This window comes from Petaurus breviceps, unplaced genomic scaffold (genome assembly GCF_028583685.1).
Source record: "Petaurus breviceps papuanus isolate PSGF00001 unplaced genomic scaffold, PetGlider_PUasm1.0 227, whole genome shotgun sequence".
NCBI classification, from domain to species: domain Eukaryota; kingdom Metazoa; phylum Chordata; class Mammalia; order Diprotodontia; family Petauridae; genus Petaurus; species Petaurus breviceps.
In genome coordinates this window covers 12,330,508-12,402,596 of record NW_027185896.1, presented here as the reverse complement: position 1 = coordinate 12,402,596, position 72,089 = coordinate 12,330,508, and positions in this window count along the sequence as shown.

Sequence of the window (72,089 nt, the reverse complement as noted above, 5' to 3'; positions counted from 1 at the left end):
AGATCCCTTGTCTTCTGAATCCTCTGCAGTTTTCACCCAACTAATCTTCTCTGGGTAATGCTGACTTCTTCCATGCCCTCTCTTGGAATCATGCTGATTTGGTCCACTACAAAATAACGCCATCTCTCCCCATCTGGTCCCTTCCTACTGTACAACAACCCTCTTCATCTTTTACTGGCTGTCACAATCCCCACAAGAACAGTTCTAGACTTTTTTAAGCCCTCAGCCCTCCTCCTTCTCCTCTATCACTGTGGTCTCCTGCCACATCCTAGTCATCTTCCTAAGTCACTGCTATGATTTTATACCTTCCCTACTCAAAAACCTTCAGTGGCTCCCTATTGTTTATACAATAGAGCAAAAACTTTTATATGTGGTATTTAAGGCCACAATCTGACTCCAACCTATCTCTCCAGCCTTACCTCATGCCAGTCTCCTTTATAAACTCTATATTCCATTCAAATTGAACTCATCCTGTCCTTGTCCTGCTTTCTCCAGTCTTGGTGCCTTTACTTCCATTGTGTACCATGCTTAGAATGGATTCCCTCCCACTCAATCTCCATTGGTTGAAGTCCCACCCTTCCTTCAAGACCCAGGTCAGATGTCACCTGCTATAGGAAGTCTTCTCTAACCCTTCCAGGTAAACGTAGTCCTTCCTTCCATTAATTTCTCATGGCATTTCTCTGGAACTCTTCTCTTCCCTTTTCTCACTCTCCTTTGAATCCTGTTTGTCCAGTTTGAATTCACATACCTAGTCATATTGGTTTTTCCAGTGAAATTGACCTTGATTCTTGACAAAATCATATCAAGTTCTATGTTACTAAAGGAGTTATTATTAAAGGAGTGGTCAATGGAAAGGAAATTAGTCACAAATAACCCACAAAGCTTCATCAAGAACAAAAAAAAACCTCTTTCAAGAAGGAATCACTTCATGTATTGTCTTTGTATCTTCAATGAGTAGCACAGTGGGCATAGGCACTTAATAAATGTATGTTGATTGATTGAATGAGATATGCCAGATTAATCTCATTTTCTATTTTGACAGGGTTAGTAGGCAAATAGATCAAGGGAATGTTATAGAGAGTGTTTACCTAGAAAAACATTTGACAAAATCTCCAGTTATTCTTGTGAACAAGACGGAGGTGGTATGGGCCAGCTGATAGTATAATCAGGAGGATTCAAGAATGATTGAAAGGCTAGCCCCAAAGAACACACATGAATGGTTTGATGGTGACTTAGAAGAAGGTCTTCAGTGGAATGCCCCAGGATCTGTGCTTAACCCAGCTCTGTTTAATAATCTTATCAGTGAGCTGGAAAAAGGCATAGATGGCATGCTTATCACATTTACAAAGGACTTGGAAGTTGGAAGGAGCAGCTAAGATGTTGGACAGTAGAGTCAAGATCCAATAAAATCTTAATGGGGGGAAGGGAATAAGCACCTATGTAGCACCTACTATGAGCCAGACACCATGCAAGGTGCTTTTCTAATATTATCTCCTTTGAGCCTCACAACTATATTTTTAGGTAGGTGCTTTTATAGCCATTTTTCAGTTGAGGAAACTGAGGTAGTTAGAGGTGAATTGACTTACCCAGGATCACACAGCTAGTAACTGTTTGAAGCTGGTTTTGAACTCTGATTATCCTGACTCCAGGCTCAGCACTCTATCTTCTGTAGTACCTGGCTGCCAACAGGTTAGAGTGTTAGACAAAATCTAATATAATGAAATTTAATAGGACTAACTGTAAAGTTCTACACTGGTTAAACAAACAAACAAACAAACCCATCCACACACCAAAGATCAAGGAAGTGTGGCGAGACAGCAATTCTTCTGAAAGAGAGTCAGGCATTTAGTGGCCTGCACACTCCACTTGTCATTAGAATGATTTGCTGTTTGGTCATTTCAGTCACGCCTGACTCTTCATGATGCCATTTTGGATTTTTCTTGGCAAAGATAATGGAGTGGGTTGCCATTTCCTTCTCCATCTCACTTTACAAATGAGGAAACTGAGGCAAAGAGGGCTAAGTGACTTGCCCAGGGTCACACAGTTAGTGTCTAAGGCCAGATTTGAACTCAGGAAGATGAATGTCATAGGACAACCAAAAAAGTTTCATGCAATCTTAAACTGTTTTAAGATCACCAAATATTTGGGATATAGATTTAGAGTGGGAAGGATACTTAAAGTTCCTCTAGCCCATCTCTTCATTTTAAAGATGAGGAAACAAAGGCCTTGAGAGATTAAGTGACTTGTTCAAGGTGGTAAGTAGCATAGTCAGGATTTGAACCCAGGATCATAGATTTAGAGGTATAAGGGATGTCAGATGTCATTTAGTCTAAATTCTTCATTTTACACGAGACCCAAGGAGACTGTGACTTGGATGAGATGGAGGAGAGGCAACAGCTTGATCAAAGCACCATTTTACCTGGCCATGGAACACACATAGCCATCTTTTCCAGGGATCCTTTCCTGTACCCAGTTATTGGTAATAACCTTCTACCTCAACCCCCACATAGCTTGCTCCTGCTGTTTGTCCTTTGTTCTTGAAGCAACCTCTGTGAGCAGAAAAGGAGCTGCCCACTGGGGACAAAACTGGAACTGGCCAGTTGTGCCACACAGCTTTCTCCTTTCTTTTTTTCTTCCTTTCTTTCTTTTTTTCTTCCTTCCTTCGTTCCTTCCTTCATTCCTTCCTTTGTTCCTTCCTTCCTTTCTTTTTCTTTCTCTCTTTCCTTTTCTTTCTTTCTTCCTTCCTTTCTTTCTTCCTTCCTTCTGGTTTGAGGGTCACATATTTTTCTCTTTCCTACTTATTTGTTTTATCTTTTTTTTAAATTGGGACAATTAACTATTTTGTCACATGTAGTTTCATTTATGATTTCTTGAAATACAGCTCTGGAAAACCAGACTTTGATAAAGCCCATTTGGATTCAAATAGAGCTACTTGACAATATCTTAAACCCAAATCACTTTGGCTCTCACTGATAGGCCAATAATAAGTCCCAGCTCAAGTCTCACTTGGTTATTGCTTGGGTTTTGACGGCTCAGAGTAAGCGTAAAAAGCAATTGTTTCTGTTCTGGCCAGAAGCTTTGAGGGTCCTCCCCTCCCAGATTGATTTTTTTTTAAGTAAGTAAAAGAGGTCGATTTTTTTTCCCAATTTCTTACCTTGCCTTAATTGCCGAATGGGTGATGCCTCAGACAAAGTGAGACTTGGGAAAGACCTTAGCTTAAAAAGGCCACCATCTCCCCCCTGCATCTGGGGCCATCTCCAGTTGTCCAAACCTATGTGTTGCCACTGGATTCTGATGATTCTGGAGGAGAGAGCAAGGCTGGTGACTTTGCACAGCTGGGTCTGCCTCACTTAAATCCAATTCACTTGTCAGTCAAGACATCATCTCCCTGATATCTTTGTTCCTCTTCAAGAATGAAGGACAGACAACAACTTCCCATGTAATGTCGCATATTTTAACCTGTATTTGTGTTCTATCTCCCCGCCAGATTCTGAGCTCCATGAGAGCAGAGACACTAAAATTTACATAGAATCACAGACCATAGATTTGGAGGGGACCTTAGAGGGCATCTAGTCAACCCATTCATTTTTTAAAATAAAGAACTGAGGTTCAGCAGTGACTTGTCCAAAGTTACACAGTTGGTTTCTCCTTAAGCATCTAGAAAAGAGACCTTCAAATAATAAATACTTCATAAATATTGGTTGAATTTCAATTCAATGAGTAGCTTCTTCCTTAGCCATCTCCAATATAATGATTATGACAACAGCAACAATAACTACTATTTCTATAGTGCTTGGAACAGTTAGGTGACACAGTGGATAGGGTGCCAGGCCTAGAGTCAGAAAGACTCAACTTCCTGAGTTCAAATCCCACCTCAGATACTTACTAGCTGTGTTACCCTGGGCAAGTCACTGAACCACATTTGCCTGTTTCTTCATCTGTAAAATGAGTTGGAGAAGGAAATGACAAACCCCTCCAGTATCTGCCAAGAAAAACCCAAATGGTATCACAAAGAGTCAAACATGGCTGAACAGCAACAAAAATGTAATGCTTATTGTGTGCCAGGCATGGTGGAAGTATTAACATTGATAAGCACTTTACAAATATTATCTCTTTTCTTTCTTTCTTTCTTTCTTTCTTTCTTTCTTTCTTTCTTTCTTTCTTTCTTTCTTTCTTTCTTTCTTTCTTTCTTTCTTTCTTTCTTTCTTTCTTTCTTTCTTTCTCTCTTATGGTGGGGGGAATCCAGGGCAACTGGGGTTAAGTGACTTGCCCAAAGTCACACAGCTAGTAAGTGTTAAGTATCTGAGGCCAAATTTGAACTCAGGTCCTCCTGACTCCAGTGCTCTATTCACTGTGCCACCTAGCCGCCCCTACAAATATTATCTCATTTGATCCTCACAGCAATCCTGGGAAGTAAGTACTATTATTATGCCTGTTTTATAGCTGAGGAGACCAGAGGTTAAATGACCTCCCCAGTATCATACACCTAGAAAGTGTCTGAGCCTGATTTGAACTCAGATCTTCCTGACTCCAGGCCTAGCTCTCTATTCACTTTGCCACCTAGCTGGCTCAAATCTTTCTTTCTTAATTTCTTCCATTCATAGTCCTGAGCTACCTATCCCACCCAGGAAGGTCCTGAGAAACCAGGCAGGCCAAACACTGAGAGTCCAAGAATAGTGCAGGAATGAATAGTCATGGTCCCTTGTCCTCCTAAAGAGTCTACCCATTCCACAAGGGGTTTTTAGGGTAGCTTTTTGTAGCAGCTTGGGGTTCTGCCTACTACTCTACAAACAGAGAGTCCTGCCTCACCCACGGAGAAGTAGAAAGGGGATGAGGATGACTCAGGAGGTCCAAGGTTCCTTCCAGCTCTGCCATTCTGCATCATGAGGGAACTTCCACCTGTGACTTTCTGATTTATGTTTTAAAGGCCTCCATGTAATTTTCCAGTTACTTTCAAACCATGCCACCTGGACTCTGGTCATTCTACTTGTCCCCCTCCCACCGGACTCTGGCCCCGGATCCTGAGCTCTTCTAGGTGAGATTTCATTTTTTCTTGTCTGGAACCATTTCCAAACCATTACACCTAATCTCCTCTTCCCACCTCTACCCCACTCCTAGTTCTTGTTTATACAATATCTTCCCTATCAGATGTAAGCTCCTGGAGGGCAGGGATTATTTTGCTTGCTTGTATTTGTACCCCCAGCTGAACTTGGTGCCTGATACATAGCATGTATTTAATAAATACTGTTTTATTCATTTATTTGTTCTAGAATTCTGTGTCCTGTGTCCTTGTCTGCTAAAGCTCTGCTGGTCTGTATTCTCAGGGTTGTTTCATGCTGGGGATTTCAAGTCACTTGCACCATTAACATTCTCTGTTTTATACTAAAAAGTGACTACTTTCAGGTTTAAGGACTCAGGGATTCTTTAATTCTTGTCCTTCAGTCTATGTACTCCTATAGAATCATGAAATCTCAGAGCTGAAACCATACTTGAGGAGGACCCCTCTACAGTGTCCCTGATAAGTGCTCATCCATCCTTCATTTGAATACCTTTAGTCATGGGAAACTGGGGGCAGCTAGGTGGTACAGTAGATAGAGCACTGGGCTTCAAGTCTGGAAGATTCATCATCCTGAGTTCAACTCTGGCCTCAGATACTTACTAGCTGTATGACCCTGGGCAAGTCATTTCACCCTGTTTGCCTCGGTTTCTCCATCTGTAGAATGAGCTGGAGAAGGAAATGGCAAACCATTCCAGTATCTTTGCTAAGAAAACTCCAAATGGGATCACAAAGAGTCAGACATGACTGAAAAAATGACTGAAACATGGGAGACTCACTAATTATTCTAACCTTGGACAGTTCTCATTTTAAGGAAGTTTTTCCATAAACCAAGTAGAAATCTACCTCTGTAATTCCCCTCCTCCTTCTCAATTTTTCCTAGTTTTTCACTCTATGTTTTCTGTTCCTTGTTTCCCACCCCAGGGGAGACAAGGCTGAGCATACAGGAAGGGATGGGCAATTGAATGGGTTGAAAAAGGCCTATTGAGTTGAATGATCTGGTCTACCCTCCTATGGTACAAGTCTCCCTAGCCTCCCTCCTTCCAGGGGAGAGGAAGCAAAGAAAGGGGGGCCCCCTCAGAAGCACAGCTCCCCAGGGCTAACTGACTCATGTCTGCTTAACAAATCACCTCCACATGGATTTGAAATCGTGTACTTATTTGCCATTGAGTTTTTGTTCAGACTGTGTTTGCAGGAGCACAGCCCAAATGCCATTTGTCTGCCTGGTTAGCATTAAACACACATGGAAAAGCTAGAACTAGATCATTTATAATTTAGGTTTCCACTCATTCCATCTGGTGTTCCCAGTCTCTCTCCCTTCTTTCCTCCCCACCTCCCTAAAGGCCTCTAAGATTTGGGGGAGAAGAGTTTAAAATCTAGCTATAGACCTGCCCAGGGAACTTAGTATTGTCCTCCCTGCCAGAAAAGTATTGCCCCCTTTCAGCCCTCAGAGAACCCAGGGTCAGAAAGGGAAGACACAGCCCCTGCCCACAAGGAGTCTTAAGTCTGAGGTTGTAGTGAGGGGAGTATCTATCCTCCCTGCCTTGTCCTCACAGAATCTCAGAGTTAGAAGGTACTTCAATCAGTCAATCAGTAAACATTTATTAAGCTCCTACTATGTAAAAAATGCCCTGGGCTAAGCACCGGGATACAAAGCAAGCTAAAAGACAGTTCCACTGAAGTTAAATGAGTGCGTTGTCACTCAGGTAGCCTATAGGGTCTTGTGCTAGAAGGAAGAAATGTTTATTTCATTCCCCAAGTGGATTATGTGGGTATATCTTCTCACTCCCCACCTTCCAGGGCTGTGCAGGGGTTCAGGGCTGAGGCACAATCAAGGGTCAGTGGCCATTGGAGGTTTTCAGGAAAAAGTCTTTAGTGTTTACATGTCCCTACCCTCCTTCCTCATTCCTTATGGATGTCTTTCTTGAGACCTGGAATGAAGTCCATTTGGGACTGTCTCTGTGTATGTATATCTGTGTGTGAATCTTTCTTTGTATGTTCTTGTGTGTGTTTGTGTTGGTGTGTGTGTGTGTGTTGTGTATCCATGTATCTTTGTGTTTCTGTGTCTGGATGTCTTTCTATGTTTTTATTGTATTTATTTGTATGTTAGAGATTGGGAGAGGGGCTGTTTTCCCAAACATTTCTCACCTGGAAATCTATTCACCACCTACTTCTTCTCTGATTCTCTCCCATTTATACTTTTGGAAGACCTTTTTTCTTTCTGTGGTTCCATTTATCTGCCCTGAACATGGAACCAGGGCTAGTAGAATTGGGAGTCAACCTGCAAAGAGAGAACACCAGAACCATGGACAGCACAGAGGGTTTAAGCCCTGCTTGTCCCATCAGACTCACTTTATTTCCATTGTGTACAGGTGAGTGGTTGAGCAGCTGAAGCAGAGTGGGTCAAGGAGGATTTGGGTAAGGAGTATATGTCTGATTGTTCTGGAGTTTTGTCATTGTTATTCCCCTTTATATTGCCATCCCAAGTAAACTCCATCTTTTAAAGGAAGCCTTCCTCAACTCTTAATTCTAATGTCTTACCTCTCAATTAATTCCTGTTTATCAGGTACGTAACTTGTTTGTAAATATTTGTTTACATGTTGTCTCCCCCATTAGATTGTAAGCTCCTTGAGAGCAGGGACTATATTTTGCCTTTTGTGTGTGTGTGTGTGTGTGTGTATTTCCAATGCTTAGCACAGTGCCTAACACATAGTGGATGCTTAATAAAGGTTTATTGATTGATTGATTGTAGTCATTGTCCCTATCATTTTCCTAGTTCTGCTTAATTCACTTTGCATCAATTCATCTAAGTCTTTCCATGCTTCTCTGAATTCATTATATTTATCATATATTATCATAGCAATATTCAATTCCATTTAGCTCTTCCCAATCAATAGGCATCTATTTTGCTTCCAGTTTTTTGCTACCACAAAAAGTGATGCTATATTTTCTGCTGACAGTCTCTTTATACTGTTTCCTGATTCTTACATTCACTTCTCTTGTACCCTGAAGTGACTCTCCAGAGTTGAGGAGTTTTTTCAGTGGGGAAATGAGGTGGTTCAGAGCATTTGATTTCATTGCTACTTCAGCCAATGCAAATATGCATCTGCTCTTCAACTTATACATCCTTAAAAGCTGCCAGAGCCCTTTGAATAAAGTGACTGGCCCAGAGGGATCACACACCCATCATGTGTCAGACAGCTCTTGAACTGCCTGCCTGACCCCAAGCCTGTCTCTCTATTCACACTATACATGCTACCTTTCACTAGATATTATCCCTCTTAAACCTCATATTTTTCAATCTACTTCACTAGACTTCACATACTATCTGTAAGAGCACTAAAGGAAGTGAACAAAACACAGTCTTTGGCTCATATCCAGCTAAAAAGATAACATACAGGTAAATAACCTAGAACAAAAATGCTAAGTACTCAATCAAAATACAAAGGCAGTTCTAGGGTTTCTTGAAGAAGAAAAGACCATCTTATTAGCTTCAATTCATTAGCCCAGGTGCTAAGAACTCTTTGAATCCTGACTGTGTATCATCCATGAATCTGGCATCTATGCCTTTTACCCTTTAAGTTGTAAGCTCCTGGAGGACAGGAACTATCTTTTGATTCTTTTTATATCCCCAGTGCTTAGCACAGTGTCTGGTATATAGTAGGCATTTAATAAATATTTATTAATTGATTGAAGTGATAGAAATGCTGAGTGGAACAGAGCCTTGGTATATGCCATTAGAGACCTCAATTTACTTCAAAGAATTTGATTTCACAAATATTTGTTAAGTGCTTACTATGTGCAAGTCCCTGTGCGTGGTACTGGGAATGCAAGATAGATATATTCACAAATCTTGCCCTCAATAAGCCCTGAAAGGGGTTAAAAACAAGCACATGAGAGAGTGATACAAGGGGGAATGGAAAATAAAAAACTGAGGGTCCAGACAAAATGCTAGGGGAAGAGAACTTTCCTCGCTAGGAGTGGTCAGGGTGAGGGAAACTTTCGTGAGCATTTGGGTTAGACTCTGAAAGAAGGGAGGTGGATGGAGGAGGAGCAGAAAAGCTGAGTCCAGGTATGGGGAAATGTGCAATGGCTTGGAATGGGAGAGAGTAAGAGATAATGGGGATAGAAAGTCAACAAGCATTTATAAACATCTCCTCTGAACAACGCTAAAGAGAACAATGAAAAAAGGAGGAAAAAAAAGAAACTCCTTAAAGAGTTTTCTGTTTTGTGTTTTCCAGTTTTTCTGGAATGTAGAGTACCTGAGGGAAAGATAGATTATGGGGGATGTTGACTATCAAGTTGAGTTCATATCTTATTTGGTAGGCAGTGGAGGGCCATGGAAGGTTTTTTTGAGTAGAGTAGTAGGTCCATTAGGAAGGTTACTCAGGTATTAAGTGATGGGTAGATTGTCCAGAGAGATAGTGGAAGCAGGGAAGCCATTTAAAAGGCTAAGCAGATAGTCTTAGTAAAACTAGACAAAGGTGAGGGAAACTCAGTGGCTGTGGTGAGATGAGAGAAATGATTGCTTCTCTCTTCTATTAATAACTAATCATTGTATTAGGACCAAGGTTTTTCTCCTTTTCTACTTCCTCATCCAGAAATCAACCAGTGTGGGAAATCTTTCTAAAAGACTTACCCAGCCAAGATAGCTAAGTGCTAATATTTAGGTGATCCAAATCATGTACCCCAAGACCCTCATTGTAATATAGCCCACCCTTTCACTGTAATATTCATTTTTTCATTAACTGTTAACCAATCAGAGTTGATTGCCACCCTCAGGAATACCTGCTCTTCTAAGGGCATATAAACTGTGAGCCTACCACCATTAGGGGTCTTTGGTCTAAGAGAGATGGCCAAATGACCATCCTTTTATAAAAAACATGCTGCCATTATTAAGAAAATGATTAAATTATCCAGGAACTATATCTCTAATGCCACAGAGAGATTATCAAACTCTTCTTGGGTTTGATCAAGTCAAATAAAATCACTGATCATTTGACCACTTCTGTACTGATCCAGTGTACTATATTGTCATTTAACATATTACCCCCGCTCTTTATTTTCCACCCTTACCTCTGGATGCCCCATTCCACTCTTCTTATAAAAATAAAGGAAAATCCCACTGCTTGGGTGCAGATAGGAGTGCCAGATTTAGAGTCAGAAGATCTGGGTTTATGTTTTAGTTCTGACACTTACTAGCTGACACAGCCTCAGTTTCTTCATCTATAAAAGGGGGATATTCCTGTTTTACCTCTCTATTTCCCAAGGATTATGAGAAAAGTGCCTTGCACTTTTTTATGTTCTAGAGAAATGAACTGTTTTTTAAAATTATTATTGCCATGGTATAAAGCAGAAGGAATATAGACAGAAAAAAAGAAGGTCCAAAACAGAACTTTGAGGAATACTTATGTTGGGGGGTGGGAGTGGTGTTGGTGATAATGATTCATTGAAGGAGATTGAGGAGTATTCAGACAGGTACCATGTTTCCCCGATAATAAGACACTGTCTTATTAATTTTTTTGGAAAGAAAAACACCAGAGGGCTTATTTTCAGGGGAGGGCTTATATTGTCCTGCCTCAGCTCTCCTCCGAGGCACTGCTCTCAATGGCGCCAGTAAGCAAATCACTGGGGAAGAACAGGATGACACACTCACTGCTGCAGCTCTGATTGGATGCAGCTCGGAGCGCGGCTTGCGTTTCACCCGGGTGGGGGGGGACGGTGCATACAGAGGGTACCATAATGTAGCGTGTAGCACAGGGGATCACCTTCACTACAGTAGCAATCTCAATAGGGCTTATTTTCGGGGGAGGGCTTATTTTAGAGGAATCTTACACAGTAAGGGGAGGGCTTATTTTCGGGATAGGTCTTATTATCGGGGAATGTAGCGGCAAGCACCCCAAGCGTCCTCAGGGTTTGCAGCTACCACAGGTTCTTGGATCTGCTTTGTTAAAGGAAAGCAACTCAAAATGGGTTAACAAGCTTACTTTAATCAGTCAGACATATATCGTTTACCTTGTTCAGGGGAAAAAGGTCAGCACCCCAAACTTCAAAATATACAGACAGAATTATCAAGACATTAACAGATCAAGTAGACAGCTTTCCAAACTGTCCAACCATTACATCCATACCCGGTCAACATCTGGGTTTTTCAAAGCCGGGGGACTCTCAACAACGGCTTCCCAGAATTCAGATCAAATCACAGAACACTTCTCAAAGTGAGTCCCAAAACAAAGCTACACATCAGGGCTTATATAGCCTTCTCCTGGCTCAGAGAATGTAACAACCTTATTGACTCACTGGCCAATCAAGAAGTATCTACTGAAAAACAAGCCTCCCACCCCAGGCTTCAGGGGCACATTAGCCTAGGGGCAGGGAAGATCTTTAAAATTTACATTCTTATTACAGGGAAACACGGTAGGAGAAAAACCAGAAGAAAACGGTTTCATGAAAACCCAAGGAACATGATATACCCCAAAGCAGAGAATGGTTAACAGTGTCAATGCTACAAAAGAGTTTAAAAGGATGAGGAGGGAGAAAAGGCAATCAGATTGAACAATTAAGAAATCATGGTAACCTTGGAGAGAGCAGTTTCACTTGAGTGGTGAGGTCAGAAGTCACTGGGTTCTTAGAATAGGCTGATAAATGAATGGGAGGAGAGGAAGTGAAGGCAATTAGAGATACCTCTTTTTTTTTTTAATTAAAAAAATCTATTTTCTCTTCCTCCCACCTCTCTACCCATCAATGAAAGAAAAGAAAAAAGCCCCTTGAAGCAAACAAGCATAGTACAGCAAAATGAATTCTCATATCTGCCATGTCCAAAAACTGTTTCATTCTGCCCCTTCTGTTCTTCATCTCTTTGGCAAAAGGTAATAGAATGCTACAACATCAGACCTCTGGAATTGTAGTTAGTATAGACACCTTCTTCTAGAAGTTTGGCTGTGAAAGGGAGAGAATATATAAGATGATAGCTTAAGGGGTCAGCAAGGTTGAGTGACTTGGGCATACTTACAGGCAGCATAGGAGCCAGGAAAAGACTGAAGATGAGAGAAAGGAGGGATGAATGACTCAAGGGGAAAGCTGTTGAAGGAGACAGGGGTGATGAGATCAAGGATGAAAATAAAAGAACTAGCCTTATTAGAGATGAGTGAAAAGGGAGAGAATTAGGGGTGTTATGAGGGATTTTGAAGCATCAAAGAGAGGAAATCTCATAATAAATGGCCTCTAGTATCTCAGTAAAAGAGAAGAGTCATCTTCCAGAGGGACAGGTTGTAAGAGTGTTGAGATCAGAAATAGGAAGTTATGATCAAAAAGGGCCTCAGTTCTAGATCATAAAGGTAGTACAATAATAGCTGATGGTGAGATCGAGGAATAATTATTCCTGAAATAGAGTGAGTGTGTAGTTCATGGCAGTTAAGAAGATTAATGAACAAGGAAGGTGGTAAGTTTGAGAGGACATCAATGTGTAGACTAAAGTGGCCCAGTATAAAGCAAAGGATTGGAATGGAGAGGAAAACTTTGAATAAAGTACTGCACTCCTTTAGAAAGGAGAGAGTGTGACCTGGAATCTGATAGATAGCTGCCATCAGGGACTGGGTAGGGTGAGGTATCTTGATGGCATAACTCTCAAAAGGGAAGAGTTTGCTGAGTAATGGTTGGTAGAGGGAAGCTCTGAAAGTGTCAGAGAGAAGAAAAACAGTATGTTTAATCTTTCCCCTGACTCAGTGTATCAGGAGAAACTCAATCGAGGATACATCCAGTACTGGAGAGGGTAGCCAGGGTTGTACTGTCTTTTGGGAATGCCAAGTAACTGCCAGCTTAAGGGGGAAAGGACTAAAATCAAAGGAAGTCTGTTGATAATAAAATGGGATTTCCAGAAGGCACAATCGAAGGGGAGGCACAACTCAGGATAGGGAATTGGGAAAGGAGGGCTGAGGAGAATGGGGAGGAGAGAGAAGGAAGGGTTTTTACCTCCTCTGTCAGAGTTTAGGAGTGGAAATTTGCTAGTCATAGGACAGTGAGATAATGTTTTCACTGGGACTGTACCTTCTACCCTTTTAAGGTTCCATGATGATAGAGAATGATATCAGTTCTTTGGTTTTTATTTTTACTTTTGGGGGGCTAGATTCATTATTTTGTTGGTTTAGGGACCTTCCAATAAGAAATTCTTGCCTCATTCTCTAACCTTCGCTAAGATAGTAAGCATATAGATATAGGTTATGCATGTGCAATCATGCATAACATATTTCTATATTAGTCATGTTGTGAAAAAAGGTACAGAGGAAAAAAATCACAAATATGCACACACAAAAAAATGAAAAATGCTTTGATTTACATTCAGACTCCATCAATTCTTTCTCTGGAGAAGGATAACATTTTTCATCATAAATCCTTTGGCATTATCTTGGATCATTGTATTGCTAATGGCCAAGTCATTCACAGTTGTTCATCATATAATATTACTGTTACTGTGGACAACGTTCTGTTGACTCTGCTCACTTCACTTTGTATCAGTTCATGTAAATCTTTCCAGGTTTTTCTGAAATCATCCTGCTCCTCATTTCTTATAGTTTTTCATTATATTCATATACCACAACTTGTTCAGCCATTCCCCAATTGATGGACATCCCCTCAATTTCCAATTCATTCCCACCACAAAAATAGCTACTATAAATGTTTTTGTACATTTTTTTTGATGTCTTTGGGATACAGACTTAGTAGTGGTGTTGCTGAATCAAAGGGTATTGTAGCAGCAAGTACCCTAGCATACCCAGGGTGGCTGCTAGCATAAGTTCTCAGATCTGCTTTTTTTTTTTTAAAGGAAAGCAACTCAAAATAGGTTAACAATCTTACTTCAATCAAGCAAACATCAGAGAATACAAACAGAAGTTACAAGCAGACAGAGAGACAGTTCAGCAGACAGGGCTTCCCACTGTCTGACCATTACATCTATACCTAGTTAGTTACTAGAGAGGAAAGCACCAACATCTGGGTTTTCAAAGCCGGGGGGCTCAACGGCTGCCCAGAGTCTCATTTGGCCAAATCACACAACTCTTCCCAAAGTGAGCCCCAAAGCAAAACCTCACCTCAGGGTATATATAGCCTTCTCCTGGGTCAGAGACCATCACAACCCTCTTGACCCACTGCCCAATCACAAAGTAACAAGGTGTGGGCATTCCTGAAAAACAAGCCTCCCTCTACAGGCTCCAGGTGAGCACATTCAGCCTATTAGGGGACAGAGCATATTCTCAAATCAAGGAAGGTTTTCAGAGTCACTTAAGCCTAGCCAAGGGCCTAGGGGCAGGGAAGATCTTCAGATTCCCATTCCCATAACAGGAAGGCACAGTTTTATAGCCCCTTGGGCATAGTTCCAAATCATTCTCCAGAATGGTTAGAGCAGGGTCAGTTCTTTCTCAAGCACCAGCTAAGAAGAGAAATTGTGCCTGGTGTGAGAGGCTAGGGCAAGAATTCTGGTGCCTGAGGTCCTGGTCCCAGATTTTGTCTACTACAGCAAAGGTAGTCTTGTCGAGTCTCAGTTCAAAGGCAATAGAGGGCTGTCCCTTGCATTGGAGTAGAGGGGTGGGGCAGAATAGCAAGTCAAATCAATAAGCAATCATTAAGCTCCTCCTTATGTGCCAGGTGCCAAACTGAGCACTGGATAAATCGCCGCAGATTCCAGGTTAGTAGGTTGAAGGTAGGAGAAGGAGCCAGAGAATCCACTCCTAACCCATGGAGACTTTGGCCTGGTTCTCCTGAAGTAGCTCATAGAAGTGGTGGCAGCTTTCCCAGCTCCTCATCTTCCTCTTCTGAGGTCTTCATTCTGCCCCAACTCCTCCCAATTCTAGCCCAGCCCCCTCCCAAGGGGCCAAACACAGCACACAGAATCCCTTTTCCATGACAGCCCTGCTGTCCCTCACTCTCTGAGCCTCAGTTTCTCTATCTGTGAAACAAGAGGAGCAGACTAGATTATAGTTCATAGCTTTAGAGCCATAGAGGACCTTGGAGATCACTCAGTCCAGCCCCACTTGTTTTATAGATGAGGAAAGTGAGGCTGGATGATTTGCCCATGGCCATGCAGCTGTGAAGTGTCTGAGGCAAAATTTAAATTCAAAGGCTCTTTGACTAAGTGACCTTTAAGATCTCTCCTAGCCCTAGTGCTCTATGGCCTATGACACTATGACACAGTGGAAAAAATGCTGGATCTGGAGTTAAAGGACCTGTGTTCAAATCTCAACTCTTCCCCCTTCCTACCTGTCTGACCTTGGAGAATTCCTTCCTCTCTCAGGGCCTCAGTTTCCTCATTTGTACAAATGAAAAGGTTGGGCTTGAATACTTGTAAGGTGCCTTCCAGTTCTAAAGTTCTGGTCCTAAATTAACACTGAAGATGAAGAATTATTTCTGAGGAATATCCCCGTATTTCCAAGCTGTATATCATTGTGTTGGCCATCTCTGTGACGCTGAGCAAGTCCCTTTCCCTCTCAGGGCCCTCAGTCTTAATGCAAGGAACTATTGATGAGAAGAGGCAGACAGGAGTGCTTGAGGTAGATGAAGCAAGCAAGGTGCAGAATGTGAGATAGGAGATAAAATGCAGGATGTGACCAACCAGAAAAATGATCAGGACGACTATGCATTGGAGCCCCCCACCATGAACTTATCTGTGTTTTCACAAAGCACCCCCGACTACCTGACATTCCAGAACAGCTCTTTCCCTCCCCTTTCCTGTTCCCTTTGCCTAACTGTATGGACTCTGTGACATTCTGGAGCAGTACTCCTGCTCCCCATCTCCTGCTCCCCTTCCCCCCTTCCTGTGTATAGACCAGACACCTAACCCAACTGTGTGCTCTGGCCTCCCATAAGGAACAGAACCCACTGGGTGCATCACCCACAGACCGAATGAATTCTTTCAGGACAAATAATCATGATTCATGCCGATTCTTCATCATTCTGGTGATAATGGGGACCTATCTTTTGGCCCAGACTCATCTTGGTTAAGAACAGCTCTTGAGTCTGGGTCCTCTAGCAGCTGGCCAGATAGGCTAGGGGGTACAAAGGAGTTCAACACCCTGTTCTGGATATTACCTTAACTCAAGGAATGCCTTGTTCAAGAAGCCTCCTCTTATTCCTTGCCTCCTTGGGAAGCTGCAATGGGAAGTGATTCAGTGGCCCTAAGAGGACTACTAAACTTATGGGAGACCTGTCTTGCATTGGGGCCCCCTAGCAGCCAGATAGGCTGGGGGTGGAGTGGGGGCAGGACACAAAGGAGTTTAATACTTAACATTCTGTGGCCCTGGAGAACACTAGTTTCAGACTTTCACATTATGGGTCAGTCTCCTTCTGTGTCTAGTAACTCTAGGTTGCTTGGTGAGAAATTTGGTCTTCAAGACTTAAAGAAACTAGGGGCGGCCAGGTGGCTCAGCGAGTAAGAGCACAGGCTCCAGTGTTGGGATGACTTGGAGATCGAATCCCGGGCTCAGACACTCAGCACCACACCCAGAAATAACTGGCCGTGTAACCTTGAGCAAGTTACTTAACCCCGATTGCTTAAAAAAAAAAAAAAGACTTAAAGAAACTGGCTACACCCTGTCAACATTAAGCGAAATTCCTCAGGTCTCTTTGTCTGGGTCAAAAGCAGCAGGCCTAGTATATGCAGCTTGAAATTCCTGGGAGGGAATGGAGAGTTGGAATGTTTAGTGCAGTTCTTATCTGATAAGTCTCAAAGGTAAAAGAGATAGGAAACTTCAGCTCTTTAAGGAAGTAGAGGAAAAGGTTAATTAGAGGTGGGAGTTGTAAGCTTGTGTCTTTAAAATAATGGGGGGGAGAGAATATATGAATATATTTAAACTTTGTTGTTGTGATTAGGTTAATTTAATTGGATATGTTCTTGGCTTATAAAATCTTGTTATTACATCTTTTTGACTAGAGAATTTAGGTAACTAGGAATCTTGTGGTAATTAGGAATTTAGTTTGTTATACTGCTTTGGAGATTTATATTACTTAAAAGACATTTTATACCAGTTTAGTTTTGACAAATTCCAATTTGTAAGTTTTCCAACTAATTTACTTCATGAAAGTTTAGTGATTATTCCTTTTAACATTAGGATAAATTATAAGCCATTTTTAAGAAAGGGAAATATTTTTATGTAGAAATGTTTTGTAAGGGGTGGCTAGGTGGAGCAGTGAATAGAGCACCAGTCCTGGAGTCAGGAGGAACTGAGTTCAAATCTGCTCTCAGACACTTAACACTTACTAGCCGTGTGACTTTGGGCAAGTCACTTAACCCCAATTGCCCTGCCTTCCCCATCCAAAAAGCAAAAAAAAAAAAATGTTTTGCAAAATCTTTTGTGTGATTTTTAGAAGGCCTACTAAATTTCCATTTGCAAGCTAATTTGTTGCAATAATAATTTGCTATTTATAACAATTATGTCAAAATCTACTGTGAATTTCCAACCTTCATTTCTAGGTTTGTTGTGTCCTTGTGATGAGGCTCTGGGAATGTCCTGATACCGGGAAACACTGCTAATCTCAAGCTCTTCTCCAGCCGGAACTGGAAGGTATATAAGCCTCTCTCTCTCCCTATTCCCTTGCTCCCTGAGATGTTTTGGTATTTTTGGGGGGTCAAGTTTGGTTGTGTTGGAGCACATGGACCTGGATGCAGCTTCTGAAGAATGGAGGACAAGGACAGACACCCTATCCTGAAGTGTAGGCCAGATTCTTTCAAATCTCTTGGTGCTAGGGAACTGGGGAAACTTCAGGTACTTTTTGGTGGATTTTTTGTCTTGTTTTGTTTGTTTTTCAAGGCTTACTCCCAAACCTTCCTTTATGGAGGAAAGGACTTCCAGGCTCTATGCCTGTAGCTCCCAAAAGTTCACCTTTGAGTTGTCTTTTACAACATTGGGGAAAATTGAGTTTCTCCAGAGAACTTAAGAAGAAAAAGTGTTTTTTTGCAACACTCTTTGGCCTTGGTATCACCTAGAGGACCATGAATCGTGGCCTCTTTTGGGGACTTTAAAAGATAATACTGTCAGGGGAAGCCAGGTAGCACAGCGAGTAAGAGCACCGGCTCCAGTGTCGAAATGACCTGGGGATAGAATCCGGGCTCAGACACTTAGCACCCACCCAGAAACACCTGGCCGTGTAACCTTGAGCAAGTTACTTAACCCTAATTGCTTAAAAAAAAAAAAAAAGATAATACTCTCTTGCAGTTAGAATTATACTGTTGCAGAGAAGGAAGATGAATAGAAGTTGCCTGCTTAATGGCCTTTGTTGAACTTTCTCAGAACACACTTCTCAGGAAAGATTGTGAGATGCTTAAAGCTAGAGCCCCTCCACAGAGGGGCAACAGGGACCAATTGAATGACTCCCTTCCTATGGCTTCTGCCTCCCCCCTCCACAACTCCTGCTCAGGTCTCAGTCACTAGTCTCACTGAGGCAGCTCTCCCACCCTTTTCCCCTTGGTTTCCCTTCCCTTTTCCTCTAGTCCAACACCCCTCATTTCCTGCCATCCACATCTCTTACCCTGCATCTCCCAGCATGGCCCCTCCCTCCTCAGGGACCCATGCTCAGGTCCCATTCACTGGTCTTGCTGAGGTGTTGTATCAGCAATGCCATATTCATAATGCCTATGGAGATTACAAATATGCTGATATAATTATCCATCACAAAATACATCATGCTTGCCATATGTGGGAATAAGCTGGAAAATTTATTAAGATACCAAAAGACTGAGTCCCAAAACCAGAAAGTGAAAGCCATCAGAGTAGTTATGACATTGGCACAGGTAGATAAAGTGGAAAGCACCCACATTTTTTAAGCCTTTGAAACAGAACAGGCTACCTCAGGCAAAGGTCCTCCTCTCCCCACTCACAGCAACCACCCAGCGTCTGGGAAGCGCGCTCCCAGCAGCTCCAGCCCCTGGCAGTCCTCAGCAGGAGTCCTTAGCAGAAATTCTGGCTGACTCAAAAAGGGCTTCGCGCTGCCACTGCCTCTGCTGCTGCTGCTGCCGTCGCCACCACCGCCAGCCACCGCAGGAACTCTCGTTTGGCTTCTGCTTCCTCTTGCTCCGCCCCTTCCTGCTATGTCAGCAAGTCCAATGGGGCATGGAAGATCTTTAAATACCATAACCCTTACAGGTGTCTCCCTCTGTGGCCCTTCCCCCTGAGGCAACACCTGCTCAGGGCTCAGGCCCTACCCCAGAGGCAGTCATAGAGGTATCTCCTCTTCTGACCCCTTCCCTTTCTCATGTGCCAGCTGACTTTCCCCCTTGCCAGCCAGATCCCCCAGTCTTACAGTCTGATCCAGTTCAGCCAGCACCCCCAGTCACTCTCTCACAGGAAGTGGGACTTCCAATCTCCCTTCCCAAGCCCCCGTCCCCACAGCACCTTCAGGACTTTTTCCCTTAAGGGGGGTGATTGTCTCGGGTGGGAGAACTAGAGTGCATGCCGCATTCTCCATTTTGGATCTCAATCAAATTAAAGAAAAATGGGGGAAGTTCACCAAAAATCCGACAAAGTTTACTGAAGGCTTTCAGGACATATCTTTACAAATCAAGCTTTCTTGGGGGTGATTTGCATATCCTCTTCTCTATGTGTTATTCCACTGAGGAGAATCTCGAAACAAGCCCAAAAATTTGGAGATCATCTGGCTAGCAATGACCCCAGAAAATACCCCCCAGGAACAGCTGCTATTCCCACTAGTGACCCAGGATAAGATTACCAAACCTGGGAGGATAGGGAAAAAAGAAATCATATGGTACTTTGCCTGTTAGAAGGCCTAAGAATATCATTTCAAAAGCAAGTAAATTATCGGGAAATTACTCAGACAGATAAAGAAAACCCTGCCCTTTTCCTAGATAGACTTGTAGAAGCTATCAAAAGGTATTAAAATTTAGATCCTGACTCTATAGAAAGGGCAGCAATCTTTAACATGTATTTAATTAATCAGTCTGCCCCAGATATTAGGAGGAAACTGTAGAAATTGTCAATGGGACCCCAAACACCTCAGGCTCAATTACTGGAGACAGCCTTTGGAGTCTTTAATAACAGAGACCTGGTTGCAGCAGGGGAGGAAAAACAAAGGGAACAAACCAGAAACAGAGAACATGCTTGATTCTTGGCTGCTGCCATGGCCAGGAAAAGCCCTTCCAGGGGACCCCCTTGGAGGAAGCCCAGTCATTTGGGCAGGGGGAAAACCTGCTTTCAATGCCACAATGGTCACTCATCCAAGGAGTGCCCCTCCATGCCACCCCTCCAGAGGGAGCCCAAGGAACCAGTGCCTCTAGAACTGTGCCCATCTGACCAGGAGGGACATTGGAGGAAGGATGGTCACTGAGGTAAAAGTGGCAGAGCCACCTCCAACTACCCTGTCCTCCAATCTTCTCAAAACTCAGAATGACAGGGAAGCCTGGGGCTTGGCAGTGCTCCCACCTTCTCCATTTCTCTTGCTGAGCCCTGGGCAAGCATCGAGGTCGAAGGTAAGGATACCCAATTTCTGATCAATACAGGGGCTATGTTCTCTATTTTAATTAGTTACTCTGGCCCTACTCAACCCTTGACCCACTGGGTCATTGTAGCAGCAAGCACCCCAAGCGTCCTCAGGGTTTGCTGCCAATACAGGTTCTTGGATCTGCTTTGATAAAGGAAAGCAACTCAAGATGGGTTAACAAGCTTACTTTAATCAGTCAGACATATATCGTTTACCTTGTTCAGGGGAAAAGGTCAGCACCCTGTACTGTACACAGACAGAATTATCAAGACAGAAACAGATCTAGTAGACAGATTTCAAACTGTCCAACCATTACATCCATACCCAGTCAACATCTGGGTTTCAACATCTGGGTTTTTTCAAAGCCGGGGGGCTCAGGACAACGGCTTTCCAGAATCCATATCAAATCACAGAACACTTCTCAAAGTGAGCCCCAAAACAAAGCTACACATCAGGGCTTATATAGCCTTCTCTTGGCTCAGAGAATGTAAAAACCTTATTGACCCACTGGCCAATCAAGAAGTATCTACTGAAAAACCAGCCTCCCACCCCAGGCTCCAGGTGCACTTTAGCCTAGGGGCAGGGAAGATCGTTAAATTTGCATTTCCATTACAGTCATGGGCATAGAAGGGAAAACTGAGGGATGTCTAGAGACATACCCCCTCCCCTGCCTATTTAAGGATCTGTTGTTTGAACACTCCTTCCTTATTATCTCCTCTTGCCCTGTTGGGAAGGGACCTGATGGTGAAATTAGGGAGTCAATTTTCTCTAGTTAAACCTCCAATCTCCCTTTTCGATCTGTTCACCAGACCCCCCCCCCATGTTCCCCCAGAAGTGTGGGAGACAGTTGAGCCAATTGTCTGGGATCAGGGAATTCCTGGGAGAGCTACTCATGCCACCCCACTTACTTTTCACCTCTGAGATCCTAATGTGTTCCCCCATTGCCATCCACATCCAATCAAGCCTGAGGCCTGGGAAGGACTAAAACCATTAATTGAAAAATTCCTAAAATATGAAATCCTTATCCCTTGCCAATCTCCATGTAACACCCAAATTCTTCCTATGAAAAAACCTAATGGAGAATACTGGATGGTTCAAGATCTCAGGGCTCTTAACAAAACTGTCATCCCTATACACCCCATAGTTCCCAATCCATATACAATACTTACTCAGATCTCTGGTGATACCCAATGGTTTTCCACCCTAGATCTCAAAGATGCCTTTTTTTGTATACTTCTGCACACAAACTGGCGATTTATTTTTGCATTTGAATGGATACTTCCTGGGAAAACAAGTCCATGTCAGCTAATATGGACAGTCTTACCCCAATGGTTTCAGGATAGCCCACATTTATTTGGCCAAGCTTTGGGAAGGGATTTAAGGGATCTGAAATTAACTGATAGCAGCTTAATCCAGTATGTGTATGATATCCTTATTTGCAGCCCTCCCCAGGAGGTGTCTTTGGCTGCTGCTGCAGAAGCCCTTAATTTCTTGGATAGTCCAGGGTATAGGGTCTCTTTGGATAAAGTTCAGATAATGTGCCAGTCTGGAAAGTATCTGGGCCATGAACTAACTCCTACCTCTTGCTCCTTAATCTCTGAGAGAAAAAAGACAATCTTGTCTATACCTATTCCAGCCACTAAAAAACAACTTCAAACTTTTCTAGGTATGGCTGGGTTTTGTAGGCTCTGGATCCCAAATTTTGGCTTATTGCTAAGCCTCTCTATGCCTCTACTCAGAGCCCTGACTCACTCCCTCTAGAGTGGGATCCCCATCAGACTAAAGCTTTTTGAGACTTTGAAAACTAAATTGACCTACCACTCCAGCTTTACCCAATCTAGGAAAAACTTTTTACTCCCTGTGATGAAGGAAGGAGAGAACAGGTTTTGGGAGTTATTGCCTGTTTTTGAAGACTATTAGATTCTGTGGCTGCTATTGCTTTCTGTGTGCTAAATGTCCATGGAGCAATTTGGAAAGGAAAAGAATATCTGACAGCATTTTGGTTTTGCCACAGTCATCTTTAATTCATACCAGGGAAATTGTCCTTTATTTTTTTGGTGCCTGTTTGGTCTTCATTTGTTTAATATCCTTGCCAGGTTTGTCTCCCCCAGGGTTCAAGCCATCAACCTCCAAATGGCAGATTCCTTCAGAATTAGATTGGAGCAAATGGAAACTAGTGACTTTATGAGAAATCAAGATACTATTAAACAGTTCCAAACAAATGAAAAAAATAGAAGGTAATGTGAAGTATCTCATTGGAAAAACCACTGATCTGGAAAATAGATCCAGGAGAGATAATTTAAAAAGTATTGGACTACCTGAAAGCCATGATCAAAGAAAGAACCTAGAAATCATCCTTCAAGAAATTCTCAAGGAAAATTGCCCTGATGTTTTAGAACCAGAGGGCAAAAGGAGGTTGAAAGAATCCACCAATCATCTCCTGAAAAAGATCCCAAAAAGAAAACCCCTAGGAATATTATAGCCAGGTTCCGGAGTTCTCAGAGCAAGGAGAAAATATTACAAGCAGCCAGGAAGAAACAATCTGAATATTGTGGAAACACAATCAGGATAACAGAGGATCTAGCAGCTTCTACACTGAGGGATTGAAGGGCTTGGAATGTGATATTCTCAAAGGAGCTGGGATTAAAGCCAAGAATCACCTACCCAGCAAAACTGAGTATCATGTTTCAGGGGGAAATATGGTCATTCAATGGAATAGAGGACTTTCAAGCATTCATGATGAAAAAACCAGGATTGAATAGAAAATTTGACATTCAGATACAAGAAGCAAGAGAAGTAAGAGAAAGTAAACAAAGAAAAGAAATCATAAGGAACTTATCAAAGTTGAACTATTATATATATAAATATATAGTTGAACTATAAAAAAGTTGAAACTACATATATATAAACTATAAAAAACTATATATATAAATATATATTTTAAAAAACTATATATATATATATATATGTATGTATATAAAGTTGAAATATATATATATATTCCTACATAGAAAAATGATCATTGGGGAGGAGTCAAGATGGCAGAGTAGAAACAGGACTACCACGGGACTCCAGTTCCCACCTCCTCCAATTCATGTAAAAGGTGACTCTGAACAAACTTTGGAACTACAGAACCCACAAAATGACACAGAGAAGCTAACCTCCTGCTGAGGACAGCCCAGCAGGCTGGCAGGAATCATCCAGCGAATCACTCTGGAAGCCAACCCCAGCCCTGCTCGAGCCTGAAGGCGGACCTGACCAGCCACCAGCTGGAGGAACTTCAGATCACCAGCAGCTGTGGCATTTTCCAGAATTATCAACACATAGATGCTAAGGACAAAGTGAGAGGTCAGTGCAGTGTACACTTTGGGATCTGGTAGTTTGGGAGTGTGGTTGGCCTTTGCCCCCAAGGCACTGCAGCTGTGCAGCCTCAGCCACATGGCTGCTTCAGCTCCTGGCCTGCAGATTTTAATGGGAACAAGCAACCAGTCTGAGGGGTAATTGCTCTTGCTTTAACCTGCTTGGATCGGGATTGACATTTAGGGTAGAGGTCCTGGGGTGCATGACCAGTGTGCCAGAGCATGTGGACTTCAGAGAGGGCACCCAACTAATACCTTCAGCAGCTGAGAAAACCCCAGCATTTGGGACGAATCTCTCTTGTGTGGTGGCAAAGTCCTACTGTGGCAAAAATCCCAAGAGTTAAGTAATTGAGTGGCAACATGAGCAGGCAAAGGAAGCAAAGCAAACAGAGCAACCCAACTTTACACTCCTATTTTGAGGACAAAAAGGATCAAAGCATGGAATAGGAGGAAGACAACAAAGTCAGACCTCCTGCACCAAAAGCTTCCAAGAAAAAATGAGCTGGTTATGGGTCATAGAGAACCTTAAGAAGGATCTTGAAAACCAAATAAGAGAAGTGGAGGAAAAATTAGGAAGAGAAATGAGAATGATGCAAGAAAATTAAGAAATTAGAGTCAACAACCTGACTGAAGAAAATAACACCTTAAAAAATAGACTAACTCAAATGGCAAAAGAGGCTCAAAAAGGCAATGAGGAGAAGAATGACTTAAAAAGCAAATTTGCCAGATGGAAAAAGAATTTCAAAAGTCCACTGAAGAGAATCATTCCTTCAGAATTAGATTAGAGCAAATGGAAGCTAGTGACTTCATGAGAAATCAAGATACTATTAAACAGATCCAAAGAAATGAAAAAAATAGAAGGCAATGTGAAATATCTCATTGGGAAAACCACTGACCTGGAAAATAGATCCAGGAGAGATAATTTTAAAATTATTGGACTACCTGAAAGCCATGATCAAAAAAAAGAACCTGGAAAAACAATTACTGCAACTTATGAACCTTTTCTCAGTATGAGAATAGTTGAAGGGAATAGAAGTGTATACACACATATACGTATATGTATGTACATATGTATGTATGTATAAATGTATATGTATAGATACATATGTATGTCTATATATGAGGGTATATGGGTGTATAAATACATATGTGAGTGTGTGCATATATGTGTACATAGACAGAGGGCACAGGACCAATTGAATAGGAAGGGATGATACTTAAAAGGTGAAATTAAGAGGTGAGAGAGGAATATAATGACAGGATATGGAGACAGACAGAATGGGGTAAATTATCTCATATAGAAGGGGCACAGTAACAGGAAGGGAAAAGGAAATGAGTCAACCTTATTCTCATTGAATTTGGCTTAGGGAGGGAATGATATACACACTAAATAGGGTATCTCACCCTACAGAAGAGTAGGGGGGAAGGGGATCAGAGGACAGATGATGGAAGGGAGGGCAGACCTGGAGAGGGGAGGGAAGTTGGAAGCACCCACTTTTGAAAAGGGACAGGATCAAAGTAGAGAATAGAACAAATGAGGGGTGGAATAGGATGGAGGGAAATACAGTCAGTTTTTCACAATATATTCACTATGGAAATGTTTTGCATAGTTACACATGTACAACTTATATTGAATTGCTTATCTTCCTAGTAAGGGTGGGAGACAAGGGAAGAAGGGAAAGAATCTGGAACTCAAAATAAAATGTTTATATATATATATAATTTTACATGTAACTGGGAAATAAGATGTACAGGCACTGGGGCATAGAGATCCACCATGCCCTGCTGGAAAGTTGGAGGGGGCATGGGGGAAGATATGGGAGACAGCAGATTGGGGGAGGGGATATTCAGTAGGATTGTTGTTTTGGGGTGGTGGGTAGGGGAAAATGGGGAGAAAATTTGTAACTCTTGTGGAAATGAATGCTGTAAACTAAAAATAAACATAAAATTAAAAAAAAAAGCAAGTCAGAAGGTAGAGTTGAGGAGGGAGAGCATTCCAGGCTTAAGAGACAGCCAGAGAAAGTGCCTAGAGATAAGAAATGGAATATTTACTTCCTGCAAAAGCCAGGAGGTCAATGTCACTGCAGTACATGTTGGGGAATAAGGTATAAAAAGACTGGAAATGAGGAGGGGGCTAGATTATAAAGGGATTCAAACACCAAACAGAGCATTTTATATTTGATCCTCGTGGCAATAGGGAACCACTAGAGTTTACAGAATAGGAGAGGTAACATGATCAGACCTGCACTTTAGGAAAATCACTTTACTGGCTGAATAGAGGGTGGACTGGAGTGGGGAGAGACTTGAGGAAGGCAGACCCACTAACAGGCTATTGCAATAATACAGATATGATGAGAGGCCTACACTATCATGGTCATTGCCAGAGGGAAGAAGGGGGTAGTATTAAAGAGATACTACAAAGATAAAATTGACAGGCCTTGGTGACAGATTGGATATATGGGTTGATGCATAGTAAGGATAAGCTTGCATATACTTGATGTGGGTCTGTAATATAGAGAGATAGAGAATGAATCTGGTAAGCATCAGAGTAAAAAGATAAATAAAGATGGTTGTTTACTCACTGCTAAAAAAAAAAAAAAAGAAAAGAAATGTTTTTCACCTGACTATTCCTGTGTCTGGCTATGAGATAGACTTGATACTGCATGGTTGGAAAACTAATGTTTTTTTTCTGTTATTCTTGGTGTAATCATATCTATGCTTTTTCCTTTTATAGCAAATTTCTATAATCAGAGCAAGTGGATAGTAAAAGATATGAGCACAATGTAAATATGTGAAATCTTGCTGTTTTCAATCTGAATGTATAGTCATTCCATATCCCAAACAACTGAGTAAATTAGTACTCATGCATAGTCATGTGAAAAATTAAATTCCTGGAATAGAAGATTGTTTCTGAATCATGTAGGAATAATTAGACAAAGGGAAAAGAAGTTTATGAAGAAATGTAAGAACACAATCCCATATACTAAAGCTGGGGTACATCTGAGCTACCATAAAAAAAATGTGTGTTTAAGATCTAAGCTATTCGGCAGATGGTCATGCAACAAGGATACCAACCTGTTCCACTCTCTCCTAGCCCCCTGGACACTGCTTCAACCTCATTTTACTCCCCTCCCCATCCCCACTCAGGCAGGGACAGCTCTACACCCCCTCCTGGTAGGAAGTAGCTCTAGAAAAAGAGACCTTTATGCCACTCCCAAAAACATTTGGGTGGATATTTTTTGAGGAGAGAATGAAGAGATGAGGCAGACAGGATTGCTTGAGGCAGATGGAGCAAGCAGGATGCAAGACATGAGATATGGGATAAAATGCAGGATATGACCAGCCAGAAAAGTGATCAAGAAGACTATACATTGAAGCCCCCCAGCATGGACTTATATGTGTTTTCACAAAGTATCCCCCAACTACTTGTTCTAGAACAGCTCTTCTTCCTCTCCCCTTTCCTATTTCCTTTGTTTAATTGTATGAACTAGTTGACATTCTGAAGCAGCACTCTCCCTCTCCTCTCCTGTTCCCCCTCCAATCTTCTTAAACTCTAGTAGCTTTCCCCTCTCCCCCTGGCCTGTTAAACTGTGTATAGACCAGACATATAATCTGGCTCAATGTTCTGCCTCCCATGGGGAGCTGGGCCCAATGAGCATATCACCCCAATAAATTCTTTAACTTGGAGATAGTCCAAGTGAATTCTTTCTGGACAGGTACTAAGAACTATGTGTCAATTCTTCATCATTCTGGTGCACCCTAACATTTTGAGGTGTCTGTGAACCCCAACACTATGAGTAGGTGCAATGGAAATGCAAATTTAAAGATCTTACCTGACCCTAGGCCCTTTGATAGGCTTAAGAGACTCTGAGAACCTTCCTTGATTTGAAAATATACTCTGCCTCCTAATAGGCTGAATGTGGTCACATGGAGCCTGTGGCAGGAGGCTTGGTTTTCAGGAATGCCCACACCTTAATGCTGTGTGATTGGGCAGTGGGTCAAGAGGGTGGTTACATTCTCTGACCCAGGAGAAGGCTATATAATCCCTGATGTGAGGCTTTGCTTTGGGGCTCACTTTGAGAAGTGTTCTGTAATTTGATCAGATGAGACTCTGGGAAGTCATTGTTGAGAGCCCCTCAGCTTTGAAAAACCCAGATGTTTTTTTTTTTTTTTTGGTATGGATGTAATGGTTGGACAGTTTGGAAACCTGTCTACTTGATCTGTTTCTCTGTCTTGATAATTCTGTCTGTATACTCTGAAGTTCGGGGTGCTGACCTTTTTCCCCTGAACTAGGTAAACGATATATGTTTGACTGATTAAAGTAAGCTTGTTAAACCATTTTGAGTTGCTTTCCTTTATCAAAGCAGATCCAAGTAACTGTGTTGGCAGCCACCCTGGGGACACTCTGAGCAACTCTAAATTCAATGGTTCTGTGGTCTGGCTTCCAACATTTTGTTTGAGGGATACATTGGGGACCCGTCACCCTGTCAGAGTTGTCCCATCAGAATGTTCTCGCAATATATAGTACTGGGAATAAGGGAGTAAAACACAAGCACAGCCCCAACCAAGAAGCCCTTCTTAAACATCTCCACCCCATACTGACATATCCACTACATATCACTTCTCCAACCCTTAAGAAGTTGAAAGAGTCTTGGATTGAGTGAAGAGTTGGGTTCTACTCCTTCTCTGCCACTTGCTAGCTGTGTCCTTAGGCAAGTCACCATTCTTCCCCTGCATTTCCTCCTTGATGATGTGAAAGTATTGGACTCCACAGTCTCAGATTCTTTCAAGTTCAGGCCCATAGACTGAACTATACTTTAAGTTTGATCACCAGTCCTAGTCTGAACCCACACTCTAGTCATAGGCTGACCCCTGTAACCCAAACAAACTAGAGAAGACATGAACACCTAGTAATCTAGCAAACACAGTCAGGGACCAGAGGACCTTAAATTAGATGGCTCTGTGTGACCCTTCCCTGCTGCTGAGGACATATCTCAGAACATGTATCTCACTGATGAGAAAGAACTTTGTGGCCCGAATCAAGGCCATCCCTTGATATGCATAATGTAAACAGGTGTGTATAACGTGCTGTTAGGTTCAACTTACCCAAGAAGGCAAGGATACAAGTGTAGATCCAGAAGTTATTAACCCAAGGACTCAGGAGTATGACCTATGACCCAGGGTACCTCATGTCAACCTCAGAGTTTGGTCTAAGAAAGACAAACATGATTAGGTTGTGTCCTTTGTTTTATTTCTCTCAAAGCTGGCAACATGCATACATGAGAGTTAGCATTTGGAACTGATAGCTCCCTTTGGAGTTGGGGTACACAGTTTGGAAACCCTTTCAAGAGGAGCTGATATCATTTCATCATCAATTCACCTCTAGACAGAGGAAATACCACTTCTATCAGACACCCCCCCCCCCAACTATACAAGACCACTCCCAGTCTTGGGCTATCTAGACAGAAGAATTTGTCTCCACCCAAGTCTGAGCAAAACAAATTATTGTGAGTTTGGTTGGGTTTTACCAGGATAAGGAGAGTCAATGTAATCTCATTAATAGAAATGTCCTTTTGAAGAAAAACTGAACTTCAAGTCAGGACTTTGAAAGAAGGGGGCTGGGAGAAGCTCTGAATCTCCAAGATATTGGTTATTAATAATCAATTTTTTCACATTCAACTTCCAATTTCCACCTCTGTGGAATGTGTGTGTGACAGGAGACTCTTGAAGGAATAAGTGTTATCTAGTGAGAGAGATAAACATCTTTTTAGCCATCCCATGCCTAGCTACAGATACAGAGAAACACACAAGACCCAACCAAACCAGCTAAGTTGGCCAAGGTTCTCCATTAGTGGCAACTCTCCAGCCTTAGAAGTTGTCGTTGGCCTTGGCTACTGTATGTGACTGTGAGCTACTCTCAGCTATGGAGGACAAGTTTCAGAGGTCAGTGAAACACCACCTCTCCACATGGGTGCAGGCCATTCACAGACAGAAAATTCTTTCTGTGTCCCTTGGTGCCTGAGCCCAGCTCTGAACTATTATGGAAGGAGAAGGAACAGACCAGAACACAAAATTCAGGGAATTCACAGACTGGGCAAGGAAGAGAAGAAGCACACTCAGGCCTTGCCCTTAGGAAGCTCACCATCTGGGAAATGCAGGGGAGGGCCCCAGATTCTGAAGTCAGGGAGCCCACAGTTTGGGGGTGACAGAGGAGCAGATCCCAGTCCTTCCAATTAAATAACCATTTACTGGGCACCCACTGTGATCAATGTATTGTGCTAAAAAGAAAATGACACAGTTCTAGACCTCAAGAAATTTAGTTGGGAGTGAGTAATGGGGTGATGGACCCCTAAAAGGAAAAGATCATGTATTTGAAAGCAACCAGTCCCTGCATTTTCCCATACATTTCAGCAGCCCAGATCATTGGCACCTCTGCCTAAGGCAAATGGTTCATCTATTCAGCCCACCTAGATCACCTAACTAGCTTACTTGATATTCCTTTCACTGTTGCACCTGGCCCACCCCAGACTACTTACTACTCCTTAATCCCATTCAGATCCTTTCACTGTCCCTTTTGTATTTAAGCATCAGTCTTAGCTCCATAAATCACAAGTTCACTAGGAACTTTGTGCTTTTCTATTGGTGTTCCAATAAACCTTGTCATTTGACTGGAAGAAGGTTTGAGTGAGTGAATTCATTCCAGGAGGACACCACCCTGTACCCTGACATTTCAGGGTTCCAAGAACCCCAACCACATTATTTCAAAACTGTGTGGTGGGGGGGGGCGGCCAGGTAGCACAGCAAGTAAGAGCACCGGCTCTAGCGTTGAGAAGACCTGGGGATCAAATCCGGGCTCAGACACTTAGCACCCACCCAGAAACACCTGGCCAGGTAACCTTGAGCAAGTTACTTAACCCCAATTGCTTAGGGGCAGCCAGGTGGCCCAGCAAGTAAGAGCACCTGCTCCAGTGTCGGGATGACCTGGGGATCAAATCTGGGCTCAGATACTCAGCACCACACCCAGAAATAACTGGCCATGTAATCTTGAGCAAGTTACTTAACCTCGATTGCTTTAAAAAAAAAAAACTGTGTGGTGGGAAAGGGGATATAACCTATACAGAGATGAGTATAATCCAAAGTGAGTGTGAAAGGGGCCTGGTAGCAACAGAAGAGATAAGGGAAACAGTACTATAGGAGCTAGTGGAAAAGTTGCTACCTATAACAGAACTAACTAGAAATAAGGAAGAGAGACCTGGTAAGAAAAAAAATTGGGGGTAGAGAGCACTGAGATAGAGGATCAAACCCTGAGTCTCCCCTACATTTTTGTTGGGTGCCTCACCTGGGTTAGTGGTATGATCATGACAATAATACAATTCCTAGCATCTGGGGAGGGGGGCACACAAAAGGGGGAAGTGATTCTCAGGATGATCTGTAGACTCAGATTATGTGCTTAATGTGTAAAAACAAATTCACTTTGAACTTGGGTTTCCTCATCTATAAAATGGATATAATAATACTTAGAAAGTCTGCCTCATGAGACTGTACTGTGCACTGAGGAGGTAAAACTGAATTTGTAATATAATCAGTGTTTTTCACGTACATTTTATCATTGCAGTGACTGAAATGTTAAAAATTTTATTTGATCAATGTAGAATTCCATTCATACATCAACCCCTCTAAGCAGAGATTTGCTGGTAAATGTTTAACAAACTGAACTTTAAAAATGAAAGAAATGCTTTTAAGTTTAATCTGCATTATTAACATTTTATCCCTCACTTCCTTGGGTCTGGGCAATCAGCAAAGCAATAAATCAAGCTGTAATTGTAGCATTTGCTAATCTGACTTAATGACTGTCATATGGAGCATTCTGGTGGGGAGAGGAGCAGAACAATTTTGCATACCTTTGCATAAGGAAAAATAATTAAATCAAATAATCAAGGACAGAAAGTGTAGGATGTAAAGTTTATAAGTGAGCAACTTGGTGCCTAAAAGGAGAATTTTTCTTTAATAAAACTGATAGAATCTATATGTAAAAAAAACCCCAAAACATTTTCAGATAATCAATAAGCAATTTGAATTTTAAAAAGGCAGAAAAAAACTAGCATAAATATAAAGATGTAAGTCACTTTTTTAAAAAAGAATGTTTTATTTATTTTTTCTCAATTGGACATAAAAAACTGTCTTTAGCGTTCATTTTTTATAATTTTTTGAGTTCTAAATTCTCTCCTTCCCTCCCTCTCCTTCCTCCATCCTTGAGAAGGCAAGCAATTTGGTATAGATAATACATGTGCAGTCATGCGAAACATATTTCCATATTGGCCATGTTGCAAAAGAGAACACAGACGAAAAAGAGGGGGAAAAATAAAGGAAAGAAAAAGAAAGTAAAAAAAAAATAAAAAAGCATGCTTAGCTTTACATTCAGACTCCACTAGTTCTTTTCTGGAGGTGGATAGAATTTTTTCATCATTAAATCCTTCAGAATTTATACAATATTGCTGTTACTGTGTACAATGATCTCCTGGCTCTTAAAAGATATAGCATGATGGTGTTTATTGTATGTGAATAGTTTGACTGTTTAAATCAGAGGTGTGAAACGCAAAGCCACAGACTGCAAACAGCCTGCAAATCTCCATTGGAGCTAGATTAAAATATAATTAGGAAATATTGAACAAAATTAACAAAAATACATTAAAACAGACAATGTCAACTTGTTATTTCTAAATAAATATGCAGTCCCAGGGAGTTTGACACCCCTGATTTAGAGGGCCAGGGAAAAAAAAATAATTTTTAGTTATTTAAAATTTATAAAATGCAAGTAAGAAGAAATAGTTTTCAAAGACAAACTGAAAGAGGACTCCTTTACAAACTGATAAATGTCTGTAGTTGTAGGGCATTGTGGTTCCTTGACTCATTTGCATGTAACTATTTTAAGACTTAAGAGAGTACAACTTACAAAACAAATTGTAAATCATGTAAGTATTTGGAGACTATGGAATGTTTATATAAGGATTATTGATTTCACAGGGGGAGATTTTATTAGTTTTACCTCTCAAGTGAAAATTGAGTCACTGAGTACCAGGAGGCAGATTTGAGTCATTGAAAGCCTAGCTGAAGTGGTCGAGAATGGGCAGGAAAACTCATCAGGAATTAGTAAAGCCAGCTTCTTCTGTAGACATAAGACCTCAGCTGCTTGATTCCTATTTACTGAAGATCAACTTGGAGTTCACTGGATTGAAACTTTCAGGGTTAGCTATTGTCCTTTTGCACCACCTAGAATTTGAGAAGTAAAGACTCTTGGAGCTGTCTATTGCTTTCTGCTATCCTCTATATTTTAAGAGGGAAAGGGGAGAGACAGGTTTTGCAGTTGAAGGAAGAGATACAGAAGAAGAGATATCTTCTTCTGTAATACAGTATTCTGGTAAGCAAAAAGCTGTTTGGATAGGACTGCTTTGTTCAGTGAGTCAGCCTGAGCTGTTTGCTGTGAGCTTGGCTCCAGAGGACAGGACTGGAAGCAGTGGGAAGAAGCCAGATTTATAGATTTTGCCAACATAAGGAAAATCCTAAATACTAGAGCTGTGTAAGTTAAATGGGCAGCCTCAGAAGGATGTAAGAAGGTGCTCAAGTAAGGGTTGAAATAATCACTTACTGAGGAGGTCACAGAGGGAATTCCTGTTCAAGCACAGGCTAGACTGGGTCTTTGAAGTCCCTTCTAACTCTAGGGTCCTGTGGTTCAAATCTGCCTCTGTCTCAGTTTCTTTTTTCCAGGAACCAAGAAGGAATTAATGTGGATTGGAAGAAGGGGCATGCTTTCTGAAAAAACCTATCATCTCTCTTACTCTTACACATAGCAAAACTGAGACAATTAAACCTCTTTAATGTTTGTGGGAAAATTGGTTGAGGAAGGAGGGACTCAACAAGGGACAAAAAAAATTGTTCTTTAAACACAGCTCTTGAAAGCATTCTTTGCTGACCCATTAAACATTTTTTATTATGAAAGAGAAAATTATTAACATATGAACATTTCTACATATAAAAAGAGAATTTTTATGAAATAATGAACTACTATGTAAATATTGTATTTTTTTATACTAAATTTAATATGGTAGTTCCATCATTGCCCTGCTTCTCTATGTCCCCTTTCTGAACTTTCTTCTGTTCTCTAGATTGTATTTTTTAAATGCTTCATTGATGGTCTTTTCTTCTGTTTTTGGTATCACTATCACCAATTCCTCACTTTCCTTCCATCTCCAGAGATAGAACTGATGGACTCTGAGAGTAGATTGAAACATATTTTTTCTCTTTATTTTCCTTGTTTGGTTTTTTTTTCAATGTGGCTAATGTGTGCATATGTTTGACATAACTTCATATATATAATGGGTATCATATTTCTTGCCTTCTCAATGAAGAGGGAAGGGGTGAAGGAAGGGAGAAAGTTAGGCACTGAAACTAAAAAAATTTTTAATTTTAAAAAACCTTTTTCCAAGATAGGGTCCATAGGTTTTACCAGATTGCCAAAGGAACCCACGGCATAGAAAAGGTTAAGAACTCTCGGTGGAGTTTTTTATTGCCTCCTCTAGAGAATTATGTAAGAGTTGAAAAGGGATTCTCTCACTGCAGCTGAATAAATCTCTCCCACTGTTTGTTATGATGTTTGAAATAATACTACCCAATCCTTTGGGTCTTGTAAGCTTTTTAATCTTTTCAAGGATTAGATAGCTTATGGTCAGCAAGACCTCTTGAAAAGGGGATACAAAATTGGTCACCAAGGGTGGGGGTGTCCAGGAGTGGGGAGTAAATCAGCTAATCAGCAAGCACCATTCTAGTTGTATGGTATATAATGACAAAAATAAAATAGTCACTGTTCTCAAGGGTTAACATTCTATCAAGGGGGACAAATAGGTATATACAAAAGGTTTAAAGGACAGGCTTGAAGATGGTAGAGGGACTTTAAAGACAGGAGATATGATAGCAGAATGTCAATGTGTAAGGATTGGAATAGGAGTCAAGAAACTTGAAATTGGACCCTAGTTCTACAATTAAATCACCTTGTGACCATAGACAAGTACCTTAATTTCCTCAATTGTAAAATGAGAGGAATAGGTTAGATGTTCTCTAAAGTATTTTTCTGCTCTAACAACATATGAATAATAAAATTCTATGAGTATTCAACTTCTTTTCTCCCTTTTTTCTCTTTTATTACAAAGAATGGTTCACTAGGTAAGAATAGGAGAAGGGACATATTGAGGTGGAGGTGGTTTTTAAAACCAAACCCTAAAAACTCTAAAACAAAAACATAACAATTAAACTTTTAAATTAATAAAATAAAAAATATAGCATAGGTTTCCAATCAAGCCTGGAGCATTTTGCATGAGACTCTCCTCATTGATGGAGAGAATGCTACTGATTCTGCATGCTTATGTGAGAGGCAGAGTTAGTGTGAGAGTTTTGAAGAAGTGAGATCTCCATTTCTCAAAATTTCAGAATCTCTACAGGATTCACTCCAGGGAGGACAAAGAAAAAGACTCTTTTCCAGACATGTAAGAAAATATAGCTCTCCAACATGTTTCTGATTTCCAGCTTGCCTCCCTAGAGATTTCAGGAAATTTCTCCTTGGGTAAGATTGGGACCTTTCTTTTGGTTGAACTGAGATATCACAGGCCCCAAGATAGATTTCATTCATTCCATGTGTTTTCTAACATACTTTAATCTGTAGAATTTCTTCGATTTCTATCTGCCTTCTGCTTGGATATATGAGTTTATTTATCATTTACTATCTGTGATAGTCTTTTGTGTAACCCCGTCTTTGGCAAGAAGTAGCCAAGCCAATGGGTATAATCTTGGGGCACCTTCTCTCCTCAAGAGGTAGAGACCAGGAAAGCAGATTTTTGTTTTGAACCAACATTGTTCCCTTAGATCAGTAATACTTAAGGAGGCAGAGAGATTCCTTTCTAGTCCAGTATCCCTTTCTTAGAGGAAAACAGAATGGGCAGTGACCTGTCCCCTCAAGACAGGAATCTGAATCTTTTTTGGAGAGGGTTGGGCAAGATTAGAGAGACATATGAAGCAAGTTTCTCTAATAAAGGCTTCATTTCTCAAACATATAGAGAACTGAGTCAAATTTCCAAAAATAAGAGCCATTCCCCAACTGATAAATGATCAAAAAAGATGATCAATTTTCAGATGAAGTAATCAAAATTATCTGTTGTCATATGAAAAATACTCTAACTCACTATTAATTGAGAAAAGCAAATTAAAACAATTCTGAGGTACTACCTCAAACCTATTAGATTGGCTAATAGGACAGAAAAGATAAATGACAAATGTTGGAGGGGATATGGGAAAATTGGAACACTAATGCACTGTTGGTGGAGTTGTGAATGGATCCAATCAATCTAGAGAACAGTTTGAAACTCTGCCCAAAGGACTATAAATCTCTGCATACCCTTTGACTTGGCAATACCACTATGAGATCTATATCCCAAAGAGATTTTTTTAAAAGTAAAAGGACCTATATGTACAAAAATATTTATAGCAGCAATTTTTGTGGTGGCCAAAAAAGAAAATTGAGGGAATTTTCATCAACTGGGGAATAGCTAAACAATTTATAACATGCAATTGTAATGGAATACTATTTTGCTATAAGAAATGATGAACAGTATGCTTTCAGAAAAACCTGGAAAGACTTACATGAACTGATAAAAGTGAAGTGAGCAGAACCAGGAAAACATTGTACACAATAAAAGCAATGTTGTATGTTGATTAAATATAAATGATTTAGTTATTCTCAGCAATACAATGATCCAGGACAATTCTGTAGGACTCATGAAAAGTAATGTTATCCACCTCCAGAGAAGGAATCAATGGAGTCTAAATGCAGATTGAAGCATACTATTTTTCACTTTATTTTTTGTGAGGTTTTTGTCTTTCTTTCACAACATGACTAATATGGAAATGTTTTGCATAATTGCATATGTATAATCTTATCAAATTGCTCACCGTCTCAGGGAGATGGTAGGGTATGGAAGGAGGGAGAGAAACTGAAACTCAAAATTTTTTTAAGTGTTAAAAATTATTTTTACATGTAATTGGAATAAATAAAATATTCAAATTTTTAAAAACAAAAAAAAAAGATTCCAGATACATAGATCAATGCCTTTCTTTGAGCTTTCAGCTTATACATTTAGACAACCCTTGTGGACATAGACATTCTACATGGGCAACACGCACTCTATAAAAATGAAGATGAACTTTTCTGCCCTAAATCCTGTTATCCTGGGGATTCCTGGTGAGGCTTCTGACTGTCCCATTGCTCCTCATTTAGGCATTAAGCCTAGGAAGATGGAAAGCAGAATCAGTAAAAGCATGCAAGTGATTCAATAGAGCTAAGGTAAAAGTCCAAGTCAGTACCTGGCACTTTCCTAGCACCCTCAGTACCCTTTGCTCAGACTTGGAGAGTCCTGATAACACCAGCAAAGTCAGCATGAATTTCTCTTACTTGTATCATATGAAATAATATTTCTAAAGAGCATAGTACAGAATCTGACACACAATAGGCTTTTGATAAATGCTTCTTCCCTTCCCTTCCTTTTCCAGATAACCAATCAGATGCAGAAGAAAGAGCCCTGGATCTGGACTTGAAGGATGTAGATTTGAATCCTTCTTCTGCTACATATGTGATGTGTGGCCTTGAGTAAATCCCTTCTTCCTCTTTGAACCTCTGTTTCTTTATCTGTAGAATGAAAGGAGTGGACTAGATGGTCATTAAAGTCCTTCCCAGCTCTGGTGAAAGAGGTGGTTCAACAGGTAAAGGTGAAGAAGGAAGAAAGAAACAGGAAGATATTGAAAGCAAGCACATGGGAGCATGGGAACACAGTGAGTTTGAGAGGCAAGGAGTAGACTTGTTTGGCTGGATCAGTCAGTGCAGGGAGGGCAGTGGGGTAAAATGAGGCTGGGACGGGAGGAAGGCACCAGGTTAGGGCAGGTCTTAAAAGCTACATAAGGAATTTCAACTTTACTCCAGAAACAATAGGTAGCCATTCAAGATTTTTGAACAGAGAAATAACATGGCCAGATTCACACAGGAGAAAGATGCACATGGCAATGGTATTGAGGATGTCTTAGAAGAGGGATAAAGTGCAGAGATCTGTTAGAAGGCCATGGCAATAACTCAGGCGGGCGATAGGGAGGGCCTATGCCAGGATGGTACAGGCTGAAATACAGAAGAGGAGGCAGTTTCAAGAGTTGTTGGAGAGGACAAGTCAACAGGACATGATAACTGATTGGATATGGAGTAGGGGTAGATGGAGAGGGCAATCAGAGATAATCCTTATAATAACTCACATTGATATGTCACTCCAGTTTTTACAGTACACATTATATACATTATCACATTTGATTCTCACAATACTGTGAGAGAGGTGTCATTTTTATCCTCATTTTACAGATAGGGAAACTGAGGTACAGAAAGGTTTAATAACTTGCCCAGGCTCATATAGCCGGCACATACCTGCGGTGGGATTCCAACCCAACACTTCCTGACCCTAAATTCACCAGTCTATCCATTGCACTGAAAGATCAACCCAAGGTTATGAATATAGACCCTTGGAAAAACAATGGTGCCACTGAGAGGAATCCTGAAGCCAGAAGGAAGAGCATGGTTAAGGGAGGGATAATGAGCTTAGCATGGGACATGATGAGTTTTAAACTAAGGTTTTTAGCAGGGAAATGTCATGCTCAAGTTCACATATGGAATCAATTAAAAGAGTTCACTTTGCCAATGGCTCCCCAACTACTAACTCCCACCAAGCAGTGTGTAATGGGCAGTGTGTGTGTGTGTGTGTGTGTGTGTGTGTGTGTGTGTGTGGACTTAAGGGAAGGATAGAAGGCAGGTGGAAGGTAAAGAATCCTTTTCTGAAATTTCTTCTCAAAAACCCCATTTTTAACTCCCACTCTAGTTACTGCTCCCCAATCATCGATTACTAACCCCAACCTTGAGCTGCTATGGTGAACTCCAGCTGTGGTACTCACAGAGGCAGATAAATGGCACCTCTGGATTCAGAAGAGACAGAATGATGTAAGGGGGAAAACCACTGGATTTAAAGTCAGAGGTCCTGGGTTTGAATCCTGACTTTGCCATTTACTAGCTTGTGTGATGTTGGGCAAAGACCTTTGCCAATCTGGGCTTCAGCTTCTTCTTAGTAACAGAATTGGGCTAAATGACCTCCAGGATTTCTCCCAGCTCTAAATCCTGTGATCCTATAAAGTCAAGTTCCTTATTAGTAATATTTAATGACTGAAGCATGCTATTTTTTACTTTTGTTTTTTTTCTTTTTTATTTGTGTCTTCTTGTACAAAATGACTAGTACAAAAATTTTTAAGCAATTACACATGTATAACCAAATCTCATTTCTTACCATCTTGGGGGGAAGGGGGTAAGAGGGAGGGATAGAATTTGGAACTCAGAACTTTAAATAAAAATGTTGAAAAATTAAAAATAATATTCAATGCATTTTTCTCCTCTTTGTCCCTTCTAACCCTGTGATTCCTTCTCTCCCTGTTGCCCCTTCTTCATTCTGTTTTTTACTTCTAAGAAGCTTTATGATGTAATGTAGTACAAAGGGTATCCCTGAATTTGAAGTTGGGAGACTTCAGTTGGAAATCCCAGCTTTGCCATTTAATGACTGAGTGACCTTGGGCAAGTAACTTCTCTGTGAGCTTGTTTCTTTATGTACAAAATAGAGATAATTTTACTGGCACCTTCTGTCTCCAAGGGATGTCTTGAGGAAGGGATGTTATAAGCTTGTAGACATGATCATTGTACTTCCTCTCCCTTCTCCTACTCTCACCCTCTCTTTCCTCAACTCTTCTAACTCTAGGAATTATCAACATCTCTCTCTCTTCTTTTCATAAGGATTCCTGAGGCCAATCTGAGTCTGGATTCTGGGTCTGGGTCTGGGCTGCTTAAATGGCTGTGGCCTCTAATCACCAGGAGACAATTTTACTTCTATAGGAAATAGATTAAGGAGGTCAAAGGCCTACTGCTTTGCAAAAGAAAGATTAATATCTTTCCATCAATGCTCCCAGGCCAAGCTGGAGAGAGCCCCATTTTAATTCTGAATTATGGGGAGTACAAAATAGAAAATAAGTTCATTAGAGAGGTGTGAATAATGAATTCTGAGACTCAGAGGGAGAGATCACTTACACCTTGTTTGATGTCAAATGAGTATCTATGGCATAAGACAAAGTAAGATTAGGTCAAGGACAGAAACTTTTCATTTTAATGTCCAAAGATGATGCCTCTAGGTATTTTTCACAATGCCCAAGGAGAGCGTGCTTCTCTGGCTTGGGGACACACAGCAAAGACGTCACCAAGCTAGGATTAGAAGCTATAGTACCAATACACAAAGTCTCCCTTGGCACTTTTCACCCCTGAAAAACCAAAAGAACAGGTAGCAAATCCATTAACTACCTTTCTATTGATGCTCCAATTCTCAGTGATAACCCAATTTGTTTAAATAACAGCCTCTATCTCAGTGAGCATGACCTTTAGTAACAAACAAGAATTTGTTAGTATTTCAGGAATATCACAGACTGTCTGGCAAATGGACCTGAGTTATGGTGTTAATGGCTAAGATTTCAACTCAGTCAGCATTTGTGGGGCATTTACTTTGGTCAAGGCCCAGAAGAGTTCTTGGTCATGTGAACTGGGATTTTAAGAGTGTATATCTTTGTCAGAGCCAGTCTTGTGAGAAGGTGGAACAGAATGCTGGCTATGTGTGGAGTATGAAGGGAGGAGTGCTTAGAGAGCCCTCCCATCTGGTTCTAGAACATCTTCTCTATAAGCATGAAAAGGAAAAGTATTTATTAAGCAGTTAGCACTCATAACGTGTCAAGCATTGTGCTAAGTACTAGGGATATAAATAGAAGAATGGGTCATCCATGATTTAAAAGAGCTAGAATTATAACTGGCAGAGAACACATATAGAAGTCACTCACTACTCTACTAATGCAAGAGAAAATACCCCCATTAAAACTTCATGCTTTAGGGTTGAGAAGACAACATGGTCCCAACAAGCCTCCTGGATAGGTTGAGTTTGTGGTGCCAATGAGACACTCAGGTTGACATGTTCTATTGGCAGTTGGACTCCAAGGTTGTGGATCTGGGTATCTGCAGGTCAGTGGAGAGGTCCAAGCTGAAATCATTTGGGTTTCATTTGCATAGAAATCATTATCAAAGCCAAAGGAAGGGAAACAAAAAGAGGGAGAGAAAGAAAATTAATCAATCAGCATTTATTTATTAAGGACCTGTTAGGTGCTAGGCACCAGCTTGGGTGACTCCATGGATGCAGGGTCTGGAGTCAGGAAGACCTGAGTTCAAATCTGACCTTAGACATCTGGAGTCAGGAAGACCTGAGTTCAAATCTGACCTTAGACACTTACTACCTATATGATCCTGGGCAAATCACTTAACCTCTGTTTGCCTTAATCCACTGGAGAAGGAAATGGCAAACCACTCTATTATCTTTACCAAGAAAACCCTATGGACAGTATGGTCCATGAGGTCACAAAGAGTTGGACATGACTGAATGACTGCACAACAACAGGTACCAGGCACTGTGCTAGATGCAAAGATGAAATTGAGGACATTTTAGGGACACAAAGGGGAAAATGAAAATAGTTCTTGCCTTTGAGGAGCTTACATTATATGAAGGAAACAGCATATACACATATCATCAATCCACCAAAAAGCACTTTATCATGTTCTTAGCCTATTCCAGGTGCTGTAGAAGGTGCTAGGGATGGTCCCTACTTACAGTAAGCTTACATTCTAATGGGAGAAACAACAAACACACATGAAATTATAAACAGCAGAAATAGAAAGCTAATAAATACAAACATATTCAAAGTGGTTGAATACAAGGTAATTTGGGAGAGAGGACTCTAACAATTTGGGGGGATCAGAAAAGGCTTTGTGAAGAAGATGGTACCTGAGCTACATCTTAAAGGCCTTCTCTCTGTACATATGGATATATAATATGTTCATATGCAATATGTATGAATGCATACAAATATACATACACACATGTAGATGCAAAATATATGCGGAATAAATGTGAGTCAATTTGGGGGAGAGGCATTAGCATCTTGGCAGTGGGGCCAGGAAAGACTTTGTTCTCAGCCTCTGAGCTGAGTTTTGAAGGAAATTAGGAATTCTGAGAGATGGAGGTAAGAAGGGAATTACAGACCTGTATAAACTTGAGGACACAGGAGATAGACAGTCTTGGATGAAGTTGCAAGGAGGCCAGCTTAGCAAAACAATAGAATGTGCAAAGGTGAACAGTGTAGAGGAGGCTGGGAAAGGTGAGTTGAAGGACATTCTTCTTTACCTTTCTTTTTTTGCTTTTTTTGTTGTTATCTTTTGGTTTTGCATCATAAAAATTTCTTCCACCTTTCTATCCCATATATCAAAGAATATTTTCAAACAGAAAAAGAGGAATAAGAGGGGGGAAATAAGCAAACCATTCAATATATTGAAAAAATCTGAAAATATATGCAATGTTCCATTCTTCTGGACTTCCCACTTCTGTAAAGGAGTTGGATGGGAGTATCTTTTCATATTTCCTTTTTAGGGTCATGCTCATTCTTTGCAAGTTTATAACAGTTATTTTTTGTTGTTTTATGGTTGTTCTTGTCATTTACACTGCTATAGTCATTGTGTTATTGAGGTTTTTGTCTGCTTATTTGACATCCTTAATTATGCTCCTCTGTATTCATCATATTCATCCCAATAAAATTCCATTACATTCATACACCACAATTTGCTTAGCCAATCCCCCAATCAATAGGTGCCTACTTAATTTCCAATTCTTTGTTACAGCATAAAGTGCTGTTATAAGTATTTTGGTGTTTATGAGGACTTTCTTCTTATCGACAACCTCTGTAGGATATACACCTTGTCATAAAATCTCTGAGTCAGAGTATGGGCATTTTAGTCATTTTATTTGCATAGTACCAAATTACTTTCCAAAATATTGTACCAATTCACAGTTCCACCAACAATGCACTAATGTGTCCATCTTATGAAGGACTTTTAATGCCAGAGGAGCTTGTATTTGATTCTAGAAATAACATAGTCACTGAAGTTTATCAATAGAGTAGTGATATAATCACATCTATGCTTTAGGCACTTTGGCATCTATGGAGTATATTGATTGGCAAGGGAAGAGACTAATTAGTAGGCTATTGTAACAGTTCAAGAGAGAGATGATGAAGACCTGAATTACTACCTGAGTGGAGAGGGGACAATTACAAGAGGTCTTATGGTGATAAATTCAACCAAATTTGCCAACTGATTGATTATGAAGGAATGGGGCGAGGGAGGATGACTTCAAGGATATGAACCTGGGTATCTGGAAGAATGGTGACACTATTAACCAGAAGAAGAAAGAAAGTGGAATGATCTTGGAAAAAACTATTATCTCTGTTGGAAATTGTGGACCTCACTAATCAATATTGGAAACACAAACCCAGAACTGAGTTCCCTAGATGGTTTTCAAAGTACTCAAGTCCATAGATCAAAAAACTAATCAGAGTTTGCACTGAATCTGGCTTATCCTAATCAATTCTTCATTTGTTTAATTTGTCTACAGGGTGCAATGTGTCACACAGATCTTTCTTCACAGTCTGCTCCCCCACTCCCCTTCTCTTGCTTCCCCCACAGTGTGGGGGCAGCCCCATATCCCAGCAACTAGTGTGGGCAATCAATCCAACAGTTAATCTGTTTCTCCCTCCCTGGCACAGAGGCAGTGGGCGGATAGAAGTAAAGGCAGACCTGAAGCCCCCTCCCACCCACTCCCTGGCAATGAATCATAGGATCTAGGATGCTATGTGTAATTCAGGTGTATGTGGGGGGTGTTGAATAGCAGGTCACAGAGTGCAGAGCCTGAGCAATTGAATCTTTGCCACTTCCTGGGGAAAATGTGAATCAGCCCTGAAAGGTCATGGAGATTCCTTATGAAGTAGCAAATTCTAGAAGGTACCTTGGTCTTCCCCTTGCCTATAACAGTGACAGGGGCAGGGAAAGAGAGGTGGGGAGGAGGGACAGGCAATACATCAGCTAAAAAGGAGAGACACTCCCCAGTGTACTCTCTTCCTTCCACTCTCCTATGAAGCAAGTAGCTCTCCCTCAAAAGAAGGTGGAGGAGGGGCAGTGACCTTGCCTGCTCAGAGAATGGCAAGCTTGGGCAGACTGGGCAGTCTCTGTTCATACCTCCTTCCCTACTTCCTGACATCACTGAATCCTCCTTCTCCTCCCTCAGGAATAAGGAAAGGCTAAATTATCTCAGACTCAGTAGTTAAGGACTGAACATGAGGCTCCATCATCCTGCTGTGTAGAAATCCGGGGGCAGACCCTATAATGTAGGCTCATTGCTCCTCACCCTAACTCTGCTGGAAGGTTCTCTGCATAAATATCCATGTCCTACCTTTATCTAGCCTTCTTCTTGCCAACGTCCATGCTCTTTCTTTTGGTGATTATGCCCACTCCCATGGTATACACTACTACTTCTGTGCAGATGATTCTTCATTCTTCATCTCTAGTCCTGACTTCTCTCCTGAGTGACCAGTCCTGCATCCCCAGCCATCCGTGAGGCATCCTCCCCCCACAAATGCCCCAACAGCACCTCAAACTCAGCATGTTCAAGCCTGAGCTCATCGTCTTCCCTCTAAACCAAACCTTCCAACCAGCTTCCCTATTTCTGTTATTGAGATCACCATTCTGCTAGTATCCCAGGATGAATGTGTTGGGATCATCTTTGGCTCCTTTTCCTTCACTCCCCAAAGGCAAGATCAAATCAACCCTGTCAACTATTCCTCTACCGCCTCTCTCAATTAATCCTTTTCTCTCTACTCCCCCATGCTTGGAATGCTCTCTCCTTATCTCTGTCTCCTGGTTTCCCTTGCTTCTTTCAAACCCCAGCTAAAGTCCCACCTTCTACAATAAAACTTCTCCTGATCCCCCTTCATGCTGGTGCCTTTCCTCTGTTGACCAACACCAATTTATCTTGTACATATCTTGTTTTCATGTAATCTCCTCCATTTGTCTGTGAGCTCCTTGAGGGCAGGGACTCAGTTCCTGGCACACAGTAGGCATTTAATAAATGCTTGTTGACTGACTTTCTTATGCTGCAACCATACAAGTTCAGGCCCTTATCACTTCTCCTCTGTATTATTGAAATAGCCTCCTAATGACTTTCCTGCCTCCATTTTCTCCCCTCTCCAAGCCATCTTTCACACAGGTGCCAGAATCATCTTTCTAATACATAATCTCACCATGTCATTCCCCTATCCAAAAGCGTTCCCTGTTGGATTATGGGATTTTGAATAGAAAGAGATCTTAAAAATCCATCTACTCCAACCTCTCATTTTACAGATAGCATAAAGCATAAGCAACACCAGTATATGAAGCTCTCTCCACAGCTCCATTCTTCTTCATTCACATATGTCACATTCCAAACAAACTAGAGACTACTCTCTATTACCAGCTATGACCAAACTGTATAAGGAAATATATAATGTCTGTTCTTGGAGTTGCAGCATTGAACATGGACAGATTTCTGAAACACATATAATGTACCTTCTGTTTTTCCATATGTGACAAACTTTTGATGAACTTGTCCTGCAAAAGGTCAAATTGTTAGGCTGGTTCTCTCCTCATTTCTGTGTGTTGAAGTCCAGCTTGAGAGCCAATGCCTCCAAGAAGCCTTCCCTGATACCACTAGCTGAGAACAAAAAATGTCTCTCCTTTGAATTTCCCTCAACAACGTATCTAGACCTTTCCTTTCTTTTCATTCCATTCTCTCTTATGTCATAAGTTTGTGCACAAGTATTTTCCCTTCGTCTCTTCCTAGTGTTCTTTTCTTTATTTCCATTAGGGCAAAGGTTCTCAACCTTTTCCATGCCATGGAGTCCTTTGGTAGCTTGGTAAAAACCCTTTTCAGAACAATGTTTTAAGTGCACAAAGATAAAAGACAACATTACAAATTAAACCAAATATAAGTGAAAATAAAGCTATATCTTTTCCCATCCAAATTCACAGGACCTCTTGGGGTCCATGCCCCTCACATTAAGAGTCTCTTGACTTTAGAATTTATGGAGGTACAAAGTAGTACAGTGGATAGAATGCTGGTTCTGGAGTTAGGAAGACCTGAGTTCAAATTCAGTCTTAGACATTTCCCAGCTATGTGACTTTGGGCAAGTCATTTGTCCTTGCTTCTACTTCCTCAACTGTAAAATGGTGATAATAATAACATCTATATCACAGGGTTATTGTGAGAATCAATGAGATAATATTTGTATCCCATGGCACAATGCTTGGCACACAGTAGGCACTAAATAAAATCGAGTAGCTTTAATGTTATTACTACTAGTATTGTTATTCTGCTGTTACCACCTTATGAATGACCAGGACTTCCTCATGATTGTGTCTTGACTCTCGTGATTTGGAGTATTTACTCACCAACAGCTACAGGTTTTTAGAGAGAAAAAGTTCACCCGCCTGAAGCAGAAGACAATGTGCAAGACTGTGGGATTCAAATTCTACTTGATTCTTTTACTGCTTGTGAGAATAGAACTATCCCTGCTAACAGACAGACAAATCATCCACTAAGGGGGGCCTTCTATCCCAGGAGAGAAATAGAATAGCTTCTACAGGGGATAGCATGGGTTGTGGAAAGTCAGACCCAGAAGGTACCTTAGAATACAGAATGAAAAAGATATATCAGAGCTGGAAAGACTCTCAAAACTTGGAATGTTAAAAGCATAGGGTAGGACCCCCTCTGAACTACCTCTCCCCATCGGCACTCACAGGTTTGCTATTTGGAGTCTCAGGGAGTGACTACTCAAAGGTTGAGGATATGCTCTGGGTTTATATTCCTAAAACTATAGCTTACAAGCTCTCACTGGTGAGCTTCCCCTGAATAGTCAGACAGTAGACACAATTAGCTCCAAGCAAAGGCATTTACCTGTGTGGCATAATAACAAAAGTAGCTACAAAATGCCTCAATGTCCCTCTAAACCTGAGGCATATTCTTCTACAAATACTCACAATGTCTGTGTAAAAGTCAGTCTCAAATTTAAAGAACATTGATAGTAAGGCTAAGATGTGAGGAGCCCAGGTGGCCAAGAAATCTTATGTCTTTGGTACTGAGGACCCTTTTTCTTCTCATGGTTTTCTCACACTGTACTGCCCCCTCCCCAGACCCAGCATCTCTGCCAGACAGACTGCTCAGATGGTTGCCCTAGGTTGGGCCTGCTCTGAAGCTTGAATGCCAGGGTCAATTCCTCCTCAGAACCATAATCTCTTCTCTGTTATTCTTTTCTCTGCTGCCAGAAATCCCATTCCTTAAAGTTGTTTCTGCCCACTGATTCTCTGTGTATGTCTTTCTCTCTAGGCGTAGTGGTTCACCCCTACTGAGAGGGGTTTATAGCTCTCCTGAAAGGCATCATGTCTGAGGGGCAGAGGAAAAGAGAAAATCCTTTCCTTCACCCGCTGCTCCTCTGGCAGAGGTTCAGGGGCCTTACACTCCATGAGACTGCTCCCTTACAGGGCTTCACAAGGTTGGCAATGATGGGATCCCAAAAAAGCTGCTTCCAGCCCCAATATTCTAATTTCATTATAGGCCTGGCCCTAGTGAACAGCAGGCCCACTGCACCTATCTACACCCCCCCCACCAATGTCCTAACTTCTTTGTATATGCCTCACTGCTCACTAGAACAACAGGTGTGTCCCCAAACTCTTAGTTCCCACAGAAACAGCAGGTATGTCCACATGATGGGAATCTAGTTACTGCCTCTACCTGGTCACTGCCCCCAGACCCATTCCCACAGAAATAGGGGTGTTATTGTATTCAATCATAATCACATCATCCATCTAGCCCAAGACAGGACCACAATAGCTAGCCAGTTGGAGGCCAGAATGACCAGAATGTTAAACCATAGACTGGACACCTCCTCCATTATCTAATCCCTTAACAAACTCCTCCTGCCTTTTTAATATTAATGATATTCCTCTATTCTATGTAAATTTCTGTTACATAATTGCATCTTTACCCTATAAAAATCCATCTTGCTTCCTCTTAAGTTGCTGGTTCCTCTTGGAATTTAGCCTGCTTCATGAGGGGCATAAATCTCAATAAATGCCTATACTTGGATTAGAAGTGGTCTGACTCTGAATTCTTTGAGATGGTTCCACCACAATACATCATGAAATGGCAACAGTTTTGGGTGGGCAAAGCCCCCACCTCAACAGTTTTTGGCATTCCTGGATTTAAACCATAACAGCTTTTTGGTGTCCCTGGGTGGACCTGAGTCTCTGACTCTGACCTCCTTCTCCACATGGAGAAGAAATCTCTGATTCGGATCCCCTCTAATCCAAAGGTAAACCTATCTTTTTCCTTTCTATTAGTTGGGAGATCCTTCAAGCACCTAGGAAGGCTTGACTGGATTGCTTGGGTCCTAGTGCCCAAGGCCCTTGTGGCTGGCAAATTCCCTCTAGACAAAGGACGCTCTGCTTGGGACTTCTGTGGGGAGTTCTTTATGAACTCAATTCTCCATCCTTCAGTGGGACACCACTGAAGAGATGAATGTGGCTATAGCAGGGATTTCCTTAGGTTTACTGGCATTTAGTCCCAACTCCTATCTCATGGGACTACTAAACTGCAAGAGCACCTGGTCTTTATATAATCTAGAAGACCAAGAAAAGTTATTGCTATCTGTGCTTTCTATTTCTATCTGTCTGTGTCTATGTCTCTGTAAAATCTGAGTCTGCCATCTTGTAAGATTCAAAAAGCAGCCAGGCAGTAAGAAACACTGTACCTGGGCTAGAAAGATTGGTTTTTGGCAGAAAAAAAAAAAACATTTCTTTTCTACTTCTTTGGACTCTGGCAAAGTTCTGGAAGTAGAAAGACAAATGGACAAAGGGTGAAAAAGGAAATTTCTCCCCTAAGATCTATCTAAGAGAAAAGGGGTCACTTCACTGATCAAAAAGAAGCAGGTTTCAAAGCTGCACTTTGGAATAGGACTAGCACTTAACCCTTTCCTGGGTCACAGAAAGAGAACTGTATAAAATCATTGGGAATATAGATCCAGGTAATTGAATTCATTCTGGTTAGTATTTGGCACTAAGATAAATTGGGAAAATGCATAGATCTGAAAAAGAGATGTCTCAGACATGACACTTTGAATTCTCCAGTACCAGGAAAAGGGGACTAGGCACAACTGGATGTTTTCCAGGGTCCCACTCACCTTTACTGGAAAGTTCAAATCTCTCATTTTCAAAGAAGTTTTTAAAGGAGTGAACACCTGAGTGAAGTTTACTTGGGCAAAAAATTTTAAAAAACCACTGATTCTCCTCCCTGTAGTCCTACCTCTGATGAGGCTTGGGCTACTGTGCCTTCTCACTGTGGTCCAGCTCTGACCAGATCAGGGCCACAGTGAGAAGTTATAACCACCAAGATTCTCTTCCTCATAGTCCCAGCTCTTCCCAGGCTAGGGCTACAGTGCCTTCTCCCTGTCATCCTGGCTCTGACTGAGCTAAAGATACAGTGAAAGGTTAGAACCATTAAGATCCTTTACCCTGTCATTCTGGCTCTGACTGAGCTAAGGCTGCAGTGAAAAGTTAGGAGAATAGTAGGAAAATTGAGTTAATCTCCCCCACCTGATGACAAGGGGAGAGGCACAGCAGCTATATCAGGACCCCACTGGCAACAGCCCTAGGCCTCTGGGTACCCTGAAGCCCACTCCTCTAGGTAAGACTGAGCTAAAGTTGCAGTGAAAAGTTAGGACATTGGGGAATAGGGGGGGCTAGGTAGGTGCAGTGGGCCTGCTGTTCAGTAGGGCCAGGCCTATAATAAAGTTAGAATACTGGGGCTGGGGACAGCTTTATTGGGATCCCATCAGCAAGAATAGCTTTTTCTAAAGCCTGTAGGAGCAGGGTCAATCTTTTGCCAGAGGTCAACTGTCCTTCCAATTTCATCTGAGAAATTTTAACTTTGTAAAATGAAGTATTTCCTTTTACATTTTCATACATTACATTTTCATTTCATTAATTTTGTTTTTAAAATATTAACACATCATTCATTACATTGTTATCTGCTCCCTTACTTTGTATAAACCTATCAACTATCAACCTAATCAATCCCCCTGCCAGTGGGAGGGAGGGGGCAGGGTAGGAGAGATCAACTCTCTTCCACTATAATAAGATGTCAGAACATGGAGTGCCGCAACTGGAAAGGATCTTTGAGGTCTTATTCTAGTTCAGTATTTTCATTTTATAGATGAGGATGATAAAGTCCAAAGAAGGAAATAACTTGCTCAAGGTAATTCAGTTTGGGGTAGAGCTAAGTCCCAGACCTAGGTCTCCTAGGATTCTTTCTTTCCACACTATAGCAGTATCTTTTGTTGATACAGGAAATATATTTTAGAGATGTTTCCATACATGGAAATAAGGGTCTTAAATGGTCAGTCATGGAGGGGTGAGGGAGAATGGCCAAGACTAACCTAAATGACTTCAGAGTTTTGCCACCAATGACCAGGGAAGATCTGGAGGAAGAGGCATTCTTGAAACAGAATTTTCATCTGGTTTCATATCACCAGTATGTGATCTATCCTATTCTTAAATTTAAAGTTGGGGGGCAGCTAGGTGGCACAGTGAATAGAGTACCAGCCCTGGACCTGAGTTCAAGTCTGGCCTCAGACACTTAACACAAAAAATAGCCTTGTGACCTTGGGCAAGTCACTTAACCCCAATTGCCCTCCAAAAAGCAAAAAAAAAAAAATCTAAAGTTGGAGTTCCCTTTCTACATTAAGGGATAGAAGGGCTTGGAATATGATATTCCAGAGGTCAAAGGAGCTAGGATTAAAACCAAGAATCACCTACCCAGCAAAACTGAGTTTAATGTTTCAGGAGAAAATATTCAATGAAATAGAGGACTTTCAAGCATTCTTAATAAAGTTGGAGTCCCAGGGTTATCTAACATAGGAGACACAGGAAACAGGTCTAGTCTCCTCTGGCCAAACAATAATCCTAGATAATCCTAGAGGTAAGGTCCCTTAGATAGTACAGGGCCCCATTGTGTCCAGGATTCCTATAGAGTTCAAAATGTAGCCTTGTGTGTTACTCAATGTGAGTTAACTGAGGCCAGACAGAAACAAGTATAATCTTGTATGTTCATAAAAAATAATATCATGATAAAGTCAAGTGGCTTGGTTCCTCCAAGACATGGTCTCCAGAGGTCTAGTTTGTAACTCCAGCATCATAACCATAGAAGAATGAGCAAATCACAGACAGAAATAGAAAAGTCAGAAAGGTTTAGTGGGAAGATGATGAGCGGGGCTTGGGATATGTTGACTTTCAAGTGCCTCGGTAACATGTCCAGATGGCAGTTAGAGGTACAAGACTGGAGCTCAGGTCAAAGCTGTGGGGGTATATATGAGAGCTAGCTGCATGAACCTGGTTGTTGATACTGTGGCCTCAAACGAATTGAGATCATACATGAAAGAGTATAGAGAGAACAGGACCAAGGACAGAACCTTGGGAAGTACCAACATTAAAAGGTCCAGATTGATGAGTTTTATCCAGGTAGGTAAATGAGAAACAACTCATCGCTCTCACAAACAGCCTCCCAGTAGCCAGTAGAATGACTGGTAAGTCCCAGCCAGTAGACATGGAGCATGAAGTTCCCTTATGTGAATTAAGATGTTTACCGACAGGGACTTGGCCCAAAACAACAGTGCTGACTGAAGATTTTTTTCCCCCAATTCAGCAGTCTTAATGTTTCTCCATCCAGAGACTTGGTAATTGCTAATTATTTAAGTGGCTGCCTGATCTCATCACTCCATTCAGCTGAGAAATACTCCTGAACAATCCATGTTGGACAAGGCTTTAATGAATTTGATGTCTCTGGAGGGGGAGGAAGAATTTGCCAAACCCAGAATTCCTTCCTTCACACTCTAATTGATAGACACTAAGCCATGAGACTCAGTCAACAAGCATTTTTTAAGCACTCACTTTTTGCCAAGTACTTTGCTAAGCTCTGAGGATACAAAGAAAGGCCCCTGTCCTCAAGTGGCTCATGTTCTAATGGGGGAAGCAATGTATACATAACTAGGTTCATACAATTTACATACAGATTAGGTGAAAGTCATCTGAAAGGGGAAAACATTAGTTGTTGGGGGAAGGGGCAGGAAAGGGCACCCATAGAAGATGGGATTTGACCTAAACATTAAAGAAAGCTAGGGAAATTCAGAGGTATGTGTGAGGGTGCAGAACATTCCTAACATGGGAGACAGCTGGAGCAAAGGGTACAGAGACAGGAGTGTCACGTTCAAGGAACTGCAGGTAGTCAGACCATAGAGTGGATGATGGAGAGGAGGGTATAAGAAGGTTAGAAAGGCAGGAAAGGGTTAGGTTATGAAAAACCTTAAATACCAAACCAAGGATTTTATTTTTGATCCTGGAGATAACTGGGAGCTATTGAAGTTCATTAAGCAGGGGAGTTACATAGTCAAATTTATGCTTTAGAAAAGTCACCTTGGCAGCTGAATGGAGGATGGATTGGAGTAGGAAGAGACTTGGGGCAGAAAGACCAATAACAAAGGTGATTGAAAATACAAGCCATTCCCCAACTGATAAATGGTCAAAGGACATGAACAGGCCAAATGCAAATTAAAACAACTCTGAGGTACTATATCACACCTATCAGATTGGCTAATATGAGAAAAAAGGAAACAATAAATGCTGGAGAGGATGTAGGGAAATTAGGGCCCTAATGCACTGCTGGTGGAGTTGTGAATTGATCCAACCATTCTGGAGAGCAATTTGGAACTATGCCCAAAGGGCAACCAAACTGTGCATATCCTTTGATCCAGCAATACCATTACTAGGCCTGTATCCCAAAGAGATCAGAAAAAAGAGGAAACAACCTCTTTTGTTTTTTGCACAAAACATGTGCAAAAAATATTTACAGCAGCCCTTTTTGTGGTGGCAAAATATTGGAAATTAAGGGGATGCCCATCAACTGGGGAATGGCTAAATAAGCTGCGGTATATGAATGTAATGGAATACTATTGTGCTATAAGAACTGAGGATCAGACAGATTTCAGAAAAGCCTGGAAAGACTTGTACAAACTGATACAAAATGAAATGAGCAAAACCAGGAAACCATTGTCTTCAATATCAATTGTATGATGATCACTTATGAATGACTCAGCTCTTCTCAGCAACACAATGATCCAAGACAAGCACAAAGGACTCACAAAGGAAAATGCCATCCACATCCAGATAAAGAGCTGATATACTCTGAATTGTAATTGATGCAGATTGAAGCATACTTTTTTCACTTACTTAATTCTTTTTCATGGTTTTTTTCCTTTTGATCTATTTCTTCTTTCACAATGGTGACTAATATGGAAATATATTTTACATGAAAGCACATGTATAACCTTTAAAAAAAATTGCTTACCATTTTCAGAAGAGGGGAGAGGGGGAGAAAAATTTGAAACTCAAAATCTTATAAAAAAAATGAATGCTAAAAATTGTCTTGACATGTAATTGGGGGAAAAATACTATTAAAAATACACAGAAGAAAGCAAAGGAAGTTCAGAAGGGGACATAAGACAAATAGAGCAATGTTGGCACTACTGTTTTAAATTTAATATATATTTAATATTATGCAAAAAACTGGGGGCAAGGGGAAGACGTGGGAAAACATATGACCTGAAGCAAAGTCAAGGGAATAGACCCAAGGAGAACAATTTATATAATGCCAACAATGCTGTGAAAATAAATAACTTCAAAAGCTAAAAGAACTATGATCAATATGATGAACATTCATAACTTCAGAGATCTGATAATGAAACAAGCTCTCTATTACAGAGAAGCGATGGATTTAAGGTGTAGAATAAGACATATTTTATATACCACCATTGCTGTAATTTGTTTTGCTTGATTATGCATACTTGATAATAAATAATAATTTTTTTTCTTTTCCTTTTCCTCTTTTTCCTTTTTTCCTTTTCTTTTTTTCTTTCAGTGGGGTACGGGGTAGTAAGGAGAAAAAAAATATTTCTGTTCATTTTTTTTTTAAATAGAAAAGGGTGATCTGACATGAAATGTTACATGTACTTTCAGAAGATCACTATTATTTTTTGAACTTAATTCTTTTACTTTGTTGTATGAGAACTCTCATAAAGTAAAAGTAATCTATAAATGTAAATAATATAAAACCAAATCATATCAATAAAACTGAAAGTGAAATATATATACACACACACACACACACACACACACACACACACACACACACATATGCATATATATAGTCCAAGAAAATGATGAAGGGGACTTGAAGTAGGGTCATGTTTGCATGAGTAGAAAGAAGGGGATTTATAAGATGGATACTATGAAGATAGAAATGACATGATTTGGCAGCAGATTGGCTATATAGGGTGAGTGAGAATGAGAAGTCAAGAATGACAGGAGGTTGAGAGTCCGGAGTCTAGATGACTAGGAGGGTGGCAGTGTCTTTGGACAATGATGGGGAAGTTGGGAAGAGAGAGGGCTTGGGAGTAAAGATAATGAGTTCCATTTTTGATGTGTTGAGTTGGAGATGCCTATAGGATATTATGTCCAAAAGACAGTTGGCAAGGCAGGACTGGAGATTAGGAGAGATACTAGTGTTGGATATATAGAGTTGTGGAATCATCTGATAGAGATGATAAACCTGTGAAGGCTGATGAGATTCACCAAACAAACTAGGAAGAAGAAAAGGCCCAGAACAGAGATGTGGGGGACACCCACATAGTACAGGGTGACATTGGTGAAGAACCAGCCAAGGAGACTGATGAGTGGTGGGACAGTTGGGGAGGACCAGGAAAGAACAGTGTGATGAAAACACAGCCTGCCTAAATGTGGCCCACAACACTCCCAAATGTGGCCTGAATCAGATTAAAATGTAATTGGGAAATATTTAACAAAATAAGTTAAAAAAAGGAAATAGGTAAACATGTGTAGTTTTCCAAGTCAATATGTGACCTGTAGAAATCCTTACATATGGTCTGATAACCTCTATTTCTTTTTGGGTTTGGTCGCACTGGTCTACTTCCCATTATACTGGGATTGTGAAGCTGTTTGCATGGGAAGGAGGAGGAAAGAGAAAAGCAGACAAGGCCACTTTATGGCAGAGAATTTGGTGGCTGTGTTCCTGAGTAGCTTTCCTCATGTTTCTGTATTTTCATTCCCCTGTGTTTTATGCCCATGTGGAAAGTCTTGTGAATTAGGCTGTGTTACAAGTCACCTGAGGTCTTAGGTAGAAAGAATGCCAAACAAAATGTTGGGCAACAATAACTGTCACAGGATTGGTAGCCATTTGTCTTTGACAAAAATTCTGAGTGTGTCCCTATTCTCTTGGGCAGCCCCTATGTCAAGATTCCCAGAACCCTGGCAATGGTGTGTCGGCTTCTGACCCTTCCCTTTCTCACAGCAAAATTTAATAAGTTGCAATGTTTGGTTTCTCTCTCCAAAATATCTATTACATCTGTCTCCTGCTCTCATTGCAATTATCCTTAACTTACTTCATGTCTTCACATTACCTTTTACCTGTACTGTTCGCAATAGTCACCTAATCTTCCTATCTCCAGTATCTCTCCTTCCACTCTATCATAATCTATGACCTAGTCCTTAAAGTTATGGGATTACATAGACCATGTTCAATTTTCTGTATGCACAGGCCTACAAATAGATTTATGGGATTATTTCACACAACAGGATCAAGTAATTGTTGGGGCCTAGTTCAACTCTTTCATTTTCCAGGAAAAGAAATTGAGGCCATGAGTGATTTATCCAAGTCAAAGAGCTAGCTACCCTCAAAAATGAGACTAAAACTTAGGTGTCCTGACTCTAATTTTAACATGTGTTTCTCCAATTGGCTTGAATATTCTCTCTAAGACTTTAAGTTTCCTGAGGGCAACGATGATGTCTTCTTCATCTTTCTATTTCCCATAGTGCTGAACACAGGATCATGCACAGAGTAGATTTTTTTTTTGCACTTAATAGTATTTTATTTTTTCCAATTATATGTAAAGATAGTTTTCAACATTCAGTTTTATAAGACTTTGAGTTACAAATTTTTTTCCTTCACTTCCTCCCCTCCCCCTCCCCAATCTGATATAGGTTATATATGTACAATCATGTTAAACATATTTCCATATTGTTGATGTTGTGAAAGAAGAATCAGAACAAAAGGGAAAAACCACAAAAGAAAAAAGAGAGAAAATAGTCTGCTTTGATCTGCATTCAGACTCCATGGTTCTTTCTCTGGATGTTGACAGCATTTTCTATCATGAGTCTTTTGGACTTTTTTTGGAGTTGTCTTAGACCCTGGTATTGCTGAGAATAGTTAAGTCTACCATAGTTGATCATTGATCATTGAACAATGTGGCTGTTACTGCATACAATGTTCTCCTGGTTCTGCTCACTTCCAGAGTGAGAATTTAATTTAAAATTTAAAATTTTGGTATCTTTTTTTACATTACAATCATTTCTGGGTAAATCCATCCCCTCTCCTCCACCCAGCAAGGCATCCCTTGTAATGTACTAAAAATGAAAGAGGAAAGCAGCAGCTTAGCAGAATACATCACACTATTCCATATCCATGGTTCCCCCACTTTTGGAAAAAAAAAAAAAAAGAGGAAGTTGGTTTATCTATGATATTCAGTTGAAAGTATCATTGGTAGGGGCGGCCAGGTGGCTCAGCGAGTAAGAGCACCAGCTCCAGTGTCGGGATGACCTGGATCAAATCCGGGCTCAGATACTCAGCACCACACCCAGAAATAATAACTGGCCGTGTAACCTTGAGCAAGTTACTTAACCCCAATTGCTTAAAAGAAAAAAAAAAGAAAATATCATTGGTTAGGGCAATTTTATAGTTTATACCTGACATTTCCTCAGGTAAGTTGTGCCCCTAAACATATAGTAGGTTCTGGTCACAAGGAACAGAATGGTTGAAGGGGCATGGTTTGACAGAGAAACTCAGAGTTCTCTAGGAAGGAGACTGCCTTTTGCCGTAGCTGGAGGTGGTGACCCTCAGGACCCTGTCTTTCCTCCATCAGGTCACCTCAAACCTGCCTGATCTGCCCTCATTAGGGAAGGGGATTGCCACATTCCAGCTGACTTTAAGAGTTAGGCAGCGGTGGATTATCCCATTGCCTCTTTGAAAAGGAAGCAAGAGATCTACCCTGATGGCAGGATTGTGAACACAGAAGCAATGAGGCTCTGGAAAACAGTTGTAAGGAGAAGAGAATCTGGAGTACAGTGGAGAAATACTGCTCCCCTCAGACTGGGTGTTCCCTGAAGGAAGGCTGCATCTCACCTCCTACCCTCCAGGCCAGGAATGTTCTCCCTCCTCACCTCCGCCTCCTGGTTTCCTGGCTTTCTCCAAAACTCAGCTCAAATCCCACCTTCTGCAGCAAGCCTTTCATGGCTTCCTCTACTTCTAGTGACTTTCCTCTTACGATCATCTTCTCTTTACACTGTATATACCTTGTATGCATGATTTTTTTTTTTTGCATTTTAATCCCTCATAGAAAGATACACTCCTTAAGGGTAGAAATTATTGGTTTTGCCTTTTTTGTATCCGAAGCACTTAGCACAGTGCCCGGTATACAGAAATTGTTTCATAAATCCTTGTTGCCTGACCGACTGACTGACCTCTGGGTTGATGCTGTCAAGGTTACGATTCCCCTCCACCTCTGCCTTGAGAGCAGGACAATGTCTTCCCCACAGACTAGAAACCTGGGGTAGAGCAGTATCTTACTCAGAATAGGGACTAAAGATAGGGACTGCCTCTCCCTCAGAGGACAGGTTTATCTCTCACCTTTACCACCTGCTCCTCTGAGTGAGAGAGACACAGACAGACAGACAGACAGAGACAGAGAGAGAGAATTCCCTGAGGACAGAATCTGATCTTCCCTTGAGATCAGGTTTTGGAGCCAAAAGGCCACAGACTCAGAAATCAGTTCTCTCCCCCACCTATACTGCAGAAAGAACGCCCAAAGCAAGCTCCCTTCCAGTTTTCACCAACAGTCCCTGTGCCTGGAATGTTTTCCCTCCTCTTCTCTGCCTCAAGTACAGCTAAAATCCTACCTGCTACAAGAAGCCTTTCCCAGTCGCTCTCTGTGCCCTGCCTCTGTGGATTATTTCCAAATTAACTCCTATATAGCACGTTTGTACATAGTTGTTCATGTGCTGTCTCCGAGACCTTAGACTGTGAGCTCTGAGGGAGCAAGGACTGTCTTTGACCTTTCTTTGTATTCCCCATGCTTAGCACAGTGCCGGCACTCAGTAGGTGCTTAATGAATGTTTAGTGACTGACTGATGAGGCACGTGGTCCCAGGCTGCAAATTGCAGCCATGCCACCCCTTCATTCTGCATTCATTCCTCGCAGGCTTACTGTGGTAATAGCCAGAGTGGAAGATTCTCAGGGACGCAATGGACCAAAAAATCTTTCCTTGGCTCCATCGCAGCTTAGAAGGGAGGGTTCTCTCTGTCTCAGAGAGGCTATAATAATAGAAGTGCTTGGAAAACCTTTTTTTTTTTTTTCTGGAAAAGAGGCATCACAATGTAGGGGGGAGGGCAGAGGACAAAGTCAGGACACTTGGATTCCAGGGCTATCTTTGTTCTTATCACTTCATGACCTTGGAGAAATCACTTCTTGAGTCTGTTTCCCCAAATAAAATAGGGAAGGGGAATTGGGGGTCAGGGGAGAGTTCTCTAAAATCATTTTCAGTTCAGATGGCCATTCTCATTTCTCTAATACCTTAAAGATTACAAAACATTTTACTCACAACCCCATTTTATAGGTAAGAAAAGGGAGGCTCAGAGGCTTGTCCAGGGTCACACAGCTAGTGACAGGGACAGAATTTGAATCCAGGCATCCTGAAACCAGGTCCTATATTGTTTCCAACTACACCACAAGCCCATCAACATACTTCTAATAATCTGGGAGAGAGGGGAAAGAGTGGGACAGTGGCAAGAGTACTAATTTTAGAGTCATACTTATTACACCATGTAACGTTGGGCAAGTCACTTAACGTTTCTAGACATCAGTTTCTTCCCCTGTGAAATGAGGAAGTGGGAGTAGAGTTTATATAGAACCATAGTTCTTGAGCTAGAAGGGACGTCAGAAGCCATCTGGCCCAGCCCCCTTATTTTACAGATGAGGAAACTGAGACCAAGAAGACAAAGGACTCACCCAGGGCCAAAACAAGTAGTAAGTATCATATGACCTCCAAGGGCTCTTCTGTGATCCTAAATCTGTGATCCTAAGAACCCACCTTTCTGGGTACCTTCCAGGCCCCCGAATTCCTGCCTATGGGAAATCCATGGGCATTTCCCATAACCCTGCTCTGGAATGAATAAACAAGGATTTTGCTGCCTACAGATTGGGGGGGGGGGGTCCTCCCCTCCTAAATCAATAAGTAAACGGCCCTTCCGTGCCTACCCCCCCCCCCAGTCTCTCCTTCTCCTACCCCCATCCCACCCAGGGACGCAGTGAAAATTCACAAATCATATTGAGGTTGTTTCTAAAGCCAGGAAGCAATAAAAGCTTTGGCAAAATCTCCTCATACAATATTCATAGCCTGGGGAAATGAGAGGTGGACTTGCTCTTAATACACTAACTCTTGTTTTGTTTAACTTTCTGCCAGATTAGGAAACCTCAGCCAACCCTGGCCCTCAAGCCTTTCAGGGTACAAGCACCTGGTCCTTTTCCCCACGTTTCAGGGAAATAGGCCCATCACATAGGCCAGGTTGAGTCTTACCAGGTTGGCTTTTGGGGCCATGGTTCCTCCTGTCTCTGCTTGGAGTACATTCCCTTCTGGGAAGTCCACACTGAGGTCTGCCTCCTCTGATTTCCTAAGAGGTGGTTGTATCATCCCCGATTTACTCTCCAGCTCAGTGATTTACCCAGAGTCCCATAGAGATGGTGACTTAGCTGGATCAAGACGTCAGGCCTCCTGGCTCTTACTCCCAAGAAGAAATAGGATGTTGTGGAAGTAGAGTCTGCAGACTAATCCTGCCTCTGACACTTATTAAAAGTGTGGTCATGGATCAATCACTTTATTCTGAGTCTTGGCTGCTTAAAATAGAAATAATATCTTCCTCACTGGGTCATTGGGACAAATGTAAGTACTTTGTAAACTTTGATAATAACTGACGTTTCTTTTTGTTTTAATCTTGACAGTTTTTAATAATATTTTATTTTTTCTAATTACATGTAAAGACAAGTTTTAACATTCATTTAAAAATTTTGAGTTCCAAATTTTCCTCCCTCTCTCCCTTACTTCCCCCTTCCCCTAAGACATTAGGCAATTTGATATAGGTTATAGGTTATAGATGTACAATCATGTAAAACATATTAGTCATAATAACTGACATTTCTATAGAATTGTCAGCTTACCCGACTACAATTTCCTGGTCTGGATGATTTGGGGCAGCAGGGCAGGGCAGGATTTGCTTCTGCCAATCCAGTCTCACTTCAAGCTATGTTTAAGAATGTCAAAGACCCATAACTGCCAAGGTAGGTACTCCATCCATGAATGCAACTGCAACCTCTCTGTAACTTAGAAGACAGGTTCAAAGGTGTCTGAGGGCCAAAAGTTAATCCCAGCCCTGACCCCCCACCCACCTTAGGCCACTTAGAAGTCTCTCTCTCTGTCTCTCTCTGTCTCTCTCTCTGTCTCTCTCTCTCTCTGTGTCTCTCTCTCTCTCTCTCTCTCTGTGTCTCTCTCTCTCTCTCTCATTCACCTAGGTAGGCCCTTCAACAAGATATTCAATATCAACCAGCCCATAACCTATTTAAAGGGCGTGATTTCAAGGACACCAAGAAGACTCATCCACCTTCAGAATCCATCTTCCTCTGGGTATATAAATTCAAGAGAGCCCTAGGTGAGAGACAGAGGATCTGGGTTCTCATCCTAGACTGGATGTTAATTTGTGTCACCCTGGGAAGGTTATTGTCCTTCCTCTGAGTTTCAATTTCCTTCTCTGTAAAATGGAGGATAAATAGATGAGAGGTAGGTAGAAAAATGGGTAGATATTTTGATAGAGAGATAGACCGAGTACTTATTAAGAGCTTACTATCAGGAACTTAGGTGGCACTGTTGATGGAACACTGCTTGGAATCAGGAAGATTCATCTTCACGAGTTCAAATATGGCCTCAGACACTTACTAGCTGTGTGACCCTGAGCAAGCTACTTATCCCTGTTTGCCTCAGTTTCCTCAACTGTAAAATGATCTGGAGAAAGAAATTGCAAAACACTCCAGTATCTTTGCCAAGAAAACCCCAAGTGAGGTCACAAAGAGTCAGACACAACTGAACAATAAACAATATATGCTAGACATCGTGCAAGGCACTGGAGATACAAATACGAGTAAGCAAGACAATTTCTGCCTTCAAGGAGCTTACACTCTAAAGGAAGCAGACATGTTAAGGGAATGGGGAAAAGGGAGGTAGCTCACATAAGGGCATGGTGAGGAGAACACCTGAAATTTTTGTGGATTAAAATGCTGTGCACATCCAGAGAAAGAAGTGATAGAGTCTGAATACAGATACTATCTTCACTTTATTTTTTTATGTTCTTTTCTTTTGGCCTGTTTTTTCACAACATAACCAATATAGAAATGTTTTACATGATTGCACATACATAGCCTATATCAAATTGCTAAACATCTTAGGGAGGGGGTGGTTGGGGAAGGAGGGAGATAATTTGGAACCCAATTTTTTTTTAAATGAATGTTACAAACTGTCTTTCTGTGTAATTGGGAAAAATACTATTAAAATTTTTTTGTGGATCTCTGCTCCCTAGAAAAATCAGATGAAAGTTCACCTGTTGGAGCCAAGGGACCCAGGGGCAGAGTTCAAGTTTCTAGCAGAGGGGGAATAAGGATGACAATGCTATCTCCTTGACAGATCGCCACAGTGACATAGTAAGAGGCAAAAGCAAGGTTTAGACCCAAATGTGAAGATGCTGAGTTTCCTTTTAATCAAAGGCCATAGTATCTGGAATGGGCTGCTAAAAATTGAGGGGAAGAGAACCAATCAACCAATCCACCAATTAATCAACAAGATTTTCCTAAGCATCTATACAAAGAAAGGCCTTAAAGAATTTATATGATACTGGGGAAACAACATGTGTGTATAACTATAAATATCGATACATATAGATATGTATACATCTATGTGTGCATGTATACACATATGTCTATGCATGTCAATATACCTAGGTATGGCTATACACATACTTCATGTATATGTGCACATATATACATATATACATGCGTGCATGTGCATGTATTATACCTACATACATACATGTGATATTTGCAAAGGCAACGGTCTCAATAGGAAGTTTTCAGCGTGTAGGACACAGCTGAGTTGAAAGCACTTGTCTCATCACTGGCCTTGGTGAAGTATCCAAGAGCTAGGCTCACAGAAGACACTCAGTAAATATTGATGGTTGGCTTGGTTGTTCCTTTAATTATTGAAGTGGGAAGAGGGAGGGAGGTTTTGTTTTCTCTGACAGCAAGAGGGAGAGAGTATGAGAGTGAGGAGGAGAAGCTGGTGTGTCACAGAAACATGGACTGTTGGAACTAGACAACATTTGCTTGAGTGGTGATGATAGTAACTGACATTTCCATGACATCACTTTATGTCCATTATCTCTTTTAAACCTCACAACAACCCTGTGAGACGAATTGTTCTAGAGCAGTAAAGCGAATAGAACCCTGGGATTGGAGCAGGGCACTTGGGTTTGAATTCTAGCTCTGATATTTATTACCTGGGTGACTTTGAGGAGGAAGGACCCTTTCAGCATGCTCAGTCTCAGTTTCCCCTACTGGAAAATATGATGTTAGACTACTCTCAGGGTTCTAAATCTTCCAGCTCTAAATAAATCCAATGGTCTAAAGGGCCCTGTGACTCTCCAAATCCATTATCCAACTGCCTTGAAATGGCAGAAGTGATAGAGGACCCACCAAGGGCCCCCCAACAGCTATGCTCCTGCCTTGACCATTAACCCTAAGGTGTTTTCCACAGATAGCCATTGTTATTCCTATACCTTATATCAGATTGTATCTTTTCCCCAATTCTTCTTCCTTGTCATTCAAGGCCTACTTCATACATGATCACCTCCTGGTTACTTTCCCTGATCACAACGGGATCTCCCCCTCTAGTCAGTATCACCAAGTTTAACAGATGACTGATTGTCTTCCAGGCCTACAACATAGACCTTCACATTTCTGCCTCTTGAAATTCTCTTACTTCAAGGCCTATCTTGGGTTACATGTCCTCCATGGAGCCTCCCCTGATGTCTGTGGCTAGAAGCAATATTTTCTGTTTCAAATTTTCTCAGAGCAATTTGTCTAGACTCTCCATTCAAAAATTCATTTAAATAAACTTTTACTGAGCAGCTACTAAGTTGTATGGAAGGGACTGCATTTTCATCTCATTTTCCCTTGTATATTACTTATGTTTATACATCTTACATCTCCCCCATTAGAGTATAGTCTCCTTAAGAGAAGTCATTTTTCATCCTGATATCACAGATCCAAGGAGAGAGACCTTGATACATATCTGTTGAAATATGTTTCATGTAAGTGGTTCTTATGGGACCAAATAGCTGGGCAAGGATACCCAGTCCTCACTTATTGGCTATGTGCCTGGGTCTAGTCACTTTAGCCTCTCCCGGATACCATTTCTTCATCTGGCCTCTAGGGGACCAAGCCACTATGAATCCAGGGCTATAGAAAAGACCAATCATAATTGGGAAATAGTTTCAATCTTTTAATGCTGTTTAATTCAGTTCATTTCTTATTTTGTCCCAAGACTTTTAATCACCTGTTTTACTGGAAAAAAAAAAAGAAAACCAAACAAAGCTGGAATTGGGATGTCTCTCACCCTCAATGGCAGGCTACAGCATGATGGAGGCAGTTTGCCTTAGTTTGGTAATAGGTGTGATGTTGGGGAAAGGGGAGCCCCGGAAGAGCTAAGGGAAGAAGCTCCTCCCTGCTTCCCACCATACCAGTGCTCAGGAACAAAGCTCTGATTGCCCTATGCTAGTTACAGAAGAGTGCCATGCATATCACCTTCCTTCCTCCAATGGACATGCAGTGCATCAGCTATTCAGGAGGAAACTTCAGAAGGAGCCATTAATATTAGAGGGTTTGGTTTGTATTTCACTCCTAGAAACAGTTCAGACAATTGATTTGCCCATTGGGACTGCTATGGGTCTCCATCTGAAGTTCCTCAGGCTTTGCCCAACCCAAGCATAGTTAGTTCACCTCTATCAAAGGCTCCCTTCATTTCCTTATCATGGCATAGAGGTGGTCTCTGGCCTCTCAGAGACTATTGTCAACAGTTTGTCAAATTTGGCAGACTTTACCAGGCTAGGAAGGCTTTGACTGCAGGCCCAACTAGGATGAAATGTATTTTGGTCTTCCAAAGACAAGTCTAGCCAAGCCCAGGGAATGTCATTGCTGGAAGACTGGCCATCAGACAACAAGGATTGTTTTGATCATGGAAATTCATACTCTCCACAAAAATACGTAGAGGCTTGGATCTGTGTTTGCAGTGGGAATAATAACCATGGACAAAATTGTAGCTCATTGTAATATTAAAATAGTCATTAATTAATGTATATATTCTAACATTAAATGGCTCCTACTATGTGCAAGGCATTATGCTGGGCGCTGTATGTGTGTAGTGGGATATAGAGATTAAACAAGTCACAATCCCTCCCTTCAACAAGCTTACAGTCTAGCAAGAAGACATGCACACATCATTATAGAACCAGACAGTATGTGGAGAGAATCATGGGACATAAATTAAATTCTGTGTTAGTTCAGAAATGAGAGAAATAATTTCTAGTTTGGAATGGGGAAAGGGATAAGGATTAGAGAAAGCAAGAGAAAAAAGGGAATGAAAAAAGAGAGTGAATGGAAAGGAGAAGGGAGAAAGAGGAAGGAAGAAGGGATGGAAAGAGACAAGAAAGAAGGTAAGGAGGCAGGGAGGAACAGAGGGAGAGATGGAGTTAGGGAGAAAAGGATGGAGGTAAAAAAGGAAGAAAGAAAAGAAGGGGGAAGTAAGGAAAGATTGAGGAGGGAGGGGGGAAGAAAAGAGGAATAGACAGAAGGAAGGAAGGAGGGAGAAAGGATGGAGGGAAGGAAGGAAGAGAGGAAGGGAGAAAGGAAAGAAGGGAGAAAAAAAGAAAGAAAAAAGAGAGAAGGAAGGGAAGAAAATAGGCTAAGCTGCCAAGTACTAGATCTCAGAAGAGGCTCTTTAAATATAAATCACACAAACTCTCACGTCAGATAATCCAATTGCAGTGTTTCTGAGCTGCTAAAGTCAAGAACCTCTCTATCTGGCATCCATGTTTCTGTTAACTGACACTCCCATGTTTGATCAGTGAACAGATAACTAATGCTCAGGCCCTGGAAGATCCCAAGGGGCCTTTCTGAATCATCCAGGCAAGAGTAAATTGTATCTAGAGGAGTTCTGGGGTTAGGTGATCTGATTATCTTCTGATTCTTAGAAAACGGTCAGTCAGTGTGGTACATGGAAGTACTCTCTGTTAACCAGAATACTGGGTTCACCAGAACATGACATTCCCAAATGATGCCAGTTAACAGAGAGAAGACTTACCAGCTCTGTGACCCTAAGCAAAGCACTTTTCCAAAAATTCAGTTTCCTCATCTGTAAAATAAGTATTTCTATAGTACCGACCTCGTGAGGTTGTTACAAGAAAAGTTATTTAATAAACATTAAAGTTCTATAGAAATCAGAGCTATTATTGTTGTTATTTTTATGATGAAGAAGAAGCTAAGGGCTGTCCAAGTCTGCTACAAAAAAATAGGAGAGAAATAAGAAATTCCTGGTCTTGAAGTATTCAAAATTCAAAGATTCTAAGGAAGTGAAGCTTTCTCAATCCTAAGGTCCAAGATTTAAATTTTAAAAACCATCCTCAACTCTTTGTGTAGCAGCTTTCCCTATGTGGAAAATACAAAAGATCTGATAATACAAAGTGGCAAATATTCTGCACCAGCACCTTTCTTTATTTTTTGCTTTTTGGAGGGGGGGAAGGTAGGGCAATTGGGGTTAAGTGACTTCCCCAAGGTGACACGGCTAGTTTTTGTTTTAAATGTCTGAGGCTGGATTTGAACTCAGGTCCTCCTGATTCCTGGGCCGGTGCTCTTTTCACTGCACCACCTAGCCACTCCTCCAGCATCTTTCTATAGAGGAAAATACTGAGGTCTAGATAAGTTCAATGTATGTGTCCAAGGTCCCACAGCAAGTTAGTGACAAAGTGGCCTCTAAGAATGGATAGGACTGAGCAAAAAATTAGAAGAAGGGCGTTGTGGGTCGGGGGAAAGGTGTGAGCAAAGATGCTGAGACAGGAATGTAGATGACGTATTCTGGGAGAATTGACTGGACAAATTTTGCTGGAGCAGAGGAATCATAGATCAATAACACTATTAAGTGGCTCTCATTTCTATGACCCTGTAAAAGGTGCAAGGCACTTTTCTCACAACACTTATGGGAGGTTGGCAATAATTAGTTTTTTGTGCATTTCACAGTTAAGGAAACTGAGGCACAGAGGAGATAACCAGCCAAAGTTCAGCCAGCTGGTAAACATCAAAGAAGCAAGGATTTAAATGTAGGTGTTCTGAATCTAAGTCAGGTTTTCATTCTACTACACCAAACCCCTGGGGGACTGTGAAAGGTGTGTATGGAAGAGAAGAAAAAATGAGGTAATGTCTGTCAGCCAACAAGTCGGTCAAGAAGGGTCTATTAAATAACCTATTATGTGCCAGATGCCATGCTAAGTGACAGGGCTACAAAGAAAGGCTAAAATTGATTCCTGTCCTCGAGGAACTCACAGTAGAATGCTAAGTTTCTGCAAACATTAAAGTACTCTAAGGATGCTTGAAGTTTGGGGCAGCTAGGTAGTGCAATAGACAGAGCATCAATCCCTAGAGTCAGGAGGGACCTGAGTTCGAATCTTAGCCTCCGACATTTACTAGCTGTGTGACCCTGGGCAAGTCACCTAACCCCAACTACCTCAAAAAAAAGAGAATGCCTAATGTTTATCCCATAGACCACAGGAAGAAGATTCTGGAGCAGGAGAGTGGCTTAATCAGAGCTATACTTTAGGAAGATGAATCTGGTTGGGTGTACAAGTGTGCTCAGGTCTGTCCTGTCCTTAAAAAAAAAATAGATCCTGAGTTGAAAAGAATCTTAGTTGCCATCTAGTCCAATCCGATCCTCTTCCTTTTACAGATGAGGGAACTGAAGTGCAGAGAGTTAAGTGATTTTCCCAAAGTCACACAACAAGTGGTAAGGGTAGAATCTGAACCAAAGTCCCCTGATTGCAAATCCAGTTCCTTTTCCACCACACCATGCCGTCTAAACAGCAAAACAAGTCAACCTTACTGGATCCTTTGGTCTCCTCCTATGCATCTCCTTCACGTTGCTGCCAAGGGGCTAAAAAAAGTAAGAAATGCACCTCTTCTGCCTTATCACTAGTCCCCAAACCATTAATTGCCAGAGATGGAAGGAACCCTAGGGACCATCTAGTCCAATTCCCTTATTTTATAGACGGGGTATCTGAGACCCAGAGAAAGGAAGTGACTTACTCAAGGTCATATAGACAGCAGGGCTGGGATTCCCCTCAAGCCCCTTGACTCTGAAGCCAGAGCTCTCTCAGGGAGAACAGAATCTCTTTTGAGGGCTTTGGGGGGCTAGGGTTGGGTGGTGAGAGGGGATTACCCTCAGTCTAGAGTTTAGGACAAGACTTCCCTGGAGGCAAGGACTTCATTGAATGACCCAGAAGCTCTAAACCTCATCAGACTAAGCAGGGCCCCTGCCCACTATCTCTGCTGAGGTCACTCTGAAACATGGTTCTTCCCCTACACAGGCCCAGCAGGCCTCTGCTGAGCTAGTCAGAACATAAACATCCCTGGGGGGAGCTAGGGAGGTTTCTGGTGCCAGGTTCTCTCCCAAAGGAGAGATTATACTCATTTGGAAGGGCTCAGGCTCCTGGCAAGAGCCAAGGAAGACAGGAAAGGAGGGCTGTGTTCCCTCCCCTCCTCTCTCTGCATGTGGGTTGGATGCAAATGTGTATGAATCACCTGCTGCCTGATGGTAAGGAAAGCTAGGGCCTCCCTACGAAAGGAGAGGAAGGGGAGGGGAGGAGGGCTGTTTCACCCCCTGAGACCAACCACTCAGTGTAATAATAATGATGATACTCACTGTATTGAGTTTTTTTCAAAAGTCATAAAGATAAAAACCACCTTCCTCTTCACTCTACCCCAACTATAGCATAGTACAATAGGAAGATCACTGGCTCTGGCATCAAAAGACTTGAGCTGAAATCCTACCTCTGAGGCTTTTGACCCAAGTGACCTTGAAGAAGTCACTTAACTTCCCTGGGCCTCAGTTTCCCCATCTGTAAGATGAAGGTCTGAACCTCTAAGGTCCCTTCCCGCTCTAGAGCTCTAATTCTATGGAGTCAGTACAAGGCTTTTACAAATGAGGAAACTGATGTCTAGAGAGGATAAAAGTAGTAGGAAGTCTACTAAATTTGAAGACAGGGGACCCAAACTCACTTACTACTGCCTGTGTGATCCCTGAGGAAGTGATAGCCCCTCTCCGAGCCTGTTTCTTGGAAATGAGGGGGCTGGACCAGTAAGGTCCCTTCGAAGATGAACATACTATATAACTTGTTCAAGATCACTTAGAGTAGAAGAGGGGAGACTCAAACCCAAATCTCCAGACTCGGGACAGTGACCTTTGCATTACGCCAGCTTGGACAAGAAGTAATTCAGTAGAACAGAAGGCACTCCAGATTCTAGAAAGCCGGTCCTTCCACTGATTTTCCCATGTGGCCGTGGGACATATGTTCTGTGTTCTAAGGTCTCTCCAAGTCCTTTCTTTCTCTTATTCTAAGGTCCCTCCCCAATCTACCATTTCATAGCCTAAGAACCCGTCATCAAGTTTGGGCATTTTCTTAACCTCTCAGAGCCAATTTTCTCAATTCTAAAATCAGAATACCTTCACTGCCTCCTTCCCAGAGTTATCATGATGAACTAGGGAGAGAATGAATGGGAAAGAGCTATTTCATGATTTGGAGGCATTATGTAGGTATTACTTGGACCTCCTTTCACCAGACTTCCCGCTCACTTCCCTTCTCTATTCTTCAGAATTGTTCTTCATTTAACTTTCCCACTGACTCCCCTCTTTAAACCCCAAGTGCTCAATCCTGTAAGTGGCAAAACTGTTTGGGAAGCAGACTTAGGCCCTGCCATCAAGGAGCATTTAATCTGGAGAAGCCAGCCCTCATCCCCAAGGAACACTATTAGAACACACAGGACCATATGTGATCCAGAACTAGTGTGAGAGAATCTAGCTAGAGGAGCTCAGATAACTTCTGTCCTATAACCAGACTCAAAAAATAACAGCCAACCTCTTCACTTGAAGGTTTGCAAAGCCCATTGTATATTAGAACCTCACAGCAGCTTTGTAAAGTAGGCACCCTTCATATTTTTTTGTTAATCACAGTTTTATCTTAATAAAAACACATAGGAACTGGGTGAACCACAGCAGGGTAAAATAGAAACTTTACAGAAACAGAGATAAGCTTTGGAATACTTGGGAATACCTGGGGAAGAGAGAAGAGAAAAGGTGGAAGGAAATGATAAACATTATTAGTTTTGGCAAACAGAAACATAGAAACAGCTGTAATCTTTCCTGCATTGCCTCCATGTGGTTTCTGCCCGGTCCTTTGCCCTCTCCCCTCACATACCCCCTTCCCGCCCCCAGTTGTGGTACTGACATCAGTGACAGTGGGGATGTTCATCCTCAGGACCTTTGCCTGTCTCAGCCAAACCATACTGAATCTGTCTTGTAAGCATGTTCTTCACTTCTCATTTCTTGTAATATTTCTGTTGTCTCTCTCCTTTAGGAAGAAAGGAGACAGAAATTCTCTTCTCTTAGAGCAGTCACACCCTCCAACAACAATGATTTCCATCCTACCCATCAGGATCCAGTCCCAGATGCATTGCAACTCCTTGAATAAAGTGGGAAGGGGCTACAATGGCATCATAAGATGATAAATCCAAAAGAAATCTATCATCCTATGATGCCATTGTGGCCCCTTCCCCTTTTATTCAAGGAGCTGCATTGATTGGCCAACAATAGTCCTAGGCCACGCCCCACTTGGTCATTGGCTGGGCCCTGATTGGCTCAGAAAGTAAAGAGTAATTGCTTCTGTTTTGGCCGGAAATCCTGAGTGTCTTCCCCTCCCAGACTGATTTTTTTTCTTTCGAAATTTTTTTGACTAGGTAAGCTTAAAAAGTCCCAGGTCTCCCACTACATCCAGGGCCATCTTCAGTCAGATCAGAGTCTTGGGAGGCAGCAGGAAGCTGGGAAAAAGACATAGCTCTATGAGGCCAGGCTTGCTTGCTTGCTTTCCTTCTTTCCTTCCTTCCTATCTATATCTGATATCTGTATCTATATCTCACCACTAGAGCCAAATGGCTCTTGAGGGAAAAAATGAAGCTGGTGACCTTGCAGGGTTTTAAATCCAATTCACTTTCATGTCTCGCCATCACCTCCCTGTTGTCATGGTCCTCTTTGAGAATGAAGGATAAACAACAGTCGCAACAGAATGAGAGAACTGAAATAGTACCTTTATTCCATTTTCCAGATAAGGAAACTGAAGCTAATAAACTTGCCCATGATTTGCCCAGGGTCACACAGCTAGTAATCATCTAAGGCAGGATTCAAATTCAGGTCTTCTCTCCTCCAAGTCCAATACATTATCTATTATGCCACCTGGATCTGTCCATGAGGAAATGGGCAGAAAGCCCAGGTATAGAGACTGTTGAGTTTCCTGGTAATCCATATACCCTTGAGCAGAGGAGAGAGCCCTAAAACTATTCCGTGATCTGAAAGGGGTCTCCACACTAGCTTGACAACATCTCTGTCTTTTGCCTATCTCTGTATTCAATATAATATGATAAGCATTTTTTAAGACCCTACTAAGTGCTAGGTGCTGTGCTAAGTTCCGAGAATACAAATAAGAAAAAGAAAGGTAGCTCTGCCCTCAAGGAGCTTACGATTTAATGGGGGAAGATGGTATGCAAAAGGAAGCTGTAATGGGAATGTAAATTTGAAGATCTTCCCTGCCCCTAGGCTAAAGTGCACCTGGAGCCTGGGGTGGGAGGCTTGTTTTTCTGTAGATACTTCTTGATTGGCCAGTGAGTCAATAAGGTTGTTACATTCTCTGAGCCAGGAGAAGGCTATATAAGCCCTGATGTGAGGCTTTGTTGTGGGGCTCACCTTTGAGAAGTGTTCTGTGATTTGATCTGGATTCTGGGAAGCCATTGTCCAGAGCCCCTGGGCTTTGAAACCCAGATGTTGTTTGGTATGGATGTTATGGTTGGACAGTTTGGAAATCTGTTTACTTGATCCGTTTCTCTGACTTGATAATTCTGCCTGTGTATTCTGAAGTTCGGGGTGCTGAACTTTTTCCCCTGAACTAGGTAAATGATACATGTTTGACTGATTAAAGTAAGCTTGTTAACCCATTTTGAGTTGCTTTCCTTTAACAAAGCAGATCTAAGAAGCTGTGTGAGCAGCCATCCTGGGGATGCTGGGGTGCTTGCTGCTACAGAAGCTTAATAGGGGGTGAGGGGAACCAGAGGGTACCTGGGGCAGAGCAGGGCTTTGATGTTATAGTCAAAACCAAGCAGAGTAGCTGATGGCAAACGAGACATCTTATGGGTCACTGGCATTCTGCGTTCTATATTCTAAAGGTCCTTCCACTTCTGGAATGTTCCAAGACCCTTTGCTACTCTGATGTTCTATCTCCTTCTAAGTCCCCTTCCAGCTTTGACATTCTATGATGTTATGTGTTCTAAGGTCCACTTCATTGCTTATATTCTATATCCAAGGGCCCCATCCATGTCTGACATTCTCTATGCTAAGATTCCTTCCAATTGAGCCATACTATAAGGTGCCTTTCAATTAGTCTTATGTCCTAAGGGCCCTTCCAGTTTTGACATTCTCTATCCTGTGTCTTA